The sequence below is a fragment of the Oncorhynchus kisutch genome, linkage group LG22 (genome assembly GCF_002021735.2).
Source record: "Oncorhynchus kisutch isolate 150728-3 linkage group LG22, Okis_V2, whole genome shotgun sequence".
NCBI lineage: Eukaryota > Metazoa > Chordata > Actinopteri > Salmoniformes > Salmonidae > Oncorhynchus > Oncorhynchus kisutch.
Window position 1 is genome coordinate 19416664 of NC_034195.2, and position 62508 is coordinate 19479171.

General features: G+C 40.8%; 3 protein-coding genes and 2 long non-coding RNA genes across 8 annotated transcripts; 2 read left to right on the forward strand and 3 right to left on the reverse strand.

Annotated features, from left to right (window-relative positions):
• Nucleotides 1-5695: 5695 nt before the first annotated feature.
• On the reverse strand, nt 5696-6203 carry LOC109867247 (uncharacterized). Its single transcript, XR_004204832.1, has 3 exons — nt 6054-6203; nt 5888-5962; nt 5696-5753 (listed from the first exon to the last, which is right to left on the reverse strand). It is a non-coding gene; the product is annotated as an uncharacterized LOC109867247 (long non-coding RNA).
• A 179-nt stretch (nt 6204-6382) lies between these two features.
• On the reverse strand, nt 6383-19862 carry tesmin (testis expressed metallothionein like protein). 2 transcript variants are annotated; one of them, XM_020456763.2, is made up of 13 exons: nt 19600-19862; nt 18683-19131; nt 18259-18387; nt 17645-17707; nt 17403-17462; nt 16446-16614; nt 16042-16184; nt 15750-15826; nt 13022-13093; nt 12684-12786; nt 7864-8001; nt 7388-7521; nt 6383-7005 (listed from the first exon to the last, which is right to left on the reverse strand). In XM_020456763.2, the coding sequence occupies exons 2-13, from the start codon at nt 19109-19111 to the stop codon at nt 6822-6824; spliced, it is 1701 nt and encodes a 566-aa protein (XP_020312352.1). In that variant the 5' UTR covers nt 19112-19131; nt 19600-19862; the 3' UTR covers nt 6383-6821. The 2 variants fall into 2 exon arrangements, with proteins under 2 accessions (XP_020312352.1, XP_020312353.1); XM_020456764.2 differs by lacking the exon at nt 17403-17462 and having other exon boundaries at nt 19600-19860.
• Nucleotides 19863-20223: 361 nt separating this feature from the next.
• On the forward strand, nt 20224-22392 carry LOC109866837 (uncharacterized). The gene is made up of 5 exons (XR_002251742.2): nt 20224-20508; nt 21060-21221; nt 21414-21569; nt 21743-21853; nt 21982-22392. It is a non-coding gene; the product is annotated as an uncharacterized LOC109866837 (long non-coding RNA).
• Nucleotides 22392-26621, reverse strand: LOC109866801 (galanin peptides). 2 transcript variants are annotated; one of them, XM_020455640.2, is made up of 7 exons: nt 26502-26621; nt 26318-26398; nt 25890-25944; nt 24091-24162; nt 23129-23215; nt 22898-22969; nt 22392-22630 (listed from the first exon to the last, which is right to left on the reverse strand). In XM_020455640.2, exons 2-7 carry the CDS (start codon nt 26396-26398, stop codon nt 22569-22571), a joined length of 429 nt encoding a protein of 142 aa, XP_020311229.1. In that variant the 5' UTR covers nt 26502-26621; the 3' UTR covers nt 22392-22568. The 2 variants fall into 2 exon arrangements, with proteins under 2 accessions (XP_020311229.1, XP_020311230.1); XM_020455641.2 differs by lacking the exon at nt 24091-24162.
• A 1974-nt stretch (nt 26622-28595) lies between these two features.
• On the forward strand, nt 28596-57532 carry LOC109866807 (sodium/hydrogen exchanger 10). 2 transcript variants are annotated; one of them, XM_031801279.1, is made up of 29 exons: nt 28596-28800; nt 36667-36732; nt 37035-37196; nt 37384-37484; nt 39287-39415; nt 39586-39751; nt 39837-39953; nt 40049-40210; nt 40326-40425; nt 40512-40652; nt 40765-40936; nt 41061-41142; nt 41777-41958; nt 42150-42290; nt 42750-42847; nt 49184-49303; nt 49428-49623; nt 49748-49942; nt 50623-50772; nt 50997-51048; nt 52829-52977; nt 53127-53252; nt 53370-53468; nt 55187-55339; nt 55775-55912; nt 56191-56379; nt 56618-56747; nt 56996-57036; nt 57332-57532. In XM_031801279.1, exons 3-29 carry the CDS (start codon nt 37052-37054, stop codon nt 57389-57391), a joined length of 3534 nt encoding a protein of 1177 aa, XP_031657139.1. In that variant the 5' UTR covers nt 28596-28800; nt 36667-36732; nt 37035-37051; the 3' UTR covers nt 57392-57532. The 2 variants fall into 2 exon arrangements, with proteins under 2 accessions (XP_031657139.1, XP_020311239.2); XM_020455650.2 differs by lacking the exon at nt 36667-36732 and having other exon boundaries at nt 28609-28800.
• The last annotated feature ends 4976 nt before the right edge of the window (nt 57533-62508 follow it).

Sequence of the window (62508 nt, forward strand, 5' to 3'; positions counted from 1 at the left end):
GGCTAAAGCCTCTCATTGGCCAATGCATAGCATAAGCAATTCAGGTGTTATACACAGTACATCATTGCTTCAAACATGGAGCATTCTAAAAGTATTTTACTGTATACAATGGAAAGATCATTTTCTCTCTCCATACATTAGAAAGTACATTGGTTTAATATTACAATGTACATGCAGTGACAGTCAAGGTTATAAAAAGAGGTCTGTATAAAAACGTATAATCTGATCAAATCGCATTGGGCCCTGGTTCATTGGGTAACAAATTCCTGATTTGGGTAAACACTGCCCTCTGCTGGAGGTACAGTGAGACTACACAAGCCGTGTCATAGTCATTGGACTGTGCACTTCATTTATTTGTACATACAGCAACATGATGTTAACAAGTCCATAAAAGGTTATATAGTTAGATATAGGTGTAGGTCTAAAGCAGTTGTGAAATTGAACCGGAGCTTCCCGGAGCCAGGTTCCTGCACCTTGGGTCAATGGGAGAGTCAGGTGGAGCCAGGCTCCTGCACCTTGGGTCAATGGGAGAGTCAGGCGGAGCCAGGCTCCTGCACCTTGGGTCAATGGGAGAGTCAGGCGGAGCCAGGCTCCTGCATCTTGGGTCAATGGGAGAGTCAGGCGGAGCCAGGCTCCTGCACCTTGGGTCAATGGGAGAGTCATGCGGATCCGAGCTACAGTACCTTAAGGGTTCAAAGTAGTATAAAAAGTAGGAGAAAATGATGATAAAGGATAGGGTTAGGGTTGAGGCTACTGTGTTTATTTTATTACCTTTTTAAATCATCACTGTATGTCATGAAAATAACTCAAAATATATTTTTCACCATTTATTTCCCTGAGCCTCCTTCTTCCATTGAAATCCTCATTCTGACCGTGCGGGTGTGTTGAGACACATTTTTGCATATTTACATAAATAGCCTTGATTGGTGGACAGGATAGCATTTGGTATTTTATACGGATCCCTATTGGCTGTTGCAAAAGCAGTAGCTACTCGTCCTGGGGTCCACACAAAACATGAAACATGACATAATACAGAACATTAGCTCAAGGACAGAACTACATCAATATAGATTCTAGAGCACAACCCGCTTACCCATTCAAATTAGGCAAATACATATGCAAATAAAAGATGAATGGATCCTTCTATAACAGGGATCTTCAACTTTTTATTTCCTAAGGACCCCCTCCCAGGCAAGCCGGTTACCCAGGGACCCACATCACACATTAACAAAATATTGCTGTCTGATAATGGCAATGAGAATTAATCAACATTTTTAAATTAAAAGATTTGGTAGATGGATTTTCATTATTTTGACCAACCCCACATTTCATTTGGAAGAAACAGTATAAACTGTAACATAGGTTACACCAAACACATTTTTCGCTAAGCAGCTGATTAGCTGGTTAAACAAAGGTAAGCCATGTGTTGTCAAAAGAATTGTCAAGAAAATTTGCAGGTGCATTTTGAAAGCATATAACACACTCTTTTCACACCACTTTGATACAAAATTAATTTTGTAACAGGTTAGGAAAGCATTTTCGCATTTTTAGCTTAACCTCAGCATTTTTACCTTAATCTCAGTCTCCTAACCTGTTACGTTAATTCTCCTAAACCTGCTACAAAAAGTCACATCAGATTCTCCAATGTAACTGTCTCCAGTGAGTGTAATTTGCTCATTATTAGGAGCTGAGAAATAACGTTGACATCATTAGAAAGATATTTTCCTCTTTTCTTCTGTAGTTATGTAATTCAAAATGTGTTTATTCTGTTGTTACTAGCGATATGCATAAAAACATTTCACTATAAAAAATAAAAAATACACTTTAAAAAAAATATATACACTGAGTATACCAAACACAATCTGTGCTGCTATCAGCAACCATGGTGTTCTACATCACCATGTTACACTCGGGCCACATAACACCCAGCACCTTCTAAGATTTATTGACAATCTAAGAGATATTTTACTTGAGCAGCAGGTTCAAGAGCAGCAGGGTCAAGAGCTAAATGAGAATCCCATTCCCACCTATGTGCTCGTGTGGAACAGTGTCCGTTTCCACCGAGCTGCTCAGGTAAGGGAATGGTTTAACATCAATGGGCAGTTTGTGAACTTGTACCTCCCTCCATACTTGCCTTTCCTGAATCCGATTGAGGAGTTTTTCTCCACTTGGAGATGGAAAGTGTATGATAGACAACCCTACACCAGAGTAAATCTGCTGCAAGCCATGGATTTAGCCTGTGGTGATATAGGTGAGGAATCATGTCAGGGCTGGATACGGCACACAAGAGGCTTCTTCCCCCCCGTTGCCTCAGGAGGGACAATATTGCTTGTGATGTCGACGAAGTGCTCTGGCCTGACCCAGCCCAAAGTCAAGAAGAAGCACATTGATCACGTTTACTCCTTAGATTTTTGACCCTTTTAGTATTGTATTCTGTAGTACAGTGCATTGTAGGCTGTATACTGTCCAATGGACAAATTGTATGGCCCTGAACCTTGTGCTTTCCATTTATTAACAGTACTGACTGCTCAATAGATTTTGACTGGTTGCAGGTTCATATCAACAAAGAACAAGAATTACAGTATCACAGAGACAAAGGACAAGTTTGTGAGATGCAGGGTACAGTACTGTAAAAATAGGGGTACAAGCAGGAGGAAGAACAAAAAACAAAATTGCCAAGAGCAGAGTAGTAATTTCTGATCAATTTTGAGCTACTATGATAGAACATGTTTTCGTTCATCAAAAGACAATGACGGAAAAATATGAATATTTTTTTTCGATTAAAAATGTACTTCTCCCTGAGAATTGTATGTTTTGAACAATGTGTTTTCTATTTTTCGGCATATTATTTACTGACTGCTTGAGAGTGTATATCATTTTGATCACTTTGTTTATGATTTGAGAGCAGTGTTTGATTTTGAACACAGGTAAAACTGTTTTGAGGCAAATGTTTCATTTTGAAAGAGGAGTCAGAGGTTATGTAAGTAGTGCTGGAAGATGAGGTTTTGTGTTTAATGTTTTCAGGAAATGGAGCAAGGTTTCAGAAATTGTGTTTTAGCAATTGAGAAAAACTGTAATAAGGGATCATAGCTTTCACCTGGACTCACCTGGTCAGTCTGTCATGGAAACAGCAGGTGTTCTTAATGTTTTGTATACTCAGTGTATTTTGGAAGACCACCTACAGTACTGTAGCAGACCACTACGTGGACACGTGATTGAACTGTCTTTACAACAGGACATTTACATTATTTTGTTTTGATTTGGTTGTAAAAAAGCTAAATTCTCCTTTAAGGCTTAAATTAAGGTTCAACTGATAAGTGGACACGAAGCTAGGGTTAGGCTATGGTTAGGGTTTGATTGTGGGGCTGTGTGTACAGTATGAGAATCTTTAACCTTAATATAATATTCTTCTGCCCTTAGCAAGGATTATACTCTCCAACCTTCATATCCAGCAGATGATGCTGCTGTGCTTGTTGTCACATTTACCTTGACCATGCCACCGCAAATATAGCTGATAATGATTATTGATTATCACACTTTATAATTCATCATTTATCAATGTCACACAAAATATCCCTTGTAACGGCCACATACACTACATGTCCAAAACTCATTCCAAAGTCATGGGCATTAATATGGAGTTGGTCCCCCCGTTGCTGCTATAACAGCCTCCACTCTCCTGGGAAGGATTTCCACTAGATGTTAGAACATTGCTGTGGAGAGCAAGGGCATTAGTGAGGTCGGGCACTGATGTTGGGCGATTAGGCCTGGCTCGCAGGCGGAGTTCCAATTCATCCAAAAGATGTTCGATGGGGTTGAGGTCAGGGCTCTGTGCAGGCCAGTGAAGTTCTTCCACACCGATCTCGACAAACCATTTCTGTATGGACCTCGCTTTGTTTATGGGGGGCATTGTCATTCCACGAAGTTGGAAGCACAGAATCGTCTAGAATGTCATTGTATGCTGTAAGGTTAAGATTTCCCTTCACTGGAACTAACTTATTCCTCCTCCACCAATCTTTACAGTTGGCACTATGTATTCAGGCAGATAGCGTTCTACTGCGTTCCGCCATATCCAGATTCGACCGTCGGACTACCAGATGGTGAATTTGTGATTCATCACTCCAGAGAACGTGTTTCCACTGCTCCAGAGTCCAATGGCGGTGAGCTTCACACCACTCCAGCTGACGCTTGGCTTGTGTGCAGATGCTCGCCATGGAAACCCATTTCATGAAGCTCCTGACGAACAGTTAATGTGCTGGAGTTGCTTCCAGAGGCAGTTTGGAACTCCAGTTTGGAGTTTTGCAATCGAGGCGGTCCCGTTCTGTAAGCTTGTGTGGCCTACCACTTCATGGCTGAGTTGTTGTTGCTCCTAGACGTTTCCACTTCACAATAACAGCACTTACAGTTGACCGGGACAGCTCTAGCAGGGCAGAAATTTTACAAACTGACTTGTTGGGAAGGTGGCATCCTATGACGGTACCACATTGAAAGTCACTGAGCTCTTCAGTAAGGCCATTCTACTGCCAATGTTTGTCTATGTAGATTGTGCTCGATTTTATACACCTGTCAGCAACGGGTGTGGCTGAAATAGCAGAATCCACTATTTTTGTATATATAGTGTATCACTGGGCGCTGGGTTAATAAACACAAATAGTATGGAGAAGTTCAACTGCTGTTCTTTGTATAAACATGAATCTTTAGGCAGGAAATGCCAAATAATAACTGAAGGATCTATGCTAAAACACATTAGTAGGGTTGGCTCCATTCTGATCCATAGCCCTTACACCTTTGGTGTTCCTAGATATGAAAGAACTAGAGCTGCTCTATAGACTTATAATAATATTAAACGCTGTGTGAAGAACAGCCTGAAGCTAGTCTCATTTAATCAAATGACAAGTGTAGGACGTCTGTTAACAATTTAGTGCAGTTCATGGTCAGTTTAGCCCACATCTGTGCTAGACATACAGATGCCTACTACGTGACTGTCTGTTGTGAGCACTCAGAGCAACATCAACAGACACGTGAGGATCATTATCTTCGCCGTTTGAATAATTTATTACAATATTCAGTCATTTTCAGTTGAAATTCTCCAGCAATACATTTTTAAAGAGAACATGTACAAATTTACACAGCACAAATTACTACCATTTTATCATATAAAGAACATATCAATAATGTCAGCAGTGAAAAAGTAAATGAAAAAATACTTAAGCCTTCATCTTAAGACAATTTTTTGAGGTAAAATTGTCCCATAACTAAACTACTTCAACCTCAAAATATCCATCTATCTTCAACACTCCAAGTAGTGGATTAGTTGTTCGAAGTCTTCTGGGTATTCTGAAATTCAGTGACCTCAACCTTTGGAACCCTACGGTCAAAATTGGAATATGACAATGCGTAGTCAATCTCACATTACTAAAGTCTGTCAATGATGTTCAATATATACAATAGGCTATGACATTGTATAACCATTTCACATTTGGCATATTATAAAATGAAGACAAACCTTTAATAAGTGTGTACCAGCCATTCAACCCTGATTTGTAAACACTGTCATCATAGTCAGGTACATCTCTTGTGCCATCTGAAAGTCATGAAATACAATATCCATTATCGATCGCTTTTGGGAAGCAATACGTGACGAGAAAATTAAATGCCCTCACGACATGGAAGCAGAGCCAGAAGTTAAACTTACATTTTCCTTTGAGATACATCATTGACTGAGGGCCCCAGCGGTTTGGATTCATTTTAATCTGTCGAACAACGTAGAGATAAACTCATTTAGATCACATGGCTGTAGTTGCTGCATTCATTAGCAGTACAAGTATATTAATACATGTTCTTTAAAAACAGTTCAGAAAATAACAAGATTAATACAATTCTTTACCTTTTGAGCATGTGATTCCACAATCAACCAAATCACAATGATTGTGCAAGTCCATTGAATCGTTGTTCTTGACCTCTACAAATAAATAAACATCCCATTACTTCTCCTTATAGCCTGTTTTTTTGTTGTTGAAAATACTCAAAATTGTAATATCTAAATTACTTACCATGTCTACAAAAGAGCTGCCTGTCTACAGCCAAGCCAAACCATCTGTGATTGGGCCAATGTTCTTGTCCTCTTTTATTGTTAGGGATAACAACAGGGTCTCAGGTTCAATAGTACCCCCCGTGTGAGACAACTGTTGCAGGTACTCTGGAGCTCTCCTAGGAAGGCTGTTGATGTTAGCTCAAAAACAAAAAGCTTACGTCAAGACCTCAATTGACATAATGAAAGTCAATACAATTAGAGTATCCTGGATCTTTAGATTTGTTTTTAAAGATTCTGCATATCGTTTATTTGCAGATATTTAGAAACATTAAAACTAATCACATTGTCGGAATTTAATATTTTATTATTTTCACAGAATGCTCATCAGTACATTTGGATGTTGTATTTTAACAGAGACTCAACAGGGACATTTGCATCAAATTAAACGTTCTTTCTGCAGCTTAAAAAGAAAGGATGAAAGAAATGGAAAGAATTGTTCACAATAACTATTTCTTTTATTCATATTTCAAACCAATGACATATGACCCAAAGCTGATGGAACTTTCCTCCATTCTGAGACTTAAACTAAAGTGAGTGAATAAGTTAAATAAATTAACGCATAAATACATGCATAAATCAATTATGTAACAAATAAATACATACGCATACACAATTCACAACATCTTGTTAATAAACATGTTGATAAAAAATGGCAGTTTAAATGTCATCATGTCTAGACCAGACCATATCCAAAATGTTAATCAACTTGTCCTACATGAGATTCTGTCTACGAGCTAGTAGATTTAAATATTGACCGAACAATCTGCGTCAAACACTGGCCGAACTCCTCCAAAATCATTTTCTCAGCTTGACACAGCGTGTAGCCTTCCTTCTCAGCCTCCTCTGCTTGCGCCAGAAGACAGCCGCATGTGGCTTCCACGACGTCGAGCGTGATGCACGACAGAGGACACCTATCAGCCAAAAGACCAACAGTGAACAAAAGAAGGAAGGAGGAGACCATTCTCCTCTCCTTACAACAACAACATAATGCAATTAGCAAGTCCCGAAGAGACTAAATTATTTGTTTGTCAAGTGAAATGAAAATCATCTTACACTTACACTACATATGCATAGATATTCATTCATGGCCTACTTCCTAGTCAATTACTTATTAAGCCATCATGTTTAGGATTAATTTATTATGATTTTTAAACGATTCATTATTTAATTGACTAAACCTGGGGGGGGGGGGGGGGGGGGGGGGTAAGGGAGTTGGACAGAAAGCAGGGAATGATTGCTTTCGATTTATTTTTATTTTTATCTATGACATTGAATTAATTTAGATGTCCTCACTTGTCCTTGTCACATTTGGCCTTCTTGTAGAAGGTGGTGTCAGGGCTGTCCCACACCATGGTCTTCCTCTCTGGACTGTCCTCATAGTTTCTGCAGCCCACACACTTACAGGTGGATGAGCACATTATCTTGGCCTGTATGGGACAATAGAAACACTACTGTTACAGACTAGTATTCTACACTGGCTATACCAAACATTAGGAACACCTTCCTGATATTGAGATACAGTGCCCTTTACCCTCATAACAGCCTAAAGGACTCTAAAAAGGTGTTGAAAGTGTTCCACAGGGATGCTGGCCCATGTTGACTCCAACGCTTCAAACAGTTGTGTCAAGTTGGCTGGATGTCCTTTGGGTGGTGGACCCTTCTTGATACACACAGGAAACTGTAGCGCATGAAAAACCCAGCAGCGTTGCAGTTCTTGACACTACAGGTTCCTCTTAAGTCAAACAGAGTAATGTTTTATCCATATATACCTCATAGCACTCGCAGTAGTTCTTCAGACAGCCTGAGCGTTTGCAGTTGCAGCCCTTGTTGTGGCGTCCTTTGATCTCTCCCAGTTTCCCGTTTCCAATCTTTGGTCTGAACGCCTCTGGATTTCTGTCCAGACAAATCTTCAGGAAAATTATATGTTTATCAATCTTAAAATAACATAGAGAGCAGTCTACCAATAATAATTAAACATGATTTATCACCACCTCCCTACACATCTAGCTCAGTTGACTTTGACAATATTTTTCACTTACAAGATGAAAGATACCGACTAAAACTAAAGCATACACACAAAAAAAGATTCTACCTAAAAGGCTTCTTCGACTGTCCCCATTGGAGAACCCTTTGAAGAACCCTTTTGGTTCCAGGTAGAACCCCTTTGGGTTCCATAAAGAACCCTTTCCACAGAGGGTTCTATCTGGAATCCAAAAGTGCTATTCTATGGCAGGGGTGTCAAACTCATTCCACGGAGGGTCGAATGTCTGCAGGTTTTTCAATTAAGATCTAGTCAACCAGGTGAGGGGAGTTTCTTACTAATTAGTGACCTTAATTCATCAATCAAGTACAAGGGTGGAGCGGAAAACCGGCAAACACTTAGCCCTCTGTGGAATGAGTTTAACACGTGTTCTATGGGGACAGCCAAAGGTTCCTTTTGGAACCCTTTTTTTCTACGGGTGTAGGGGAACCCTGGTCCACTGAAGCTGTTGTCTTTCTGTCTGCTGGCAACTCCAGTGGCTCACTGAGCCATCAAACTCCCCTAATAGTCTGACCCTCTAACCTTGGGCGAATCCATAAATGGTTCAATACAAACCCTGATGAGTTCATTCAAGCAAGTGTAGTGCCTGTCAGCAATGACAGCAGGCAGATACTATGGGTGTCCTCTCAACAACTTCATCAGTTGTTCCAAGACATGACTAGCACTGTTGTGGTGACCAACAAAATTCCATGTGACTAATCAACTAATCTCCTTTCATGCACTCTGGACATGGTTGGTTGTATCCAACTCACTAACAACCATCAGGTCCTAATGGCCTGGTACTCAGGGCTCTATTGTCCCTCCATCAGGTCCTAATGGCCTGGTACTCAGGGCTCTATTGTCCCTCCATCAGGTCCTAATGGCCTGGAACTCAGGGCTCTATTGTCCCTCTAACCACTCTGACATCTATGCAAATGCATTCGAAAATCACATCAAACACTCATCAAAACAGTATCGTGCTTTTAAAACTCACCTCACTGTGCTACACCGGCTCCGACGCTCATGGGATGTGGCAGGGCTGGCAAACAGTTACAGACTAAAAAGTAGGTGCCCAGTGACATGAAACAGGTCAACATTCACAAGGCAGCAGGGCCCGACGGATTACCAGTATGTGTACTCCGAGCATGTGCTGACCAACTGGCAAGTGTCTTCACTGACATTTTCAACCTGTCCCTGACTGAGTCTGTAATATCAACATGTTTCATGCAGACCACCATAGTCCCTGTGCCCAAGAACACTAAGGTAACCTGCCTAAATGGCTACCGACCGTAGCACTCACGTCTGTAGCCATGAAGTGCTTTGAAAGGCTGGTCATGGCTCACATCAACACCATTATCCCAGAAACCCTAGACCCACTCCAATTTGCATACCACACATGATGCAATCTCTATTGCACTCAACACTGCCCTTTCCCACCTGGACAAAAGGAACACCTATGTGAGAATGCTATTCATCAACTACAGCTCAGCGTTCAACACCATTAGTGCCCTCAAAGCTCATCACTAAGCCAAGGACCCTGGGACTAAACACCTCCCTCTGCAACTGTATTCTGGACTTCCTGACGGGCCGCCCCCTAGGTGGTAAGGGTAGCTAACAACACATCCGCCACACTGATCCTCAACACGTAGGCCCCTCAGGGGTACGTGCTCAGTCCCCTCCAGTACTCCCTGATCACTCATGACTACAAAGCCAGGTACAACTCCAACACCATCATTAAGTTTGCTGATGACACAACAGTAGTTGGCCTAATCACCAACAACAATGAGACAGCCTATAGGGAGGAGGTCAGAGACCTGACCGTGTGGTGCAAGGACAACAACCTATCCCTCAACGTGATCAAGATAAAGGAGATGATTGTGGACTACAGGAAAAGGAGGACCGAGCACACCCCCATTCTCATCGACGGGGCTGTAGTGGAGCAGGTTGAGAGCTTCAAGTTCCTTGGCGTCCACATCAACAAACTAACATGGTCCAAGCACACCAAGACAGTCGTGAAGAGGGCATGACAAAACCTATTCCCGCTCAGGAGACTGAAAAGATTTGGCATGGGTCCATAGATCCTCAAAAGGTTCTACAGCTGCACCATTGAGAGCATCCTGACGGGTTGCATCACTGCTTGGTATGGCAACTGCTCGGCCTCCGACCACAAGGCACCACAGAGGGTAGTGCATACGGCTCAGTACATCTCCAGGGCCAAACCTCCTGCCATCCAGGACCTCTATACCAGGCAGTGTCAGAGGAATGCCCTAATAACTGTCAAAGACTCCAGCCAACCTAGTCATGGACTGTTCTCTTTGCTACCGCACGGCAAGCGGTACCAGAGCGCCAAGTCTAGGTCCAAAAGGCTTCTTAACAGCTTCTTCCCCCAAGCCATAAGACTCCTGAACAGCTAATCAAAGGGCTACCAAGACCCCGCTTTTACACTGCTGCTACTTTCTGTTTATTATCTACGCATAGTCACTTTAACTCCACCTACATGTACTTATTACCTCAATTACCTTGCCTAACCGGTGCCCCCGCACATTGACTCTGTACCGGTACCCCCTGTATAAAGCCTCGCTTTTGTTATCTTTCTGCTGCCGTTTAATTATTTGTTACTTTTATTTTCTACTTAACACTTTTTATCTTAAAACTTCTTAAAGCATTGTTGGTTAAGAGCTAAGCATTTCACTGTAAGGTCTGCGCATGTGACAAATAAAATGTTATTTGATTTTTTATTTATTTATTCTATTTAATTAGTCAAGTCAGTTAATAACAAAGAAGTTGAAACTGAGTGTAAAACATGGTAGTTGTGGATGTTGTTTTAAAGCCTAACACAACAAAATGGATTGTGGATGTTGTTTTAAAGCCTAACACAACGAAATGGATTGTGGATGTTGTTTTAAAGCCTAACACAACGAAATGGACTGTGCTTTCTAAGGTGATGATTACTTCAAAACATCCCTTCGCATATTAGAGCTTATGTATACGCATAGGCCTATGAGCCCAATCCCGAAAATCCTGATTTAAAATAATGATTGTGCTGTTATTCAATACATACCCTCCCCTCCGCATGACAGAAAAACATACAAAAACAAAAAAATGATTTATTTTGTACATAATTGGTCCAGCCTATACTCCAAAAATGTAAAGATTACTATAATCACCTTTGTGTGGACTGTATTATTATGCATACTGGATGGACTGGTTATCTTATGCTACGCTCCAACATTACTATCCATGAGTCTGGGAGAGAACCTACAGGCCTAGGTGATGCTGTTTAGTTGTGAAAACATCGATGTTCCCGAACAGATTTCACTTGGTTTCCCAAATTAAGCACTGGGTAGCTGCAGGAACATAATTGGAGAGCCCATGGCATACAGAGTTTAGACGGAATATCACCTGTCGCACAGTGAGAGTGTGCATGCTCCTCAAACAGCGGTGGAGTGAAATAACTGGAGAAGCCTACCAGCGTGATTGAAAAAGAAACCAACGGGGGGCTCCACTCGCTATTGGAGTGCATATTGCTGACGTCTTTTCCCCCTGCCTATCTGATAATGGGCCATTCTAAATTCAAAAGGCACTCGCACATTTAAGCTATCTTTGTTGCAGGTGTATGGTAACAATTGAATAACATGACAGAAGAAAGCTGCACACCTCTCTTGCTAGTGTCACTGTCCTCTTGAGGCCAATGTGTAGAGCTTAAAAAAAGAACAGTGATACTAGCAAGAGCAGCACACTGGTTGTTTCTTTTTTCTAAAACGAAATAAAGACAAGATAAAATTGAGAATAGTGAAAATAATATGAACACTTGATGAGAGAACAGCGTGTGCAGCCTGAGGCAACGAACAGAGCGCAAGCTTCTCACATCATCAATAGCCTATAGTTACATCATAAAGCCCATATATGTTCTGATTTCTAAGACATTCTACGGTTTGTATCATTCACGTCTAATGTTGACAAATAAGTCTAAACCTAGCGTATAGCACCTGTTTCAAATGATCACTTTTACGCTCAACCTAGCCACTTCATATGCATTCCGGAATGGGAAAAATATCCTTTCTATTTTATTCAGCTATGTTCAATTATGTTCTTCTTACTATAAAATCATATAATATTAAAGAATGGCAGACTTATAAGCATATCTTGTCTGCTAAATGAACAAGCCCACAGCCTATGGCATGGCGCATAGCCAGATAACATACAGAAGGTCAACTCATATTCTGTTCTTTTGAAATACATTTTCTTCATATCGTGTTTCTTTAGACCTGCCTAAAATATAGAATGGATGTATTGTGATGGTGTATATTAAATTGATTTATTATACTTTTTTTAAACGTAAATGTTCCAAAGGGAGGCATCAGCGGCTTGTATGTGTGGAGGCCTGGAGATACTAAACGTGTTTATGATAATTAACAGACATTTACGATGGGACCAGCAGTCTTTTGCATGACAATTATCGGCTGAGAAAATGTCATGACTGCCACAGAATGGACAACTTGTAATCAGTAGGGACAGGAGTTGTTCCTAACCAGGAAAAACTCTAATGAGACAAGTGTTTCACTGTACCTTGATGGCCTTGTATCTCTCTGACTCGTGCTCATTGTTGTTGCAGCAGTTGATGCAGTTGCAGTTGCTGCAGACGTCGCCGTTAGCGAAGCAGTCACAGTAACTACAAAGACAGCATACACAGTGATTAGACCAGTCATGATTCATGATGACATAATGTACAATGGCAAATAACATGAGGAGTGAAGGTCTTAGGACACACCCAATAATTGCTGAGTCATTGGTTGGTCATTCTACAAAGATTCACACGTGAGATCACACTTGTCAGTCTACATAACAGATAACGAAGAAACGATAAAGAAACTACTGTATATCTCACTGATTGTTATACAACTCACAGTTTGAGACACTGAGATTTAGTGCAGTTGCAGGGCTTCTTGGATTTGGAGTCCCATAGAGATCCACTGAGACTTGATCAAGGTGAAAGAGAAGATGCAGAGTTACTACCATGATCTGCTGACCATATGATCTATGACAATATCTGCAGTGTCATAGTCAGCTAGCTAGCACACGGTGTCACCCCCGCCTCCCGGAGTCCTCCTTAGGACTAGCTGGCTAAGCTAACACAGTGTCCTCGGCATCATTAACAGAACAGGAGCGAGGGACACTACTGGTGTGTACTTTTCTTCTGTGGGGTTTATCAGCCGTTGGCATTCAACGTTATGGTCAATTACCGTCATTTACTGTACTGGAGCGCCTCCTCCTCCTGCCTAAGTACTGCAGTCATAGCTTAAAAATTGACAAATAAAAGTATAAAGAGGGGTTCCTGCAGATGCAGGAACTGCCCACATGCAGGAATGCCCCGAATTACAGCCTGCAGTCACACCCTTCTCAAAACACTTTCAGACTTTCAGAGTGATCACTATTGAACAGCAAATGGCCACTAGTGGTGTAAAGTACTTAAACACGCACTATGCAGAAATCGCTTCTCCATTTCCTGCTTGCAAAAATTTGAATAGTTTGCCTAATTTCAGTTTATATGACAAAACAAGCAAGTATAGTGTAGAGAATCATTGTAACATCTAAACCACTGTGAAATATATTTTCCATAACCAAAAATATTGTATTTTCAGCTGTTTGAAGCTAGTGTACAAAAACGAAAGAGACAAAAATGTAACTTAAGAACGGGAAGCTTAGACTTGCTTTCAATGCAAATTATAGATCTATAACCAGCATTTCTATGTGAATTTGGTCGGATCGCCCAAAAAGTTACATATTGAAACTTCACAACTTTTACTCCACTAGATTCCTAAAGAAAATATGTACTTTTTACTCCCATACATTTTTCATGACACCTGAAAATTACTTGTTACATTTTGAATGCTCAGGCAGGCCAGAATTCTGGTCCAATTCACACACATATCAATATAACAGGTTGCCCTCCCTACTGCTTCTGATCTGGCAAACTCACTATACACAAATACTGTGTTTGTTTATTTTATTTATTTTATTTTACCTTTATTTAACCAGGTAGGCAAGTTGAGAACAAGTTCTCATTTACAATTGCGACCTGGCTAAGATAAAGCAAAGCAGTTCGACAGATAAAACGACACAGAGTTACACATGGAGTAAAAACAAACATACAGTCAATAATGCAGTATAAACAAGTCTATATACAATGTGAGCAAATGAGGTGAGAAGGGAGGTAAAGGCAAAAAAGGCCATGATGGCAAAGTAAATACAATATAGCAAGTAAAATACTGGAATGGTAGTTTTGCAATGGAAGAATGTGCAAAGTAGAAATAAAAATAATGGGGTGCAAAGGAGCAAAATAAATAAATAAATTAAAATTAAATACAGTTGGGAAAGAGGTAGTTGTTTGGGCTAAATTATAGGTGGTCTATGTACAGGTGCAGTAATCTGTGAGCTGCTCTGACAGTTGGTGCTTAAAGCTAGTGAGGGAGATAAGTGTTTCCAGTTTCAGAGATTTTTGTAGTTCGTTCCAGTCATTGGCAGCAGAGAACTGGAAGGAGAGGCGGCCAAAGAAAGAATTGGTTTTGGGGGTGACTAGAGAGATATACCTGCTGGAGCGTGTGCTACAGGTGGGAGATGCTATGGTGACCAGCGAGCTGAGATAAGGGGGGACTTTACCTAGCAGGGTCTTGTAGATGACATGGAGCCAGTGGATTTGGCGACGAGTATGAAGCGAGGGCCAGCCAACGAGAGCGTACAGGTCGCAATGGTGGGTAGTATATGGGGCTTTGGTGATAAAACGGATTGCACTGTGATAGACTGCATCCAATTTGTTGAGTAGGGTATTGGAGGCTATTTTGTAAATGACATCGCCAAAGTCGAGGATTGGTAGGATGGTCAGTTTTACAAGGGTATGTTTGGCAGCATGAGTGAAGGATGCTTTGTTTTGCGAAATAGGAAGCCAATTCTAGATTTAACTTTGGATTGGAGATGTTTGATATGGGTCTGGAAGGAGAGTTTACAGTCTAACCAGACACCTAAGTATTTGTAGTTGTCCACGTATTCTAAGTCAGAGCCATCCAGAGTAGTGATGTTGGACAGGCGGGTAGGTGCAGGTAGTGATCGGTTGAAGAGCATGCATTTAGTTTTACTTGTATTTAAGAGCAATTGGAGGCCACGGAAGGAGAGTTGTATGGCATTGAAGCTTGCCTGGAGGGTTGTTAACACAGTGTCCAAAGAAGGGCCGGAAGTATACAGAATGGTGTCGTCTGCGTAGAGGTGGATCAGGGACTCACCAGCAGCAAGAGCGACCTCATTGATGTATACAGAGAAGTAAATTATAATATATTGTATATTGTAAATTATGTCTGAGTGTTGAAGTGTATCCTTCTATCCATAAATAGAAAAAATAGAAAATCGAGCTGTCTGGTTTGCTTAATATAGGGAATTTGATGTACAGCATTTCTATTTTACTTTTACTCAAGTACGACATTGGAGTACTTTTTCCACCACTGTACTTCAGTACATCTAAAACTAGATACTTTTAGTAAAGTAGTATTTAAGTGGATTCATGTGGAATCCTTTGCATTTTTCTTATCGTTTTAATGGAAAACCGGGACAAATTCCATTTGTCACATTCCCTAGTGTTCCTACCGTAAGACACTGCTTGCCGTGGACTGACCATCAGGGACCAGACATAGGGAGTCAGGATACTCAGGATACTGGTGGTACTGGCAGGACAACCATATACATGTCACTTTTCAACTTCATGGTCAATTGTTATGAAGTTCATTTTTCTTTTTAGCTTTTCAAGTTTGATGGTTGATTTAGTGTTATTTATCAGTAGTAAAAGCAAACATTCTGGCCTACATTTTTTGATTGTTAGAGCCACAGTTGATCTTATGCAGGTCATGAGACTTGAGGATGAGACAGAAATGCTACTGACCTGTGAAAAGTAGGGTGCAGGCATGTGGTTGTAGCTGTATCCAGAGCTAGGAGGACCAGAGAAGACCAGATGGTTGGGGGAAAGGAGGCTGTGGTTGGGCCCAATGGGAGGCAGGCTAATAGAGGGCAGGTAGGACTGAGAAGCTGTAGTACATGAAGAATGAGATTGGTGTCGATACTGCACAACATATCATAGCCTGCTATGAATTTTTATTTATCTAAAAATACATAATAAACATTCTGGGATTAAATAGTTTATACATCAATATTGGCTTACTTATTAAGACGTATTCAAATAACCAGAACAGCTCAACAACAGTAGGCCTATGAGGTATGGGATGATCAAGATTCTTCATGGTAGACGTCAACAACACAGCACTAAGACGTGATCTGCCTGCCTCTAACCTTTTCCCATTGAGTAGCTCTGCTCTGAGTTTTCCTTAGAGGATGTGGTGTAGTAGTGGGTCTCTGGACTGGAGGCAGGGTGGCCAGGAGGCAGGGAGTGGAGCATCTGACCTGGGCTACAATGGTTCATTACCACCATCTGCCCTCGGCCACTCATGTTGCACACAACCTAGATAAAGCCCCACAGTGGACGTGTCATAATACCCATAAAACCAAGCAGTCAAATAGGGAAATGGTTCCAATCGTTTTTCCACCATTCCTTTTGCCCATAGGGGATTTTGAAACACTTAAAATAAGGGCTGTGTTTTGTGTAGGCTTATCCTGGTGTGACTTTTTGGTAACCATGTAAATCTCTCAGATAAGGTGACTTTTATCAATATTTTCAGCTCTACTCTGAGAATAGAAAATGCTAATTAGCATCAAAGTAGACATCATGCAAGACGACAAATCCCTGCAAGCTTCTGTACGTAATTTTTAGCTGACATCTTTACTAACAGTCATTGTGTCAATTTAAGACTTGCCAAAGACAGTTCACAGAATTGTCAATTTAAGGAAATGTTGCTTATTTATTCATTAGTAAATGTTGTTAACATTAGATAGTTAATCCAGAGATTCTTACCTTTTTTCCTTGATTCGGCAGTCTCATCCAGATCATGGCATTTGTAGTTCTGTATGAGCTAATTAGCATTTCATTTTGAGGTGGTAAATACAGGCAAATATACTGAAAAGTCACCTTGCCCTGAGAGAGATTTCCATCGTTATCAAAACGTCATGCCAGGGTAAGCCTACACGAAACACAGCCATTATTTAAGTGTTTCTAAAATCCCCTATGGGAAAATGGATGGTGAAAAAACTATTTGAACTATTTCCCTGTTTGTTTAATTGCTAGGTTTTATGGGTATTATGACTCATACTGTGGTACTCTTATGGAGTTACAGTTTACTGCTACACACTCACAGAACCGTGTCCATCTGTAGAGTAGGCCTTCATTGTGGAATTGAATGTGTACTGTAGTGCCTAAAGGTAATACATGTTGTTGATGATGATGATGGAAAACTGTGGCCAGTGGAAAATTCCCACTGGGCACACACTGGTGTTTCCACGTCATTTCAATGAAATTACATTTAACCAACATAGAATAGAAGTCTGTGCCCAGTGGATTTTATATATATCTCTCAGCTAAACAATTAGACACTCACAGTGGCGTTCTCCCCAAGCTGGTGGTCTAGGTGCTGTAGATACACAGTGAGCGGCCCGTTGGCCTAGAGACCGGAAACACAGAGATTTTATAATCAGATGCCTGGCATTTCATTGCTAAAAATGCATATCTCTGAGAATCCACACAGTAATGGTCTTCAGTTATGGTTGTTATGAAAGGACTTTCATATATCCTCTTGTTAGAATTATTGCTAACACACCATTTGACTCTTGTAAGGTCATTGCGATCATGTTTAGAATACTGCTCTATCTTTTGAATCAGAGAGCCCTATTCAATAATAACCATTCAATCAGGTTTCCAAGGCTAGATAAAATCATATAAATTCTCTTTGCTATGCAAGACTGCATATTAAAATGGTCATGCTGACATTTAGCCTGTTTTTCACAGTCAACCCTTTTTCATTGATCATATGAATTCAAGAATGTGTCTATTCCTGCAGTGCAAAATTCATGAAATAAATGCTTTCTGGTAAAGGTTGTATATGGTCCTGCATTATACATTATTACCATTTATCTGTGTCATTGCAAGCATGTGCAGTATGTAGGTTACATGTACACTTGTACACATCAGACAGTAAGTTGGAAATCCTCTTACAGACTGACTGATGTCCATTTGATTCTGAGGCATTAGCTCGGCCATAGTCTCCTGTTTGCGATAGGACTCTGGTCCGTGGTCATCCTTGCTGTCTGGGCAAATGCTCGCCACAGCATCATAAATTTCACCCTGGACAAAACAAAATGTATATGTAACATAACACAAACTTCAATTAGAGCAATATATTGTACCACCTCAATAATTGATAGTGATGTCAAAATATCCAATAAAATATCAGTGTATTGGGTAAGTACATTCTGCATCGCCGGATGTCCCGGGTTTGCACCCTTTAGACCATTCTATTGGTAATTTAAAAAATCTCCACCCACTCGGGGCACCAGGCATTGCAATACGAACTCACCCCATAGATTGAGGATTGTAATGTAATTTCTAAGGTTTGTTTTTGGTTTGAATTAGCACTTACTGACAACATATTGCTGTGGACTGGGCCCTCAGATGACCACTGGCCACCAAGTGAACTGAGATGACTGTTATTAGCTAAACTGGGGTTCATTAAATGGAACGGGCTAGACTGGGGGAGCACAAAATCTCCATGAGTAGCAAATTGGTATTGAGGGAGTGAGGGCTCAGCATCATGTGGAGGTGGGTAGAATCTGTAGTTGGTACAGTGGTGGTCCATCCTGCTGGACCCAGCTTCTCTGCTGTACCCTGACCACTCTCCACCTGAACCATGGGGCATCACTCCTGGCACACTGAAGTCAGTGTGATCGCCTGAATCAATGTTGACGTCCAATGTTCTTAGGTGGCGAACATAGTTCTCAGAGGAATAGACAGCGGAGGTTTCGGATCCATTGTCCAAACTTCTTTGGTTTTGCTCTTTGAGGCAACTCATTCTGAAAACAAGGCTCCTACCTGACAGAAACATAAATCAGAAACATAAATCAGTGACAGTGGTGTTAGCCTGGAAAGTTAGTAAAACACTGGCCCAGAGATGCATTTTAGGCTGACTTCATGGTTAGAATCAATGGGCATGGTTCTAACGATTCAATTTAGCCTTAAGATGCTTTTGGGAAAGCAGCCCGGATGTCTAGTCTAGTTAAAATTAGCTAGAGAATCAGTCAGTTCACCATTCAATAATACATTTGACATATAGCTTTCCTTCGTCATGATTTTAGGCGTTAGCATAGCTAGAATAGATAGTTGAGCTAATTACTGTAGCTAGCTAACTTAGTACAATACTATTCATATACATTTTTTACGTTTTTTTCTCGACCTCTCTTGTTCCAATAGCTATTAGTTGGACAGTTCACAACAAATAACAATATGCTGGTGTTTCAAAGCTAATTAGTACTAGCTAGCTACCTCCACCAATAACTTTACCTAACAGTCAGCTGTGGAAGAACCTTTCCTGAGGCGAAGTGACTGTAGGGAGGGGCGGTGCGAGCCACATCCATCTTTCAAAATGGATGCGTTCGATGGCTTGGCTGGTGCCAGGGGGGATGTTTTGGATTTGCACTTTGGGGCTAGTAATAATGTTATATCATTTAAATGAGTAGTGAATAGGGATTGGACTGATTTAAGAGCGACATCATTTTTGATTGGCTTGTATTAGTTTACTAATTCTTTGGGGTCAAAGACCTTTGTGTTTTTACACATCTAAATAGAATAGATCTTTGTTATTATTGAATATTTTGTTAGTGTCCTATGGCGGGTGATCAGTGTCAGTTCGAAAATGCAATGCTTAAACGCGAAATATTAATGTGAAAATGGTAAATGCGTTTTGTATTTTCAAATCAGTGTGCATGATTCATGCCACAATTAAATTGAACCTGCTCTAATCACCCTACATGTGTATAAAATAATATGATATATTCTTTCAAAGTTGCTGAAAAATTAAATAAATAAAAATAACACATTTAGAAGGCAACAGGCAGGTCAAACTGACATTTTTTTCTGTAAAAATGGCAAGAAATAAGAAAAGAGTTGACAGACACTAAATCAAGCGCACCTCCCCTCATTGGTCCAGTCGGGTTGTTTTATAACCACACCTTCAGATTGTAACGCTACTAAAGTTCTGTCTGGGCAGGCCAATCATATTTCCTAATCATCAAACAAAGTAAACTGACAGACATATTCTAAATAGTATGAATCGACATTTTTTAAAATGTCATTCTGTACTAATTACTGGGGCGTGCAGAGGCCTCGGTCTACAAACGGTGAAAGACCTGGCGAGAAGCATAGAGCGACCAACCACAATAAGTGACTGCGCGCAAACCACCCGCAGCACAGGTAGGAGAACACATCATGTTCAACTTGTTTTATGAATTCCATCTAATGGGAATACACGTGTGAGGATATGTCTTGACTGTAAACCTAGGGATGCATGATAAAAGTTGTTCTTCATCGGGATCTTCATAATATTACCAAATCCTACAAAGGTGTTTATATTGTACGGCTTGGTGAGTAGCATAGCCAACATAATTACGTAAAAGAGAGCGCAGAGTAATGCGGATGGATTCATTATTTTGTTGGGGATATGATCCTATGTGTATCATGTGCCATGTTTGGTGTTCCAGCAGATGGCGCAAGAGGCACTGTATTGGGTTTTGGCTTGAGGTTCCTCACAGGGCTTCTCTTTAAATTAAAACATTCAAGTAACTTTGATTTCATGCTCAATTTTATGTTTCAAGAACTCAACAGAACATGAAGAGATGCCAAACTGAAATAACCATTAGCTAATTAAACCTTATCCTCTTAAATAAAAACAAGCAACAACAAAAATGGTTTGTTTCTTGTGAAGAATGCTATTTTTTAAATGGTCATGCTCTCTTTGTTATCAGATGTTGTCAGCCAGTCATGTATAGACTCAGCATTTCACGAGGTGTCATCCATACTGGGAGGTGATGGGCTCAACTGCCTCATAAACAACACAGCTGATCTGAAGACAGTGACACCTGACGACTTTTGAGAGTAATACTGTTTCTACTCTTTTTGCCACCAAGGTAAAAGTATTTGTTTCACCTCTAGAAGAGCATGAATGAGAAACCTCTTAATTTTTTGGGAGTACAGAGGATCTTCACATACCCAAGTTTTATGACCGGTTCCCTACTTCTTCTAAGAAACCTACATTGTAAACTGTCCAGATCACATTGTCATGTTTTTGACTGAGTTGTTTATGTTGTTGGCTCTTGTAGGCATTTCTGCCATTGCTCCAGGCAGCTGCTGCACGGACCACTGTAATGGGGATCAATAGGGCAGCTGTGATAAACATCTCTTCCATACTGGGCTCCATTAAGGCCAATTGGGGAGACGGAGCAGCCTTCAAAAGCTATGCTTACAGGACCTCAAAGGTGAACAGCAACAGTAATTGTCCTTTTAACAGAGCCCATATAAACATTACAGATCATCTCCGGTTGCAATATTGGCCATAGGATGTTTGGGTGTGAAGATAATTAATCTGACTGTTTGTATGTGTACACAGTCATTACATGTCCTGTCCATCTAATTTTGTTTACATATGTAGGCTGCCTTGAACATGGCGACAAGTTGTCTGGCCATTGACTAGGAATCTGAAGGGATTCTGTGTATAGCCCTTCACCCTGGCTGGGTGCGCACTGACGTAGGTGGCCCATATGTGAGTGTCTCATACTCTTGGTTGAGGTGTTTTGTGATTGGGTCCTTAATATGAATACATTATAATATATTTCTGTGTATCTCAATAAATTGACTGTTATGCAGCATTTCCTGTCTATTATGGAATAGGTGGATTTGAGTGCGGAGGATCATCTTTGCTGTCTCTGACAGAAAAGCATCATGGGGGATTCTTCAACAACTCTGGAAACAAGCTACCATGGTGAAGCTCAACTTTGAAACAGTAACTTGTGTAATGTGCAGTTGTACTGCCGAAAATTCACTAGGACAAAACACTGAGCAGAGATCATAGAATACAACGCACAATTGCAACATCATGCTGTTAGGTTGCTCTGCAATCTCTGATTTCTTTGTATTTAGTTGGCGTGAGAGAGAAGCTGGAGACTTGACATTTTATATTTGGGATAAAATAAAAAAAATCTGAGTTGTTTGGGTTGTTGCACTTTCTAAGGTAATCTCACTGTTTGCATAGAACAACTATATACTGTATAATCAATATATAGGAACAAAAAAGTCTTGCCATTCAAAAAGCTTTATTCAATACATTTCTTTCAAATTATAATAGGAACATGTTTACTCTGTATAGGAGATTGTTGTAAATCATGACACCAGTATCCAGTATAATGGGATATGCACAGACAATGTACTTTGCAGGCTTTTGAAGAGTTGAGAATAGATCAATGAATGTTGAAGTTGAACTAGGGCTGACTCATCTCTTCTGATGAGAGCAAGGAAGGCAGGGTATCCAGAGCTCCGATTTCTGCAAAGTAGATGAAAAAACATTTGAGTGAGCACAGTCAGATGGTTATATCTGATCAGGACTATGCTAGTAAGTTGTTCTGTTCCAAATATGTTTTTAACTATATACTTCCAGGAATCTGACTACAAATGTAAATATTAAATCAAAATATGATCATTTTACTCTGGAACATGTCAACATAACTGTTTATGATATGAATAAAACTCCTGATGGAGTACGCAGTCATATTTTGCTGTAATTAAACATTCATAACAGACATCAACTCACCTTTAAGTTGCATGTATGATAAGAAGTCAATGACATTGTGTAATACATCCTCATCTGTTATCCTCAAGGAACCTGCAAAATTAGAGATCCTCATGAGGTGTAGAAGACGTACACTGAGTAAAGCAGACTTACTGTACTGCAGTATTCTGAACGTTGGATTTTCCCTCTAATAGGGTCTATAAACTGTAGGCTACAAGCCCCAGGTTTTACATGGCTGTTAGAGCCTCTCACCTGATTTGAAGTCATAGTCCCGGGGCATGTCTCTCTTACCAGCAAGGCCATGCTTGTCACTGAGTGTCCGGTGACCGTCGATGCCATCTGAACAACAAGACAAAATCCTAGTTTGCACAGCTGACTTTCACCCATTCCCTAGATGAAATCCCCTTCATTGCACACCACGCACAAACACCACAGCCCTGCCTAAAGCCTCAAGGCACCCTTGTAGTTTATGAGCGTGCGTTTTTTTCCTTTTATCTGTCATGAGTCTGAAAAGCAACCTGCAGGGCTTGAGTCTCGGAATTGCTTTACAACTTATATTCACCAATGGAATAAGTGAAGGATAGGCACATACACATTTGAGAATGGATACAGAACCTAAAAAGGAAAGAAATATTAAGGAACAGTCCAACCACATGCTAAGAAAAAATACAAAAACCAAGAAAGCTAGGCTAAATTAACGTTTGGAGAGTAATTTCATTCACTGTGCATCTCAGAGAGCACATGGCTTATGTTTTTAATTTATAGACAAAGGGGCAAGGTGCAGACCAGAACAGGATTGCAATACCACTCCCCTTTCATAACTTTAATAAAGGTTTAAGTCAAGAGGGCTAGGAAAAATGCACTGAACAGTCATGTAAGTGCACTAATTATCTGAATTGTAATCCTTGAATTTTTACCTTAACCCATAGCCTCAGTCATCACACATCAAGTATAATTAAATACTAAAATAACATTAGCATCATTGTCTTTGTTCTCACAGTGCCTTTCTGAGATTTAAGCTCCTGTATGACAATTTAATCATTCATAAACAGGTAGAAAAATAAACTAACAAAGGGACCATGGCCGTGATAAAACACCTCTGCTTGGTTGTTTAATACATTATGAGACATGAAATATGCTTAATCTGGAAACAGTAAATAAGCACACAGAGCAATTCCTCCGTTGACTCCAATGTCCTGCAGGAGCTATCTTACATTGACTTAGCAGTTCTTCTCTCCCCCTTACGCTGGGATTATCCTTTATCTGTATTAGGTGATCAATACGACCTGAAACACAGGGATGATGGCATTTTACCTGAACTTACAACACTGACCTGTGTCTATAAAGTAGTGCACACTGAGTATTGAGATGTTTAAATTAACATTGTGCAGTTAACCACTTACCATCATTGGCATTCAGCAGACAGATTGGATTAAATGTGATATTTAAATAAATCCTCAGTTAAAAGTACAAAGTTGCATATGACAGAGGTACTGCATATTGCATTTGTGTTTGAAAATTAAACTAGTTTAGGACATATCCTCATTCTTTGTTGACAAGAATCCATTAACCTTTGGAATGAATAGGTTATCCTGTTTAAAGCAGATACCTTCCAAAATATTATAATATAGTGAATATAGTCAGGGATGACAACTTAAAAGTCCAATAATTACACAGAACAAGTATGTTGGAAACTATCATGCCACATCACACAGCCAGGTGAAAGGTGAAAAAGTATACAATGGGCAAACAAATATGAGGTTAAGACTAGGAGAAAGGAGTTGACTGTTGTGATTGAGAGGCTGTACATGTATATATTGTTAATAAGTTAGAAGCGGGGTTGGGTACTTTCTAAATGTAATCCGTTACTAGTTACCTGTAGAAATTTGTCATCGGTAACTTAACTTTTGGATTACCCAAACTCAGTAATGTAATCTGATTACATGCAGTTACTTTTAGATTACATTCCCCTTAAACTGCATTAGAAGAAGACAAAAATGTATGTTACCAATTGAACGACATCTATTGCAGGATAAATTAATGTTAAAGTTTACATAGCTGGCCATCCATGGATGTTACATTTTACTTTATGTGTTGGTTATGTATACTTCTTCTAACCCATTGCTTTCTACTGCATCTTTACATTAATGTATATAATTTATAAATCCAAAAATGGATGTAGCAACTACAAATTGCCCCTTTAAGTCTATCAAAAGTGTGTGAGTTTGAGCATGTGTCCATTAGGCCTATGGATTATTTTTTTTTATCAGCATGGATTCGATTGAGCAATAAAAGCCCTACATTTATCCATAGGCTGGGATCCGCACTATGCAGCTGTTGCAAGAGCGCATTTTCACTGGCTGTCCACTGGTTTCAAAAACAATGATTGATAGGCAGCTTACATTTATTGAATTCAACCATTGTTGGGTTCAAATATACTTTTAGATTTGTGAACAGCCATCCTCAACAAACACTCGCAAATAGCTAAATGAGAGCAGCAGTGTGATTCACATCACTGCGCTATGTAGATATCAATAATAAGTGATATCCGTATCGCCCTAGACTACACCACTGCTGTCATCCTTACCTCTAAACATGATTCAAATTGGATAATCGTTGGATGCCGACAGCAGTCGCACCATTGGAAGAAATGTTTGGACTGTAGCCTACAAAATCCTATTCCTGCTCTTTTCCCGCGATCCATCAAACACATTTAGTGTGTCATCATAGTGGCATCTGACTTGTGGTCAGACTCCTTCAGGTGGAACAAATTGAAACTTGAGCCTTTTTTCGATGCTGATTTGAATGTCATTGAGCAATCAGAAGTGTCAAATAATTTTTTCGCAAACATCCTTTGTGAATTTAAAAGTAATCATTTAGTTTTTCAAAAGTATCTGTAATTACAATATGTTTTGTTTGTAACGGATTACAGTTACCGTTTTTTGTAATCCATTACATGTAACGTTACATTATGTAATCTGTTACTCCCCAACCCTGGTTAGAAGTCACTTACGAGGACCCAAAAGGTAGCCAGCACTGTTCAGTGTCCATCCTCGCTTCTCTTTAGCCTGCGATCACAAACACACACACACACACACACACACACACACACACACACACACACACACACGCACACACACACGCTTAAATCAGATTCCTTATACACACTGTATACTCACTCATCAGTTAACTCAACACACACCTCACACTACAGTATTTCACTTGTTAATAAATTACATTTTTTGAATGCCAATTGCTCAAACTTAACTATATTGCAATAACTCGATTCTCTCAATGCCACGTTATGGTGTTAAGTCATTAAAACGTTAATATAATTTTTATGTTGTTTGCAATAGCCTAGGCCTACTTCTGGTTAAAACAACGAGAAAATCACAGCATTTTAGACAACATTTTTCCAAATACAATACAACGTTGACCTACCGCAATCACTAATCCAATTGTTTCTGACAGAGCTGCGCAGAAAATGAGTGATATGCAAACTACCCCAATAGACTTCTGCATCTAAGGCAAGGTATAAAAACATTTTAGTTGTAGAAAATCTCAACATTTTAGAAGTTGAAAGTCGCAAAACAAAGATTTATAAAGAAGTCTTAAATCTGCTTACCTTTAAAGTTTTGTTCAACGGTGGAAGAGAAAATATAATGTAAACGTCTATAAGGCTTTATTCAAAATAGGTATGCTCATAGATGAGGAGAGAACTTCAATGTCCATGTAGTGATTCTCGTTTGGGTTAGGATGATTCTGGTAGCCTTTTATAATCCCCAAGCAACTACAAAAAAGTGTAGGGGGGTAAAGCGTAGGGGGGGGTCCTACCTGTTCCTCAAATTCAGACGTCACAACCACCTACCCCCTCCTGTAGGCTTAGTGGTCATGTCACGAGGAAATTACAATAACATCGTCATGTACTTTTTGCAACCTGAAACATTGAGTTGGACAGTAGTTCTGAAAGTCGGATCAATTTTCTCATTAACAGAATCTCACGTGATATCATTTGTAGAAAAACCATTTATCGTGTATGTCTAAACTAAAACTGCTATAATATCAGTGAATCTAAAATATTTATTTTAGAGCCTCTCAGAGTGGTTAAAATGTCAAAATACAAAACCCTTACAGACAAGGAAAAAGTTAGAATCTTTCCATGGATTTGTGGACTGGTCCATTTCAATTATGAAAGCAGGAAATCCTGAATCAAAGGGTGATATCTATTTTGTGACAATAGATTGGAACTTTTCTGTAGCCTTTATCCATAGATAGTTGCCATAAAATATTAGTTTGAAGGTGTTAAAATAACACTTTTCAGAAATGGTTATAGGTTACATGTATATGAGATCAATAAGAGGGATTTAAATTATGTTCTTTATTTAATTAACAGATCAGAAATAATGAGAGCATGACTTATATGAAAATGTTATTCTATCATTGAGATTAACTAGTCATACTGGAGGATGGTAGTCACAAGCTACACTAGATAACAGACTAGAAAAGCCACTCTCAGGGCACCATGACCTTCCATTCCAATGACAGTACAGGTCAGCAGCCACCAACAGAGAGCAAAATGGGACAAAAACCGTGTGTAACAAAGGCAGGAACCTTAGGGCTCTTTGTAAAATGGTTTGTCCGTTTTTAGATGTTCGGTCTGAATCTGCAACAGGCATGGGCAGTTCGGTAAGTTCTTCTCTCCATTTGTCATTGGTCTGTGTGGGAAATCCTCCATTGTAACAAGCATCACACCTTGGGTAATGTTCTGATCCATTATGACATGAGGAAGGAACTCCATCCAAAGAACTCAATGCTGAAGATCTATGGCTGTCTCCTTTCACATTGATGATCGGAGTATTTATCACACCACCACACAATCCATGTGTTGATGTTTTCTGCAGGGAGAGGTTGCTGAAGAGAAAATCACGTTTTTATGAGCACTGTTCTGACTCAACACCTTGTATTATACAATCTACACTCCATCCTGTACCAACCATACAGGACAGATCTATTTGGATACAACCACTTTTCCAGCTAAAGTCCAGGCCTACCTGCTTTCGATGTTCTTTCCTTGCCTTGTCTTTAATTGCGAAGTCCTATCACAGAATGGCCTTAGCTCCTGGACTCCAGGTAGGGCTCTTGCACAGGTAGGGTTCTTGTCAGGAAGAAACAGTGCTATAACCCCATCCTTGGTAATTGCAACACATCCATATCTGCCGTCACTGTTTAACTGGACTACGCATGGTTGTGCTTTAGAGAAACGTGCAACTTCTGATGCAGGTAATGGTCTTTGTTGCTCCGAATCAGAGGTAGTTCACAATGCATTCTTTTAGCAGACAATCCATTGGGCAACATTTCAACCTCTGCAAGTTGACCAATGAAGCCTGACAGTTTTCTTCTGACTTTCTACAATATTAAATATCATAGATGAAGTTAAGGAAAGTTCCTAACTCATTTATAAAGTAAAGTATTCCCAAAATACATGATTTGCATCAATGACGTCACGTGAGTCTGCATACATTTGCACTAACCCTTATTTTCTTTGAGACTCCATGCCCTCTGTGTCTGCAATGATCGCACATTTTTACAGTTATCTTACAAGGGCTAAATTAATTACACAAATTCTGGATTTGTGAAAGACTGCTTATTACAGATTATAGCAGTGGCTAAAAGTCTATTTTCGCAATGTAAACGGACAGCGTACTAGCCTTGCTTGTCCGAGACAGCTCCTGTGTGGAGCGCACTGTCGCGTAGCGCACTGGCTGTTCAACCATAGGCGAACCGATGACGTCACGCGATCATAAAGCTCGAAACATCGTTCTAGCCTAGCAACGTTAAATTGAAACGTTTACACTGGTCTCTCGGAAATTTGGATGAACTTGGAGAAAAAAACGTTGTCTCAAATCCCAAAATAAATCCATGAGGTAAGTTTATTTGAGTAGTGTTTTTAGCTTGCTAACGTATGCTAACATAGCTAACGTTAGCAAGCGTATTTTGCCGACAAAAGCCGTTGATCAGCGCAGTGGGAAAGGGGCTCGATCTCGTATGTTTGTGTTTTCCTAGCTACTGTAGCTAACCAGCTAACTGCTGCAGTGGTTGGCTAGTTTCTGGCTTCGTTGCCACGCAAGCTAACCAGCAGTGTCGTGTAGTAGCTAGTAATCTAAAGTTAGCTAACTAACGTTACATGTAGTTTAACTAGTTAACGTTAGCTAATATTAGTCATTTCTGTAATTAGCTAGCTAGCTAAACTTTTGTAGCTTGGCGGTAGTCAGGTATTGAGGAAGCTACCCACTGGGCAGTGGGCACACCACTTCATTTCAACGTGGATAATTGGGTAATATTTGGTTGAGACATTGTAGATCAATGCGATTACAACCTATATTCACCCACTCAAAAAGCTAGTTGAATTTCCATTTCCAATGTGTTATCACTATGCTTTCAACCACCTAAAAGCACAACCAAATTCCAATGGAAAAACAATGTCTGATTTTTGGTTAGTTGTTAACATTACCCAAATGTTTATCAATGCGCGTTTTGACACAACCAAATGTCAGCAGTTTAAAGGATGTGCTTAATCTAGTGCTTGAATAGTACCATCTGTGCCACAGACTTGGCTTGCTTTAATTCCAGTTTGTCTACAAATGAATCAAATCAAATTGTATTTGTCATATACATGTGCTTAGCAGATGCTATTGCCGGTGTTGCGAAATGCTTGTGGTTCTAGCTCTAACAGTGCAGTAATATCTAACTGTAATATCTAACAATTTCACAACAATACACGCACATCTAAAGTAAAGGAATGAAATTAAGAATATTTCAACATTTGGGCGAATAATGTTAGAGCGGCATAGACTAAGATACAGTAGAATAGGATAGAATACAGTATATACATATGAGATGAGTAATGCAAAATTTGTAAACATTATTAAAGTGACTAGTATTCCATTATTAAAGTGGCCAGTGATTTCAAGGCTATGTATATAGGGCAGCAGCCTCTAATGTGCTAGTGATAGCTATTTAACAGTATTTAACAGTCTGGTCTTTTTGGCCTTCCTGTGACATCGGCTGCTGTAGGTGTTCTGGAGGGCAGGTAGTTTTCTCCCGGTGATGCGTTGGGCAGACTGCACCACCCTCTGGAGAGCCCTGTGGTTGCGGGCGGTTGCTGTACCAGGCAGTGATACAGCCTGACAGGATGCCCTCAATTGTGCATCTGTAAATGTTTGTGAGGGTTTTAGGTGCCAAGACAAATTTCTTCCATGTCCTGAGGTCGACCGATTATGATTTTTCAACACCGATACCGATTATTGGAGGACCAAAAAGGCCGATACCGATTAATAGGCCAATTTAATATATATATATTTTTTCCATTTGTAATAATGACAATTACAACAATACTGAATGAAAACTTATTTTAACTTAATATAATACATCAATAAAATCTATTTAGCCTCAAGTAAATAATGAAACATGTTCAATTTGGTTTAAATAATGCAAAAACAAAGTGTTGGAGAAGAAAGTAAAAGTGCAATATGTGCTATGTAAGAAAGCTAACGTTTCAGTTCCTTGCTCAGAACTTGAGAACATATGAAAGCGGGTGGTTCCTTTTATCATGAGTCTTCAATATTCCCAGGTAAGAAGTTTTAGGTTGTAGTTATTATAGGAATTATAGGACTATTTCCCTCTATACCATTTGTATTTCATTAACCTTTGACTATTGGATGTTCTTATAGGCACTTTAATATTGCCAGTGTAACAGTATAGCTTCCGTCCCTCTCCTCGCTCCTCCCTGGGCTCGAACCAGCAACACAACGACAACAGCCATCATCGAAGCAGCGTTACCCATGCAGAGCAAGGGGAACAATTAGTAGAAGGCTCAGAGTGAGTGACGTTTGAAACGCTATTAGCGCGTGCTAACTAGCTAGCTATTTCACTTCGGTTATTTCACAGCCTCATCTCGGGATTTGATAGGCTTGAAGTCATAAACAGCGCAATGCTTGACGCACAACGAAGAGCTGCTGGCAAAACACACGAAAGTGCTGTTTGAATGAATGTTTACGCTCCTGCTTCTGCCTACCACCGCTCAGTCAGCTACTTAGATACTTGTATGCTCAGTCAGATTATATGCAATGCAGGACATGCTAGATAATATCTAGTAATATCATCAACCATGTGTAGTTAACTAGTGATTATGATTGATTGTTTTTTATAAGATAAGTTTAATGCTAGCTAGCAACTTACCTTGGCTTACTGCATTCGCGTAACAGGCAGTCTCCTTGTGGAGTGCAACGAGAGAGAGGCAGGCCGTTAATTGTGTTTAACTAGTTAACTGTAATGTTGCAAGATTGGATCCCCCGAGCTGACAAGGTGATAATCTGTCGTTCTGCCCCTGAACAAGGCAGTTAACCCACCGTTCCTAGGCCGTCATTGAAAATAAGAATGTGTTTTTAACTGACTTGCCTAGTTAAATAAAGGTACAAATATTTTTTTAAATTCCGATTGTTATGAAAACTTGAAATCGGCCCTAATTAATCAGCCATTCCGATTAATCGGTCAAACTCTACTTTCCACCTTCTCCACTGTGGTCGCATCGATATGGATAGGGGGGGCTCCCTCTGCTGTTTCCTTGACATGTTTCCTTGATATGTTGGATTCATGTCTCAATCAAAAATCTAACTTAAATGATAGTACTAAATAAAATCAAACTTTAAATTAGACTTTAACTTGAATCCAAAATATAAATGATTAATATGTAGGCAAACTGGAATTAAAGCCAGACTAAGTCAGTGGCACAGATGGCAGTATCCAAGCAGAAGATACATCTCCATCAAATGTTGATATTTGGTTGTGTTAAAACCCTGGATGGGAGACCAAAGGGTAGCTATAGATAGATACATTTTCCAGTAGGATGTTCTGCTCAGACTGTTTTATTTTCTTATAGTGTACAACATTGTAGATCTGACATTGTTTTTAAGGTAGAAATTCAACGTATTTTATACAAGGTTTGTCTATTTCGAAATTTGGTAACCATGATGACATAATCCATGGCACAATACGTTGCGAAAAATGACGTTGAAACAACGTTGAGTCTGTGTTTGTGCCCAGTGGGTACTCTGAAAATATACCTAGCTAGCTAGTTCAAAGTAATGTTACATGCTACCAATTACTGTACACTGGAAGAAGTTAAGCTGCACCAGAGAGGAAGAAGCAAAGTGAGAGTATTTACAGTACTCTGGCCAAAATCTGTTCGCATGAGATAAGCAGACCAAGTGGGGATTTACATTTTTATTATTCTAATATTTTTTTCTACATTTTTACCCATTTTTTTTTACCCAATTGGTAGTTACAGTCTTGTCCCATTGCTGCAACTCGAGTACAGACTTGGGAAATGCGAAGTTCGAGAGCCATTCGTCCTCCGAAACACGACTCTGCTAAGCCGCACTACTTCTTGACACACCGCTCGCTAAACCTGGAAGCCAGCTGCACAAATGTGTCGGAGGAAACACCGTACAACTGACGACTGTGTCAGCGTGCATCGCCCGGCCCGCCACAGGAGTCGCTAGAGTGAGATGGGACAAGGACATCCTGGCCGGCCAAACCTTCCCGTAACCTGGACAACGCTGGGCCAATTGTGCTTCTGCTCATGGATCTCCCGGTCACAGCCGGCTGCAACACAGCCCTGGATCAAACCTGGATCTGTAGTGACGCCTCAAGCACTGCAGTGCCTTAGACTGCTGCACCACTCGGGAGGCCAAGTGGGGATTGTTTTGTATGGAGGTCTATGAGAGAGTTTCCAATAACATGAGGCTTATTTGATCTAATAGAGGTTTCATAATGTTTATGCTGTTACAAATAATGTACTGCTATAAGTGGATGCATGTGGCTTTCTGGGCAACTTTGAGAAAAATTACTTAGTTGTGCCTGTTGTTCACACGTGTATCTGCCCTTTCATTGGCTGGAATGGTCCTATCTGATCTCGCCTCTCGTCTGCCTTCCATCTTTGTGGGCATGAATTTCCATTGTTGAATTTCTTGCCAATATAATAGATATTCCGATGGAATTGAGGAGTACACCACGCTTCATCAATAATTGCATCGATAACGTAGTCCCCACGGTGACTGTACGTACATACCCCAACCAGAAGCCATGGATACAGGCAACATCTGCACTGAGCTAAAGGCTAGAGCTGCTGCTCTCAAGGAGCAGACTACAAAGGGAAGCACAGCCGAGAGCTGCCCAGTGACACAAGCCTACCAGACGAGCTAAATAACTATTATGCTCGCTTCGAGGCAAGTAACACTGAAACATGCATGAGAGCATCAGCTGTTCCAGACGATTGTGTGATCACGCTCTCCACAACCGATGTGAGTAAGACCTTCAAACAGGTCAACATTCAGACGGATTGCCAGGACATGTACTCCGAGCATGCGCTGACCAACTGGCAAGTTTGTTCACTGACATTTTCAACCTATCCCTGTCTGTCTGTAATACCAACATGTTTCAAGCAGACCACCATTGTCACTGTGCCAAAGAACACTAAGGTAACCTGCTTAAATGACTACCAATCCGTACCACTCACGTCTGTTGCCATGAAGTGCTTTGAAAGGCTGGTCATGGCTCACATCAACAGTATTATCCCAGAAACCCTAGACCCACTCCAATTTGCATACTACCCCAACAGATCCACAGATGCAATCTCGATTGCACTCCACACTGCCGTTTCCCACCTGGACAAAAGGAACATCTATGTGAGAATGGTATTAAATGACTACAGCTCAGCATTCAACATCATAGTGCACTCAAAGCTCATCAATAATCAAATCAAATCAAAGTTTATTTGGCACATGCGCCGAACTACTTACAGGCCCTAACCAACAGTGCATTTTTAAGTAAGAAATTGCTATTAGGTGAACAATAAATAAGTAAAGTAATAAAAAACAACAGTAAAAAGACATTGAAAAATAACAGTAGCGAGGCTATATACAGGCACCGGTTAGTCGGGCTAATTGAGGTAGTATGTACATGAATGTATAGTTAAAGTGATTATGCATATATGATAAACAGAGTAGCAGCAGCATAAATGAGGGGTTTGTGGGGCGGGACAATGCAAATAGTCTGGGTAGCCATTTGATTACCTGTTCAGGAGTCTTTTGGCTTGGGGGTAAAAGCTGTTGAGAAGCATTTTGGTCCAAGACTTGGTGCTCTGGTACCGCTTGCCATGCGGTAGTAGAGAGAACCGTCTATGACTGGGGTGGCTGGGGTCTTTGACCGGATGGTGTAGACATCCTGGATGGCAGGCAGCTGCCCCAGTGATGTACTGGGTCGTACGCACTACTCTCTGTAGTGCCTTGCAGCCGGAGTCCGAGCAATTGCCATACCAGGCAGTGACCACTCGCATTAACATCTGCTAACTATGTGTATGTGACTAATAAAATGTAATTTGATTCGATGCAACCCATCACGATTCTCTCTGTTGCAGCTGTAGAACCTTTTGAGGATCTGAGGACCCATGCCAAATCTTTTCAGTCTCCTGAGCGGGAATAGGTTTTGTCGTGCCTTCTTCACGACTGTCTTAGTGGGTTTGGACCATGTTAGTTTGTTGGTGATGTGGACACCAAGGAACTTTGAAGCTCTCAACCTGCTCCACTACAGCCCCATCAATGAGAATGGGGGCGTGCTCGGTCCTCCTTTTCCTGTAGTCCACAATCATCTCCTTTGTCACTAAGCTAAGGGCCCTGGGACTAAACACCTCCCTCTGCAACTGGACGCCTGTGCTCCCTGTTCACTCATGACTGGACGGCCAGGCACGACTCCAACACCATCATTACGTTTGCCGATGACACAACAGTGGTAGGCCTGACCAACGACAAGACAGCCTATAGGGAGGAGGTCAGAGACCTGACCGTGTGGTGCAAGGACAACAGCCTCTCCCTCAACGTGATCAAGACAAAGGAGATGATTGTGGACTACAGGGAAAGGAGGACCGAGCACGCTGCCATTCTCATCGACGGGGCTGTAATCACTTTAACCATACCTATGTGTACATACTACCTCAATTAGCCTGATTAACCGGAGCCTGTATATACAGTAGCCACGCTACTGTTATTTTTCACTGTCTTTTTACTGTTGTTTTTATTTCTATACTTATCTATTGCTCACCTAATACAAATCAAATCAAATCAAATGTATTTATATAGCCCTTCGTACATCAGCTGATATCTCAAAGTAATGTACAGAAACCCAGCCTAAAACCCCAAACAGCAAGCAATGCAGGTGTAGAAGCACGGTGGCTAGAAAAAACTCCCTTGAAAGGCCAAAACCTAGGAAGAAACCTAGAGAGGAACCAGGCTATGTGGGGTGGCCAGTCCTCTTCTGGCTGTGCCGGGTGGAGATTATAACAGAACATGGCCAAGATGTTCAAATGTTCATAAATGACCAGCATGGTCAAATAATAATAAGGCAGAACAGTTGAAACTGGAGCAGCAGCACGGCCAGGTGGACTGGGGACAGCAAGGAGTCATCATGTCAGGTAGTCCTGAGGCATGGTCCTAGGGCTCAGGTCCTCCGAGGGAGAGAAAGAAAGAGAGAATTAGAGAGAGCACACTTAAATTCACACAGGACACCGAATAGGACAGGAGAAGTACTCCAGATATAACAAACTGACCCTAGCCCCCCGACACATAAACTACTGCAGCATAAATACTGGAGGCTGAGACAGGAGGGGTCAGGAGACACTGTGGCCCCATCCGAGGACACCCCCGGACAGGGCCAAACAGGAAGGATATAACCCCACCCACTTTGCCAAAGCACAGCCCCCACACCACTAGAGGGATATCTTCAACCACCAACTTACCATCCTGAGACAAGGCCGAGTATAGCCCACAAAGATCTCCGCCACGGCACAACCCAAGGGGGGGGGGGGGGGGCGCCGTATTTAGCACTAACTGAAGTTTATTTAGTGCTTTATCCGGGTAGCCGAAAAGTAGCGCATTGTAGTAGTCTAACCTAGAAGTGACAAAAGCAGTGTGCAAAGCTGTCATCAAGGCAAAGGGTGACTATTTTGAAGAATCTAAAATATAAGATATTCTGATTGTTTAAAATTTTTGTGGTTACCACATGATTCCATGTGTTATTCATATTTTTTGATGTCTTCACTATTATTCTACATTGTAGATAATAGTAAAAATAAATAACCCTTGAATGAGTAGGTGTGTCCAAACATTTGACTGGTACTGTATATATATATAAAAGATATATAAAAGATATCTGCCTGCTTCACCTATATTTTGTTTACCCACTGGTTGAATCAATGTTTTTTCCACATCATTGAAATGAAATTACGTTGAACCAACGTGGAATAGACGTTGAATTGACATCTGTGCCCAGTGGGTAGCTATGTAGTTCCAGTTCTAGTTAGCTTACTAACTACACCCCTACATGGCAAGTAAGTAAGTTAGCTAGCTAGCTAATTGACTAGCTAGCTAACTACTGAAAACACTAGCTACCAATATTTTAATTTAGCTTGTTGAACAACCACCAAGCTACTGCAAAATGCAGTTCAATTACTAGCTTGTTGAATAAGCTTCATGTAGTTCACTACTCCCCAACACTGAGTAGTTGAACTAAATTCAAATCTAGGTAATGTTTTCAGTAACCTAGTTAATTATTTTTTTGCCATGTAGGGGTGTAGCTAGCTACTGTACTACATCCTATTTTTTTTGTACAAAAATACATAAATATCAGAGAAGTGTTTAATAGACTAAATGACAAAATTATCTGTTCTTGCATTTCAGATTCACACTGTACATGTGATACTTTTCGGGTTGTAGTTTGGATGTATTCAAAGTAACTTCAGTTAAGTAAGCTATATTTTTCTTGAGGGTAGCTTTAGTGTAGCTTAACTTCTTTCATTGTGATGTACCTTCTAGCTTGGAAAACTATAGGCCTATTTTCAGAGTAGCTTCCCCAACACTGCTAGCCAGAACTATTTTGTCTAACCACCAGATATCCAAAAGAAGCCTGATGTCTTTCGAACAGTTTGACCTGGCTGAGTATCTTTAACGTTAGCTAGTGTGATTTGTAACCCGTCCGAGCCCGCTGACAATGCCCACACGTTGTCACCGATGGGTGCAGTAACCTTTTTCCTGTCCCTCCCTCCCAGTCTATCTGCATGCAAAAATGGCTTTCCTACACACCGAATCCCATTCAGAAATCAGCGATATGACGTCTGATAATGACACCAGCCTCATGCCCTGGATTCTTTTAAGTGACCAGAGTCAACCAGGGATCATACTCACTGTGTTTGGAGCATGTCTCTTTGGAGGTAAAGTTAGATAACTAGCTAGACCGTATACACTAGTCACTTCTTGTGCACAACCCAAAACTAAATGCAATATGTAATTGCAAACCATGTCAGTGCCGTACAATTATACACTACCCCTACAATTACCCCTGTGTTACCCGAAATCCCTCACAAACATGACAACTTTTTCCCCCTTTGGTTTCTACAGCTGTTGTCAGAACCCTCTTGCAGACTCTGAAGCTGCCATATACTGTACTATTAGCCCTTTGTGGGATGTTACTAGGAACACTTAGTTTCCAGTATCCAGAGGTATGGACATACAGTTGAACTCGGAAGTTTACATACACCTTAGCCAAATACATTTCAACATTTTCACAATTCCTGACATTTAATCCTAGTAAAAATTCCCTGTCTTAGGTCAGTTAGGATCACCACTTTATTTTAAGAATGTGAAATGTCAGAATAATAGCAGAGAGAAGGATTTATTTGAGCTTTTATTTCTTTCATCACATTCCCAGTGGGTCAGAAGTTTACATACACTCAATTATTATTTGGTAGCATTGCCTTTAAATTGTTTAACTTGGGTCAAACATTTCGGGTAGCCTTTCACAAGCTTCCCACAATAAGTTGGGTGAATTTTGGCCCATTCCTCTTGACAGAGCTGGTGTAACTGAGTCAGGTTTGTAGGCCTCCTTGCTTTCACACACTTTTTCAGTTCTGCCAACAAATGTTCTATAGGATGGAGGTCAGGGCTTTGTGATGGCCACTCCAATACCTTGACTTTGTTGTCCTTAAGCCATTTTGACACAACTTTGGAAGTATGCTTGCGGTCATTGTCCATTTGGAAGATCCATTTGCGAACAAGCTTTAACTTCCTGACTGATGTCTTGAGATGTTGCTTCAATATATCCACATAATGTTCCTTGCTAATGATGCCATCTATTTTGTGAAGTGCACCAGTCCCTCCTGCAGCAAAGCACCCCCACAACATGATGCTGCTACCCCCTTGCTTCACGGTTGGGATGGTGTTCTTCGGCTTGCAAGCATCCCCCTTTTTCCTCCAAACATAACGATGGTCTTCATGGCCAAACAGTTCTATTTTTGTTTCATCAGACCAGAGGACATTTCTGTAGTTTGGCTTTTTTATGGTGGTTTTGGAGCAGTGGCTTCTTCCTTGCTGAGCGGCCTTTCAGGTTATGTCGATATAGGACTCGTTTTAATGTGGATATAGATACTTTTGTACCTGTTTCCTCCAGCATCTTCACAAGGTCCTTTGCTGTTGTTCTGGGATTGATTTTCACTTTTCATACCAAAGTACTTTCATCTCTAGGAGACAGAACGTGTCTCCTTCCTGAGCGGTATGATGGCTGCGTGGTCCCATGGTGTTTATACTTGCGTACTATTGTTTGTACAGATGAACGTGGTACGGTACCTTCAGTCATTTGGAAATTGCTCCCAAGGATGAACCAGACTTGTGGAGGTCTACAATTTTTTTTCTGAGGTCTTGGCTGATTTTTTTTGATTTTCCCACGATGTCAAGCATAGAGGCACTGAGTTTGAAGGTAGGCCTTGAAATACATCCACAGGTACACCTCCAACTGACTCAAATGATGTCAATTAGCTTATCAGAAGCTTCTAAAGCCATGACATCATTTTCTGGAATTTTCCAAGCTGTTTAAAGGCACAGTCAACTTAGTGTATGTAAACTATTGACCCACTGGAATTGTGATACAGTGAATTATAAGTGAAATAATCTGTCTGTAAACAATTGTTAGAAAAATTACGTGTGTCATGCACAAAGTGGATGTCCTAACCGACTTGCCAAAATTATAGTTTGTTAACAAGAAATTTGTGGAGTGGTTGAAAAACAAGTTCTAATGACTCCAACCTAAGTGTATGTAAACTTCTGACTTCAATTGTATCATATTTATCCAATTATTTAATATCTAAAAGTCTAAAATATACTGTTGAGAAAAGTTGTGTTTTATTATTTTTTATGTTCTGCCTCTATAGACTGGCTACAACCCAAAATTCTGATGTTAATCATAGGCCATATGATCAGAATCAGAATTATGATACCTTTGCTGATATGGATTTTTATTGCTGTCCAGGTCAGTTATTACACAAAGGAGATTGCACACATCAGCCCCAAACTGTTGATTCACACGTTTATGCCCGTGTTGATATTCAGTAGTGCCTTCGAAATTGAATCCCACATCTTTTGGAAATCTTTAATACAGGTGAGGTCTTTCCTGCACTGTTGTTATTATGAACAGGTTGCGATACAATTCATTTTGTGAATTGCCTTATGGTGTTTAAAAGAAACACAAGTTAACAAACACTAAAATACGACACTAGAAATGACTAAAGAAATAACATAAACAGATGATTTAAACTTTGTGTTAAACAGGTACTACTGCTGGCAATACCTGGATTTTTGCTCAGTTCTTCTATGATTGCACTGCTAGTTGTGAAAGTGTATGCTTACAACTGGGACTGGTATGTTGGCATGATGTTTGGAGCCATTGTAAGCACCATTGACCCTTTCATATCAACGGCTTTGTTACGCAGTCTCGGTAAGAATACACATCTTTCTGCAGAAAAATGCAATTTAATGATATCAGCTGTGCTGGTAGGAACTCACTATGTCCCTCTCTACAGGAACAGCCAAACCCCTCATACTTCTGATAGAGGGAGAGTCATTGTTCAGTGATGGCGCCTCTATCATTACATTTGATGCATTCAAAGACCTTGCCACTGATCTTAGTCATTTTGAAGGTACAATGTACAGTATCTGTGAAATTACAGTTGTATCTATTTTGGGGTTCAAAGAAGGAATATTCTGTAATCATGTGTATGTTTTCATCCCACAGCAACAACTTTCACCATCAAGCTGATATTGAAAGTCTTCGGGAGCCCTCTTTTAGGGTTCATCATGTCTAAAATCATTATGTTTTGGCTGTCGTACATCTTCAACGATGGACTGATTGAAATAACCATCAGCCTGGCAATGACGTACATCACATTTTACTTCGGTAAGGGAGTTTTTGTTACGTCCTTTTAGAAACGACGTCATTTTGTTTGTTCAATAGCAAGAAATGTATCTTAAATATATCCAATTTGTTTAATGAACATTTTCATGTCATTTAGCTGAATGGCTAGGCATGTCTGGGGTCATAGCTGTCCTCATTATGGGGCTTCTCTTGGACACTGTCAACTTCAGCCCAGAAATTGAAGTGTTTCTTTTACGGTGAGTCTAGATAATTAAATCCACTTTCTGTGGTGTTTTCTGAATTTAAAATAGTTTCTAAAGACAATATTCTAATTTTTCTATAGGTTCTGGGAGATGCTGACCTATTTGGCCAACACCTTAATTTTCTTCATTGTTGGTATTGTGGTAGCCAGAGCATTTCAACACGTGGGTGTCAACGATTTTTTCAACATTGTAGTGCTCTACTTTGCTATGTACATCATAAGGTAAAGAACATCACTGTTTTAATGAGTTTACATCAGGCATTTAACCAGTTTTTCTACCATGTGCTAATGTTATGTATCAGTTTGGTTTGGGACTCTTCTTTCTCTATTACAGACTTGTGACTGTTATTGCACTGTCACCCTTCCTGGTACGCACTGGGTATGGCTTCAGCTGGCGGTGGGCAGCAGTCTGTGTCTGGGGCGGGACCAAAGGGGCCTTTTGTCTAAGTCTTACACTCATGGCTTTTCAGTCAGACGATTTAGATGAAGAGCAAGTGAGAGAAAAGGTAGGGATTTTTTTGTATTTCCTACTTTCTACCCCTTTAGCAGGCTACCATGATGATAGCAGTGTCTTATGGCCCCGGTTAATGTAATTGCAATCTTGACAGTTGAATATCATCTCTGTTACAGATTTTGGTCCTGTCTTCTGGAATGGTGGTCCTAACACTTCTTATCAATGCATCATCGATGACTTGGTTCCTTAGACTATTAGGTGAGGTATACTGTGTCAAGTAGTTTCTCTTCATTGACAGCTTGTAGTCCTCTCAAATCTGGTTCAGCCAAAAAAAACATCCAAAACACCATTAATTTTCCTCGTAGGCTTTGTCCAACGAACCATGTTTGCGAGGCCAACTAAACTGCACTTAGGAGCACCTAGGCAGCAAGAGGCTGTCTCTCTCTGACAATGCATCTTGTGTTCCCAGGCCTGTATTATGTGTCTGTGCCCAGGCCTATATAATGTCTCTTGTGTTCCCAGGCCTGTATGATGTGTCTGTGCCCAGGCCTATATAATGTATCTTGTGTTCCAGGCCTGTATGATGTGTCTGTGCCCAGGCCTATATAATGTATCTTGTGTTCCCAGGCCTGTATGATGTGTCTGTGCCCAGGCCTATATAATGTATCTTGTGTTCCCAGGCCTGTATGATGTGTCTGTGCTCAGGCCTATATAATGTATCTTGTGTTCCCAGGCCTGTATGATGTGTCTGTGCCCAGGCCTATATAATGTATCTTGTGTTCCCAGGCCTGTATGATGTGTCTGTGCCCAGGCCTATATAATGTATCTTGTGTTCCCAGGCCTGTATGATGTGTCTGTGCCCAGGCTTATATAATGTATCTTGTGTTCCCAGGCCTGTATGATGTGTCTGTGCCCAGGCGCATGGCCATGTATAGTGCGGTGCAGCGGGTGCGGGAGAGCTCGCAGAACACTTTCAGTTTGTTGAAGATTGACAGGTTTTTAGCAGATGCTAACTGGGAAATGGCAGAGCAGAGAGTCCTCATAGAGGACCCCTATAAAACACCCAATGAAAAGGTATTGTGTGTCTCTTTCTGTTTTCTTTAACACGAAGAAGTAACCGATTTGAAACAAGACGACATGCATATCATCTGTAGTCATTTGGCACTGTGTTACAGTGTAAACACCCAAATCAGTATATCTATATTTTACTCCTACTTTGACATATGAGTGAAAATATATGTCTTTGCCTGTGCCCTTTCTTCCAGGTTAGCATTGAAGAGTTCTCTCCCACAGCCAGGATGACTAAGTGCCCAGACTGTGACAGGGACATTCCCTATGCACCATCACCACAGGAGCTGGAGGACATGATGGAGGAGGCTCGCATGCGCATTCTGAAGGCTCAGAAGGTATGGTTCACCCCACTGGATCCTACTGACCACAATGTTCATCATAGTCACCCTGACCTTGCGTACAGAGATGGGGCCTAATCGCTCGTTCAGCCTGTTCAATGTACAACACATGGAAGCAATGCTCACTTAAAAAGAGGATGAGGTCGAATGTTCTGTTCTTTTCAAATATGTAAAATCAATGTGGTCGTTCGATAGGATATTACGTTAGAAATGGTTTTTGTTTCTTTAATCACAGCCTGTACCTCTGCTTTTCCTCACTTAGTTGTAGCCTTGTTGATACACTTCTACAATTTGGTTAGGATGACCCATAAGAATATAATTAACTTTTTAGCCCACAGGGAAAGAACTATTGACTTTGGTGAATGTAATGGGTTTAGCATGAAGTTGACCGATGAATCATTAAGAGTCCAGAATGAATGGTGCCTAAACTGGAAACTGATGTTGGTTTCCTACCAGACAAGCTACTGGAAGCAGTACAGCGCTGGAATGCTGAACCGAGAGGCAGCCAGGACCCTGATCAATACAGCTGAGAACATGACAGACCACAAGGGAAAGTAAGTGCTGCTCTCGTTGACTTCACTCAAAAAGATATAGGACCACTTGGTTCAGTCGGGTCTATGTGTTTATGATGTTTATGATGAGCATCTTCCATTGTTTTTATAGTCATTGTGTAAGTGTGTGGCACCCTTTGGAAAAGGGGGCACCACTTGGAAGACTCTAACCTCAGTAATTGCACCTTATTATGTACTTAGATTAAGCACCCCTTAAATATTTGACATCTCTCTGGGTTATGATTCTATTATTGTCCAAGAGGTTTATTGGCCTATGGCAATGTTAATAGGCCAAGTAATATACAGTGCATTCGGTAAGTATTCAGACCCATTGACCTTTTCCACATTTTATTACGTTACAGCCTTATTCTAAAGTGGATTAAATCGTTTTTTCCCCCTCATCAATCTACACACAATACCCCATAATGACAAAGCCAAAACAGGTTTTTAGAATTAAAACCTAAATCAATAAAAACGGCCCAAATCTGTTCACATGAGATAAGCAGACCAAGTGGGATTTTTGTTGTATGGAGGTCTATGAGAGAGTGTCGAATAACATGAGGCTTATTTGATCGAATTGAAGTTTCGTAATGTTTATGCTGTTACAAATAACGTACTGCTATAAGTGGATGCACGTGACATTCCCGCAACTTTGAGAAAAATGACTTAGTTGTCCCTGTTGTTCACACGCGTATCTGCCTTTTCATTGGCTAGAATGGTCCCACCTGATCTCGTCTCCTCTTGCCTGCATTCCATCTTTGAGGACATGAATTTGCATCGTTAGAGTGGTCACCTGACTATTTTGTCAATATAATAGATCATCTTTGACTGCGATAAAGTTACCATTAAGATACATATTGGTAACATTAGTTTACTTAGCTAGCTAACTAAAGTTACTTTGAAAAGTAGCCAGCTAGTTCACTAACTTAGTAATGTTAGTTACTTCCAAACTACTTTTTGATAAATTATCATATCTAAATGTGAATTGTTAGCTAACTAGACTAACGTTAGAAATTGCAAGTACAGATCACTATGGAGTCAGATGTTACGAGAATGTGTAATTTAGTTTATTAAACACCAAACTGTTTCGAGTGAGAATTAGGCAGGTCTGATGCTGAAAAACATATAATAATTTATTCCATTTGTAAAGTGATTATCATTATACAACATTCTCAAAGTGCAGAAAATAAAAGTATTGACACTACCGGTCAAAAGTTTTAGAACACCTACTCATTCAAGGGTTTTTTGTTATTTTTTGTATTTTCTACATTGTAGAATAATATTGAAGACATCAGAACTATGAAATAACACATATGGAATCATGTAGTAAGTATTTATATTTGAGATTCTTCAAATAGCCACCCTTCGTCTTGATGACAGCTTTGCACACTCTTGGCATTCTCTCAACCAGCTTCATCTGGAATGCTTTTCCAACAGTCTTGAAGGAGTTCCCACATATGCTGAGCACTTGTTGGCTGCTTTTCCTTCACTCTGCGGCCCAAACCATCTCAATTTGGTTGAGGTCGGGTATTTGATATTTGTGGAGGCCAGGTCTTCTGATGCAGCACTCCATCATTCTCCTTCTTGGTAAAATAGCCCTTACACAGCCTGGAGGTGTGTTGGGTCATTGTCCTGTTGAAAAACAAGTGATGCTCCCACTTAGCCCAAACCAGATGGGATGGCTTATCGCTGCAGAATGCTGTGGTAGCCTTGCTGGTTAAGTGTGTCTTGAATTCTAAATAAATCACAGACAGTGTCACCAGCAAAGCACCCCCACACCATAACACCTCCTCCTCCATGCTTTACGGTGGGAAATACACATGTGGAGATCATCCATTCACCCACACAGCGTCTCACAAATTTCCAATGTCCATTGCTCGTGTTTCTTGGCCCAAGCAAGTCTCTTCTTCTTATTGGTGTCCTTTAGTAGTCCTTCTTTGTAGAAAAAGGCCTGATTCACACAGTCTCCTCTGAACAGTTAATGTTGAGATGTGTCTGTTACTTGAACTCTGAAGCATTTATTTGGTCTACAATTTCTGAAGCTGGTAACTCTAATGAACTTATCCTCTGCAGCAGAGGTAACTCTGGGTCATCCATTCCTGTGGCGGTCGGCATGAGAGCCAGTTTCATCATAGCGCTTGATGGTTTTTGCGACTGCACTTGAAGAAACTTTAAAAGTTCTTGAAATGTTCCGCATTGACTGACCTTCATGTCTTAAAGGAATGATGGACTGTCATTTCTCTTATTTGAGCTGTTCTTGCCATAATATGGACTTGGTCTTTTACCAAATAGGGCTATCTTCTGTATACCACCCCTACCTTGTCACAACACAACTGATTGGCTAAAACGCATTAAGAAGGAAAGAAATTCCACAAATTAACTTTTAACAAGGCACACCTGTTAATTGAAATGCATTCCAGGTGACTACCTCATGAAGCTGGTTGAGAGAATGCCAAGAGTGTGCAAAGCTGTCAAGTGTGGCTACTTTGAAGAATCTCAAATATAAAATATATTTTGATTTGATTAACACTTTTTTGGTTACTACATGATTCCATGTGTTATTCCAAAGTTTTGATGTCTTCACTATTATTCTACAATGTACAACATAGTAAAAAAATGAAGAAAACCCTTGAATGTGTAAGTGTGTCCAAACGTGTGTATATATATATATATATATATATATATTTACTTATACAAAGCAAATATATTTAACCATTAAGTTTGAGTATGCAGTGCATTCCGAAAGTATTCAGACACCTTGACTGTTCACATTTTGTTACGTTACAGCCTTATTCTAAAATGTATTAAATTGTTTTGTTTTTTCTCTCATCAAACTACATACAATACCCCATAATGACAAAGCAAAAACAGGTTTTTGGAAATTGCTTCAAATTTATAAAAATATAAAACCTTAAATATCACATTTCCCTAAACTTTCAGACCCTTTACTCAGTACTTTGTTGAAGCACCCTTGGCAGCGATTACAGCCTTGAGTCTTCTTGGGTATGATGCTACAAGCTTGGCACACCTGTTTTTGAGGAGTTTCTCCCATTCTTCTCTGCAGATCCTCTCAAGCTCTGTGAGGTTGGATGGGGAGCATCGCTGTACAGCTACTTTCAGGTCTCTCCAGAGATGTTAGATCGGGTTCAAGTCCGGGCTCTGGCTGGGCCACTCAAGGACATTCAGACTTGTCCCGAAGCCACTCCTGCATTGTCTTGGCTGTGTGCTTAAGGTCGTTGTCCTGTTGGAAGATGAACCTTCGCCCCAGTCTGAGGTCTTGTTGCGCTCTGAAGCAGGTTTTCATCAAGGATCTCTCTGTACTTTGCTCTGTTCATCAGGGATGCAAACTAGTCACCTTTCGGTGAAATTCGCCATTTTGAATCCAAAATAGGTGACCTACGTGAATCGTGTAATTTCGATGAGAAAAGTTTGAGGGGGGGGGGGTGTCACTTGGAGCACTACTGGCTGTAAACAAATGAGTGATGCGTGTTTGTAAGCAAACAAGTGATGCGCGTTTGGAGCTATACTGGCTGTATCCAAGGCTCAGCCAATCGTTCACATAACAACAGAATGCAGCACGCGACTGAAGAGAGAAAAGACAACCAGTTTGCTAGTTACAGAATCAGCGCTCGCTCTGGAAAGACAGCAGTAGGGTGCAAAGGCAGTTTGCCAGTTACAGCAGTGCGTCCTTGAACGATAACGAAGAGGTAGGTGAGACGCCTGACCACTGAGACGGGGGTGAGAAGGTGATGAAGTGTACTTCATGAGCTGTAACCGAAAAACAACTGGCATTTAGAAAGTTTGAGGTGAAGGAGAAAGTGTGGTGGAACAAGTATTGTTAGCATTGAACTCATGTTTTCCCGCTACAGTATGTGGTTAATTTTCAGAGTGAGAGAATTACATAAAAATGAGGCGTTGCGTGTTGGAGGAGCTGACCCTTTCAAAAAATGTTTTTGCCTAAAATGACATACCCAAATCTAACTGCCTGTAGCTCAGGAGCTGAAGCAAGGATATGCATATTCTTGATGCCATTTGAAAGGAAACACATTTTGAAGTTTGTGGAAATGTGAAATTAATGTAGGATAATATAACACATTAGATCTGGTAAAAGATAATACAAAGAAAAAATGTTTTTTTTAAAGTTTTTTTGTTGCCATCTTTGAAATGCAAGAGAACAGCCATAATGTCTTATTCTAGCCCAGACACAATTTAGATTTTGGCCACTAGATGGCAGCAGTGTATGTGCAACATTTTAGACTGATCCAATGAACCATTACATATCTGTTCAAAATGTTGTACCAAATGTGCCTAAATGGTTTATTAGTTGTGCACTCTCCTCAACATGATATTCTTTCACTGTATAGCTAATTGGACAGTGCAGTTAGATTAACAAGAATTTAAGCTTTCTGCCCATATCAGATATGTCTATGTCCTGGGATTTTTTGTTTTTTTTGTTACTTACAACCTCAGGCTAATGTGATTAGCATATGTTAGCTCAACCGTCCCGCAGGGGGGACTCCAATCCCATAGAGGTTAAACAAGTGGATTCAGGTATCAAGTGGAGCTGGGCCTGGCTTATGCTGGATGCCAATACAGGTGCCAATACAGGTGAAAGAAATGCCACACACTTTCCCTCTTTCAATACAGTGGATAAAAGGGGTATGCCGGGTGTACTCTCTGCCTGAAAGAGATCAATTATGCCAACAAAGGATATCATGCTCTGCTGGAACATTGTAGAACAGATGTCCACAGGCAGAAAGTGTACAATGTAATAACGTGCAGTGTAGCCCAAAGATATTGCTTTTATTGTGTGGAACTTGACAGTAACACTTGTGTGAGTGAGGGTGGATTATTACATTTTTTACTCAGTGAACGTTATTTTTGTAGCCTTACAAAGTGGCCACTATGATAGAGCAAAAATAGAATGCCTGTTTGTTTCATTCTATATCTATTTTTATTTTTTTCCCCCAAGTGCAAGATGTGTGTGTGTGGTCACAAGCATTCTATAATAAAGGCTGTCATGGCTAACTGCAATATTAGTGTATTGTTTTTTCTCAAGACTTGAGTGTCATTTGCAGTAAAGTCTAGGCAACAAATAACATTGGATTGATTTCCTTACATTTTTTGCTGTGAGTTAGGTTCACATTAACCACTTTTTTTATTTTACATACAGAGACTGATCATGTAGATCACATTATCTGTTGTTTAATCAGTTAAAACCTGCATTTCCCCCTAGCAGGGATTTTTTTGCATGTTTCAGTGAGGAGGGAAAAAAAGGGTCACTTTTTTGGGCCTTCACCAGTTTGCATCCCTGGTTCATCATTCCCTTGATCCTGTCTAGTCCCCCAGTCCCTGCTGCTGAAAATCATCCTCACAGCATGATGCTGCCACCACCATGCTACACAGTAGGGATGGTGCCAGGTTTCCTTTAGACGTGATGCTTGGCATTCAGGCCAAAGAGTTCAATCTTGGTTTCATCAGACCAGAGAATCTTGTTTCTCATAGTCTGAGAGTCCTTTAGGTGCCTTTTGGCAAACTCCAAGTGGGCTGTCGTGCCTTTTACTGAGGAGTGGCCTCCGTCTGGACACTCTGCCATAAAGACCTGATTGGTGGAGTGCTGTGGAGTTGTCCTTCTGGAAGGTTCTCCCATGTCCACAGAGAAACTCTGAAGCTCAACTTCCTGACCAAGGTCCTTCTCCCCTGGGCGGCCAGCTCTAGGAAGAGTCTTGGTCCTTCCAAACTTCTTCAATTTAAGAATGATGGAGGCCACTGTGTTCTTGGGAACTTTCAATGCTGCAGAAATGTTTTGGTACACTTTCCAAGATCTGTGCCTTGACACAATCCTGTCTCGGAGCTCTATGGACAATTCCTTCGACCTCATGGCTTGGTCTTTGCTCTGACATGCACTGTCAACTGTGGAAACTTATATAGACCGGTGTGTGCCTTTCCAAATCATGTCCAAATCATGTCCAATCAATTGAATTTACCACAGGTGGACTCCAGTCAAGTTGTAGAAACATCTCAAGGATGATCAATGGAAATAGGATGAGCCTGAGCTCAATTTGGAGTCTCATAGCAAAGGGTCTGAATACTTATGAGGACCATTTTTTATTTAATCCACTTAAGAATGAGGCTGTAACGTAACAAAATATGGAAAACTTCAAGGGGTCTGAATACTTTCCGAATGCACTGTAGCTATGATGTGTGGTTTATTTTTAGAAAGTGGAAATATGAGTTCATATACAGGTATATGATATACATTGAGGACTGTTTAAGTATAGGAGAAGATATGTTTGCAAAATTTGGGAGAGCAATGCATACGTTTCTGTCTTTGTTTAGGTTCATGAGTGTTCAGGATGTCAAGAAATACTGGGAGCTGAAAGGTTTTTTTGTGTCTCTTCGGAGGAGTCTAGAGGACTGGCTGTACAATGTCAAGCTTGATAAACTTAAACCATCAAGGTAAGAAAGCACAGCTGAGATTTACTGTAAATTAATTTAGACCATCAGATTACTCAGTGAAATAATGGTGTTGTATAACTGCTCTAATGACACATAATGTACGGAACAATATGTTGTATTTCAGGAATGCGATGCTCAAGCGGTGCTACCAGGTTGTCTTCAGCCTCCCCTTTGAGTATTTCATCTACGCATTGATTGTCCTCAACATCTTCCCCATCATCCTGGAGTTCATCCCAGCGATCAGTGACAAACATAACCTAGAACTCAGTATTATCAACTACATTTTCTTCAGCGGCTATCTTGTGGAGGCTATACTGAAGGTAGGACATAGGCCTACACTAAAATACATGTCAACAAAAAATAATCTAATACACAATACCCTCACATAATGTCAAACATTTGGGTTTTAAGACCCTCTGTGACACATTTCCTCTTGTTCTACAGGCTTTGGCCATGAGGAAGGCCTATATCTTCAATCACTGGAACCAGTTTGACCTCTTCATTATCGTCTTGGCTTGTGTTGACATATTCCTGGACCATTATTTAGAAACCACAGCATATGTTGTCAATATTCACATGATAAAAATTGTGAAGGTGTCTAAAATGATCCGCCTTACCAGGGCACTTCGTTTGGTGAAGGTATGCTATGGTTTGATGGGCCCATAAAATCTATGATCAGTGATATACACTGAGTGTACTTTTTTTTTTTTTTTACATTAGTAACACCTTCCTAATATTAAGTTGCACCCCCTTTTGCCCTAAGAACAGCCTCAATTTGTCAGGGCAAAGAATTCCACAGGGATGCTGGCCCATGTTGACTCCAATGGTTCCCACAGTTGTGTCAAGTTGGCTGGATGTCCTGTGGGTGGTGGACCATTCTTGATACACACAGTAAAGTGTTGAGCGTGAAAAACATAGCAGCGTTGCAGTTCTTGACACAAACCAGTGCGCCTGGCACCTACTACCATACCCTGTTCAAAGGCACTTAAATATTGTCTTGACCATTCACCCTCTGAATGGCACACATACACAATCCATGCCTCAATTGTCTCAAGGCTTAAAAATCCTTCTTTAACCTGTCTCCTCCCCTTCATCTACACTGATTGAAGTGGATTTAACAGGTGACATCAATAAGGGATCATAGCTTCCACCTGGTTTCACCTGGCCAGTTTATGTCATGGAAAGAGCAGGTGTTCCTAATATTTTGTACACTCAGTGTAGATTTGACATAGCTTTACAGCACATTTTATAAGGTTATCCAGTTACATTTAGCAAGGCTGTGAATCTTAATAATCTATTGTTGAATGTATATGTTTCAGATCATCATTCCCAAGCTTATAGAAATCATAAACCGGCAGATCCATAAGCAGCTCAGCTTTGGGTATGACATCGGGAAAGGCTATGTCATCGGAGAGGAGCACATAAGCAAGATCATTGACCATATCTCTGATGACAAAAGCATATCTAAGGTGTTTCTAAATGACATTTACAATACAGTATACAACAACAGATGTTGATCTTTTCACAACATGATATCATGTTTAGTTCTCTCATAGTAAAGAAATCTTAGGTACTTACCTTTTTTTTTGTGCTTTTTTTTGCAACACAGAGATGTATCTAGCCAAATAATAATTACTCCATAGCCCTATAATGTGTTGGGATCATGTACATCACACCACATCTTGTGTTGCAGAAATTGAAAATAATACTGGAGAGAAACTGCCAGCAGGCTGTCAGGGAGATTGGTAAGAGAGTAGGGGAGACAGACAAGCAATGTTACTGCATGTACACTGTCTGTATCTTCAGTATATCAGTCATGCTGAATAAAGGCCATCACTTTAACCAGGGTCACTGTGAGATCACAAATATAGTATGGTTAGTTGGCTTTAACTCACCTACATATTTCACAGCAGCAATCCTTCAGTCCTATTTACATGTCAAGTATCCTACATTAAACCTCCCCTAAATTGATATAGATGAAAAAATTATTCAATGAAACAATGACAGAATCCCTCAATGGACTGATGTTAATACTCTTGAGTGGCCGGTATAGTAAGTAAGGGATAACCAACGAGGGCCTGGCTATCCGTTCTATCGAAAATAATGAACAACGTGTAAAGTGTGTTCCGCTATACACTAGCAGAGTGGAACTGACGTGCATTATTTTCCAGAGAACGCATAGAGCCCCCAGTGTATTATCCCTTTTATACCATGGCTATAATTTAACACATGTGCCGATATAAATGTGTTCATTTTCCTGTAGAAATGTGTTCAACATCCACGAGTAGCTAGCAAGTTTACTAGACTCCTACAGTAGTTGCCGTGGTAACCAAACAGACCTGCTAGTTTAGCTAAGCATACCATCAGTCCTAGCTTGCCATTATTAAAATCTAATTCAACAATGCCGATAATGTTTTCAATTTGACTTTTGTTTTCAAAAGCAGCTCAAACATAGAACATGTAAGAATACATTTTAGCCATTGAATTCTACAGTACATCAGTGCCATGGCGATTTTTTTCCCGACCTATTGCAAATGCGAAAGTCTACAAAACTTAGTCCACTCTGTTCATAACAGATTCTAGTTTTGGGAACAGAAAACTATTGAGATCAAATGTTTCATCGATGAGAAAATGTGCAGAATGTCAGCCAAAATCCATCTCGTTCCATCTTCTCATACCCGTGGTATACATCTGATATACCACGGCTGTCAGCCAATCAGCATTCAGGGCTCGAACTACCCAGTTTAGAATGTGTGATATTCTAATTGTGTACCTTGGTTAATGGAGGAAAATGCACTGCTAGCCAATCATGCTTTAAAGACGTACAATCATTTTAACTTACGTATAGTTGAAGCTGTTCTGGTCATGCTTGTAGTGATTCTACGTACCTAAGTTCTGACCAAACTTACTTGAGAGGGAGAAAAAGGGAGCAGGCTGGGGGATCAAGTCTGTGTACTTTTAGAGCAACTATCTTTTTAGATACAACCATCAAAGGAAATGGGACACATCAGGAAATACTAATGATTGGGCCCCTGGTATCGGGAAGCTAGCAGGGCTTCGGAGAAAAGGTATGGGATGTAACTACCAGTCCATTGTACCCCATCAAAGACAGAAACAGGACATAGGTGACTCCTCAAAGTAGGGGACCTAAATGTGTTCTGGGAGAACACAAGGGCTCAGTAGGATACTGGTAATAATACCTCATGGAGCCATTTTCTCAGATTCCCAGCATGCTCTCCTGCTGGACGAGATTGATGCTTCTTTCTGAAAACTATATAACACCTTTCATTAGCATTTAGAAAGAGCAGATCTGTGGTGACCTTAGGGAGTCTTCACAGACGCAAAGCAGGATTACACACTACAAGTATATGTAAAACAGCTTGATTTTCTATTTGTGAAATAGAATTATGTAGCCCTCAGTGCATCTCAGGTTCTTTTTGTTGTTTGATGGCAAGCTTACGCACAGTGTGCTAAGTTCACAACTGACAGGAGTGTGACTGAGGACACTGTGTGGGATCTTTTCAGGCTTGCTGCAGAGAGACCATCCTGAGATTGCCATCTCGGTGAAGACCAGACAGGCCATACGAGCCGTGCTGAACAGTGAGAGAGACGCCATCCATACACTCGTGTCTGGGGGGCTCTTAGATGACATAGAAGCATCAAAGCTGGAGAAGGTGCTTTCAGTTTGCTCCTCCTGCCATTTACAATGCTTCCAATGAATTTCCTCAAATATATACATATATTGTTACCTCTGACTATACAGAGAGTTAGGTTTATTATTGACAAATTAAATGAATGAATTTTAAATTTTTCCCTTTGGCAGATGATTGAAATAAAAATGAAGAAATTGATCAAATTTCCACCAACAATCCCAGCAGCAACAGCAGAGGAGCTTCTGCAGAATTTGCCTTGGCTGAACAAAGACAGCACCCAGATTCAGTTCATCAAGGTAGAGCACACATCTCCCAGACCCTTGCCTTAGAATGACAATCGTTTTTATTTTCTGTATTATACCAAATGTTTCTTTCATGCCATTTTTTTCCTTCTATTTATCGTGTTATTTCAGACAGTGGCCAAGCTTCTTTTCTTTGACTTTGGAGACACCATCATACAAGAAAATGATGACCCTCAAGGAATACACTTGATTGTCTCTGGCCTGGTTAAGGTATGTACTGATACGCACAAATAGTAAAAGGGATAACATACTACTGAGCTGAAGTTGTGTTAATCAGGGGTTACTGTTCTGAAAATGTATTCTCGTTTTTGTATCGAGCGGTTTTCATTTGCAATATGATCAGACACAAAAACCACAAACTTGAAACATCACTGCTAGATGTAATAGTTGGGAATGAATGTCTTTGGCATGACACATTATTTTCAGAGCCAACAAAATAATTGACTGGCAGATATTCATCTGCCTACTACTCACCAGTAGTTTCTTTCCCAGTCTTCACCACAAACAAATTACCTCACTCCGTCACATTGTAGCTCTGTAGAACACAACATCAAGTATACAGTCAATGCTATTAATATTTGGAAATTACACTTAATCACTTGTCATTTTGGTCACCTTAAAATGGAACACAATGTAAGCTATTTCAACACATTACAGTGTGACAGTGCAATTATGGGTCATTTTGAAAGGCAGGGGATAATTGCGCTCTCTTTGTACAGACACCTTTACTTACCTTGTGATCTTACGCCGTTGTTCAAAATCAGCTCATTTTCTATACCAATTCTTGTTTCTTTGCCTCTGAATACAAAACTGGCCTTTTTGAATATTTTTTAAGTCATTGTCCCATTCATGTTGTTAATGCAGTATAAGGCATTGGTTTCAGGACCTGATATTAAACAATATTCAGAAACATTGATGAACACGTTTCCTACATTTTCTTTATATCGAATTTCTCATTCGGTAGATACAGTAAGCCAAAGTACCTTCAGGGACACTTTGTTGAAGCTTTATTAAGGATAGTAGAAAACAAACTAGAAAGGGTAGTCTCAAATAGAAATATTGAGTGCAACCACAATCTCTAAGTAGTAGAAGGAGGGCTGTATTGTACAGTATTTTATTCCAAATTATTTTTGTAATTAGCAAGGTCGTAAAATGTTAAAAGCATAAACATCCCTTTGTTACTTAGGGCTCTATTCAATCTATAACACTGAAGCTCTACAGATTCCACGATAGAAATTTAAAGGGAATTTTCAGATTGAAACGACATATGCAGTGGTTACCGTGAATGCAGTCTCCACTAAGCGGGAACATTGCCTTTTACATTTCAATCACGCTGTAAAGCTGAACTTCCGCAATTACTGTATTAAGAAATAGTCTTCTGCTACATTTTTTTTGTTTGTTTGATCTCCTCATCCTAGAATGGTTTGAACTTACCAACGTCACAGGTCATTTTCACATTGTATGAAGACGGAGTGTGTAATAAGCTCTATGACTCTGTGAGTCATGGAGCAGCACGATGGGCATAAAAGCAAAGGCTTTGTTACCTATGAGGTAGACCAACTGTCACACTTACAAACTGCAGTATCCTCTTCTCAGAGCTCCCATCCTTATTCCCCGGGTCACATTGATGACGCTGGTTGATGCATCTTCTTCAAGAGGTGTAATTAAATGTACACATCCCCAGCTTATGTTTTTACATTATACTTTACATGGAAGGGTTTCCGGTTGTTGAAATGGAAGCTGTACCTTGAAATGATCTCTTATGTTGATGCTATTTGTATTATTTATGAGGTCATTTAAATCAAATGCTGGTCTTATAGCGTAAGCTCCCCTAATCATCAAACAAGCACAAAATCACCTGATTGACGCTCTGTGGTCATAACCTTATACTGTATGGATGTGAATCTCTGAACCGTACTGTATCGCAGATGACTGGAGGAAGCCCAAACCTTGGAGGCAAGAGGCCCAAGGAGAAGACCAGGCTGACAGACTACAGGAGCTGCGGGGCCATCATGGGAGAACTCAACTGTCTCACCCAGCAGTCTATGGAGATGACGGTCACCTGTGAGACAGCCACTCAGGTCTCTCTACAGTTCATTTACTAAACTTTGTTCGCATGAAATGGCCTACGTATGTCAGTGAAGACAAGTGTTTGAGAACCTTATTCAGTCTCAAAGGTCAGATCAGTACAAATGTAAAGGAGAATAATAGTATGGACAAAGTGGGCAATATTATCAAGGCTCTTTCCAGAATGGCCCTGTATCTGATGCAGTTTTTTTGGAGAAAGCCCAAGTAACTGAATATCCACTCCTCTGTCTGATAATAGCTATGTCAGACAAGGGTGTGATCTTTCACGACATAGATAATTGTGTGCAAAAACGTCACTGTGAGGTTGATAAACCAGCCATAAGGCCCCTTCTCCAACTGTTCCACGTAACCATGGAGACAATTGTTATCTGCCATTTTTTTCCCCTGTCTATATTTTTCCTGATTGTTTGTCCATGGTTTCTCCCCAGACCTGCTTCATTGCTATTGAATCCCTGTTTGAGGCGTTTGATGTTTTTCCCGAGTTCCCGTCTCTGGAGTATATGATCTGGCGCTCCCTGGCAGTGAAAATCAGCACCAGCACCTTCATGGAGCACATTATCTATCAGGTACTACCAACTTAGCGCTCTATGGTGCAATATGTAGTAAAGATCCAAACTGCTTACGCCCAGGTTTCATTGAAATAAATGGGAGTCTCACACTCTGCAAGTTACACATCCACTGTAGCATTCCTATAAAGTTAAACAACCAAGAAAATGGCCCGTTAATCGCAGCACAGATTGAGAGCGTGAGTTGCGTTACTTAGCATTCTGTATAACCAGCGGACAACAGACAGTATTGTTAGACAGTTCCAAAATCATTTGAACAAAATCCTTTTCCCTCACAGGGCTGGAGTTACCACAGGATTTGTTCTCATCTGGCCCGGGCCTATCTGGTAGACGTGGAGGTGAACAGGAAGTTTGACGTGTACGACGGCACCATGGAGGACGTGGTGGTGATCTATGGGAGTTGTGATGACCTCGCGTCCCAGTGCTCCTACAACGCCCCAGCTCTCATCAGCAGGACTACTCACCAGGTTACTATACAACTCAGATGTCACCTTCTCATACTGTGGCTACACTAGTCAACTTGACATTCACTGACTAGGAAATAGTGCCACCTTCTGGAGACATTATCAGTGCAACAAGTGTCATGTTAAAAATGGCTGACATCCTCAGATAAGTTGCGCTATTGTATGTCTTTCTATTGTTTTTACCTCTTCATTCAGATGCAGAAAGTGTTAACTTATTTTGTTTTAACTCAACTCGGTATAGGTACTGGGCACAGCAAACACCACCAAACTGTTGATCGTGCCAAGTGAGCATTCTGAAATGAAGCAGACCGTCTCAGAGCTTCCAAGACAGGACAGTGTTCCCTGTCTGAGACATGCAGCTCATAGGAGAGGTGAATGAGGGCTTATACAGCCTCGGGGTGATTACGTGGGGTGTCCCTGCTCTCTTTTGAACCTAGAATGATGCACGTCTTTGTAAGATGGGCAGAATGCTAAACTAACAATATGACCAAGCCCTTCAGTAGTATTATTTCAAATGGGCTTTAGATAATTGATATTTTAAGTACAACGACCAACGCCGCTGGCTTTACAAGTATTGCAAGTGAATTGACATCGGAATCTCCTCTTTCTCTCCCGGCAGCATCTAGAGATGATCGATCGGGGCTGCTGAGAACAGTAAGCGTAAGTTAATATAATGAACTGTATCTTATTTATTTGACCTTTATTTAACTAGGCAAGTCAATTTAGAACAAATTCTTATTTTCAATGATGGCTTGGGAACAGTGGGTTAACTGCCTGTTCAGGGGCAGAATGACAGATTTGTACCTTGTCAGCTCAGGGATTTGAACTTGCAACCTTCCGGTTACTAGTCCAACGCTCTAACCACTAGGTTACCCTGCCGCCCCTTATCATGTTTAACACATTAATGAAGTGAAATAGTGGCCCCAGAGAGGAACATCCGTCTTTCTTTGTGAAGGTGATGTCTAAGGAGGGTTCTCCAAAGAGAAGTTGTTCATCACTTGACAAGGCCACGTGATGATAGGGTATGACTATGCAACTGCTGGCCATACAGGCCCAGACACAACCTGCCAGGCAACCTGAATCTGTAAAACTTATATAAGCAAATATTTGTTTTCAAATGTATCATACTGATTTAATATTAAACATATTTATTTCATATAGTGTTTGTGTGTTACTGTTTTAAGCTTAAACCTACTTGTCATCCAAGCTGTTCAAGGCTCAACTATTGTGCAGTGGCTATACTAACTGATGTTGGGCGATTAGGCTTGGCTCGCAGTTGGCGTTCCAATTCTTCCCAAAGGTGTTCAATGGGGTTGAGGTTAGGGCTCTGTGCAGTCCAGTCAAGTTCTTCTATGACGATCTCGACAAACCATTTCTGTATGGACCTCACTTTGTGCACCCGGGCATTATTTTATGCTGAAACAGGAAAGGGACTTCCCCAAGCTGTTGCCACGAAGATAGAAGCAATCGTCTAGAATGTCATCCATTGTATGCTGTAGCATTAATATTTCCCTTCACTGGAAACTAAGGGGCCTAGCCTGAACCATGAAAAACAGCCCCAGACCATTATTCCTCCTCCACCCAACTTTACAGTCAGCACTATGCATTCGGGCAGGTAAGTGTTCTCCTGGAATCCACCAAACCCAGATTCGTCTGTCGAACTGCCAGATGGTTAAGCGTGATTCATCACTCCAAGGAATGCGTTTCCACTGCTCCAGAGTCCAATGGCGGGGAGCTTTACACGACTCCAGCCAACGCTTGGCATTGCGTATCTTAGGCTTGTGTGCAGCTGCTTGCCTGTGGAAACCCATTTAATAAAGCTCCAGACGAACAGTTATTGTGCTGACGTTGCTTCTAGAGGCAGCATGAACTCAGTAGTGAGTATTGCAACTGAGGACAGATGATTTCTGTGCTTCAGCACTCAGCGGACCTGTTCTATGAACTTGTGTGGCCAACCACTTCATGGGTGAGATGTTTTCGCCCCTAGACATTTCCACTTCACATTAACAGTCTTACAGTTGACTGGGGCAGCTCTAGCAGGGTAGAAATTCGACGAACTGACTTGTTGGGAAGGTGGCATCCTATGACGGCGCCACGTTGAAAGTCACTGAGCTCTTCAGTAAGGCCATTCTACTGCCAATGTTTGTGTATGGAGATTACATGGCTGTGTCCATTTTATACAACTGTCAGCCTCAGGTATGGCTGAAATAGCCGAATCCACTAATTTGAAGGGTTGTCCACGTGTGTGTGTGTGTGTGTGTGTGTGTGTGTGTGTGTGTGTATATATACAGTACCAGTCAATTTTGGACACACCTACTTATTCCAGGGTTTTTCTTTAGTTTTACTATATTGTAGAATAATAGTGAAGACGATCAATATTATGAAATAACACATGGAATCATGTAGTAACTAAAATTGTTAAACAAATCAAAATAAAATGTTATATTTGAGATTCTTCAAAGTAGCCACCCTTTGCCTTGATGACAGCTTTGCACTCTTGGCATTCTCTAAACCAGCTTCATGAGGAAGTCACATGGAATGCATTTCAATTAACAGGTGTGCATTGTTAAAAGTTAATTTCCTTAATACATTTGTGTTGTGACAAGGTAGGGGTGGTATACAGAAGATAGTCCTATTTGGTAAAATACCCATATTATGGCAAGAACAGCTCAAAAAAGCAAAGAGAAATGACAATCAGTCCATCATTAAGGCAATAATGAACATTTCAAGAACTTTGAATGTTTCTTCAAGTGGTCGCAAAAACCATCAAGTGCTATGATGAAATTGACTCTCATGAGGACCGCCACAGGAAAGGAAGACCCAAAGTTACCTCTGCTGCAGAGGATACATTCATTAGAGTTACCAGCCTCAGAAATTGCAGCCCAAATAAATGCTTCACGGAGTTCAAGAAAGAGACGCATGTCAACATCAACTGTTCAGAGGAGACTGCGTGAATATGGCCTTCATGTTAGAATTGTTGCAAGAAACCACTATTAAAGGACACCAATATGAAGAAGAGACTTGCTTGGGCCAAGAAACACGAGCAATTGACATCAGACCGGTGGAAGTCCTTTGGTCTGATGAGTCAAAATTTGAGATTTTTTGTTCCAACCGCCGTGTCTTTGTGAGACGCAGAGTAGGTGAACGGATGATCTCTGCATGTGTAGTTCCCACCGTGAAGCATGGAGGAGGTGGTGTGATGGTGACAACGTCTGATTTATTTAGAATTCAAGGCACACTTAACCAGCATGTCTACTACAGCATTCTTCAGCGATACACAATCCCAGCTGGTTTGTGCTGAGTGGGACTATCATTTGTTTTTCAACAGGACAATGACCCAACACACCTCCATGTTGTGAAAGGGCAATTTGACCAAGGAGCGTGATGGAGGGCTGCATCAGATGACCTGGCCTCCACAATCACCCGACCTCAACCCAATTGAGATGTTTTGGGATGAGTTGGCCCACAGAGTGAAGCTAAAGTAGCCAACATGTGCTCAGCATATGTAGGAACTCCTTCAAGACTGTTGGAAAAGTATTCCAGGTGAAGTTGGTTGAGAGAATGCCAAGTGTGCAAAGGGTGTCAACTTTGAATTAAAAATACATTTTGATTTGTTTAACACTGACACAATACCTCATGACAAAGTGAAAACTGCTTTTTCAAAATATTTGCAAATATAAAACTGAAATACCTTACTTATATATTCAGACTCTTTGCTATGAGACTCGAAATTGAGCACATATGCATCCTGTTTCCATCGATGATCCTTGTGATGTTTCTACAACTTGGAGTTCACCTGTGGTAAATTCAATTGATTGAATATGATTTGGAAAGGCACACACTTGTATATAGAAGGTCCCATAGTTGACAGTGCATGTCAGAACAAAAGCCATGAGGTCGAAGGAATTGTCTGTAGAGCTCCGAGACAGGATTGTGTCGAGGGACAGAGCAGGATAAGGGTTCCAAAAAATTTTTGCAGCATTGAAGGTCCCCAAGAACACAGTGGCCTCCATCATTCTTAAATGGAAGAAGTTTGGAACCACCAAGACTCTTCCTAGAGCTGGCCACCCAGCCAAACTGAGTAATTGGGGGAGAAGAGCCTTGGTCAGGGAGGTGACCAAGAACCAGATGGTCACTCTGACAGAGCTCTGGAGTTCCTCTGTGGAGATGGGAGGACCTTCCAGAAGAACAACCATCTCTGCAGCACCACCAATCAGGTCCTTATGGTAGAGTAGTCAAACGGAAGCCACTCCGCAGTAAAATGCACATGACAGCCTGCTTGGAATTTGCCAAAAGGCAAAAGACTCTCAGAAAGACTCTTTTTGCCAAAAAAAGAAAACAAAAGAACAAAAACAAAAGAAAACAAGGTTATCTGGTCTGGTGAAACCAAGATTGAACTATTTGGATGCCAAGCGTCATGTCTGAAGGAAACCTGGCACCATCCCTGTGGTGAAGCATGGTGGTGGTAGCATCATGCTGTGGGGATGTTTTTCAGCAGCAGGGACTGGGAGACTAGTCAGGATCTAGGGAAATATTAACAGAGCAAAGTACAGTCGGGGCCAAAAGTTGAGAATGACACAAATTTTCACAATGTCTGCTGCCTCAGTTTGTATGATGGCAATTTGCATATACTCCAGAATGTTATGAAGAGTGATCAGATGAATTGCAATTAATTCATGCAAATGAACTGAATCCCCCCAAAAAACATTTCCACTGCATTTCAGCCCTGCCACAAAAGAACCAGCTGACATGTCAGTGATTCTCTCTTGTTGACGAGGACAAGGCTGGAGATCACTCGGCCATGCTGATTGAGTTCAAATAACAGACTGGAAGCTTCGAGGGTGGTGCTTGAAATCATTGTTCCTCTGTCAACCACGGTTACCTGCAAGGAAACACGTGCCGTCATCATTGCTTTGCACAAAATGGGCTTCACAGGCAAGGATATTGCTACCAGTAAGATTGCACCAAAATCAAACATTTATCGGATCATCAAGAACTTCAAGGAGAGCTGTTCAATTGTTGTGAAGGCTTCAGGGCGCCCAAGAAAGTCCAGCAAACGCCAGAACCGTCTCCTAAATTTGATTCAGCTGCAGGATCGGGGCACCACCAGTACAGAGCTTGCTCAGGAATGGCAGCAGGCAGGTGAGTGGATCTGCATGCACAGTGAGGCCAAGACTTTTGGAGGATGTCCTGGTGTCAAGAAGGGCAGCAAAGAAGCCACTTCTCTCCAGGAGAAACATCAGGGACAGCCTGATATTCTGCAAAAGGTACAGGGATCGGACTGCCGAGGACTGGGGTAAAGTAATTTTCTCTGATGAATCCCCTTTCCGATTGTTCGGGGTATCCGGAAAAAAGCTTGTCCGGAGAAGTCAAGGTGAGCTCTACCATCAGTAAAGCATCCTGAGACCATTCATGTGTGGGGTTGCTTCTCAGCCAAGGGAGTGGGCTCACTCACAAATTTGCCTAAGAACACAGCCATGAGTAAAGAATGGTACCAACACATCTTCCAAGAGCAGCTTCTCCCAACCATCCAGGAACAGTTTGGTGACGAACAATGCCTTTTCCAGCATGATGGAGCACCTTGCCATAAGGCAAGTGGCTCGGGGAACAGAACATTGATATTTTGGGTCCATCGCCAGGAAACTCCCCAGACCTTTATCCCATTGAGAACTTGCGGTCAATCCTCAAGAGGCGGGTGGACAAACAAAACCCCACAAATTCTGACATACTCCAAGCATTGATAATACAAGAATGGGCTGCCATCAGTCAGGATGTGGCCCAGAAGTTAATTGACAGCATGCCAGGGCAGATTGCAGAGGTCTTGAAAAAGAAGGGTCAACACTGCAAATATTGACTCTTTGCATCAACTTCATGTACTTGTCAATAAAAGCCTTTGACACTTATGAAATGCTTGTAATTATACTTCAGTATTCCATAGTAACATCTGACAAAAAATATCTAAAGACATTGAAGCAGCAAACTTTGTGAAAATTAATGTGTGTCATTCAAAACTTTTGGCCACAACTGTACAGGAACTGGGTGGAGCAAAGGTTCACCTTCCAACAGGACAACGACCCTAAGCACACAGCTAAGAAAACATAGAAGTGGCTTCGGAAAAAGTTGGGACTTCAA

Bases quoted from the DNA above. Each gene is read 5' to 3' on its own strand.
- LOC109866801 (XM_020455640.2), bottom strand. From the start codon at position 26,398: ATGCAGAAGTCTATTGGGGTAGTTTGCATATCACTCATTTTCTGCGCA. The intron at 22,970-23,128 runs GTGAGAGGCTCT...CTAATTTTGCAG, and splicing joins GGACTATGACTTCAAATCAG to GTTCCTTGAGGATAACAGAT. The intron at 22,631-22,897 runs GTGAGTTGATGT...TCTACTTTGCAG, and splicing joins ATCATACATGCAACTTAAAG to AAATCGGAGCTCTGGATACC.
- LOC109866807 (XM_031801279.1), top strand. From the start codon at position 37,052: ATGGCTTTCCTACACACCGAATCCCATTCAGAAATCAGCGATATGACG. The intron at 39,416-39,585 runs GTGAGGTCTTTC...TGTGTTAAACAG, and splicing joins TTTGGAAATCTTTAATACAG to GTACTACTGCTGGCAATACC. The intron at 40,211-40,325 runs GTAAGGGAGTTT...CATGTCATTTAG, and splicing joins GTACATCACATTTTACTTCG to CTGAATGGCTAGGCATGTCT.
- tesmin (XM_020456763.2), bottom strand. From the start codon at position 19,111: ATGAGTTGCCTCAAAGAGCAAAACCAAAGAAGTTTGGACAATGGATCC. The intron at 16,615-17,402 runs GTGAGTGTGTAG...GGCTTTATCTAG, and splicing joins CTACAGATGGACACGGTTCT to GTTGTGTGCAACATGAGTGG. The intron at 8,002-12,683 runs GTACAGTGAAAC...ATTTTCCTGAAG, and splicing joins AGAGATACAAGGCCATCAAG to ATTTGTCTGGACAGAAATCC.